The sequence below is a fragment of the Lissotriton vulgaris genome, chromosome 6, assembly GCF_964263255.1.
Source record: "Lissotriton vulgaris chromosome 6, aLisVul1.2, whole genome shotgun sequence".
NCBI classification, from domain to species: domain Eukaryota; kingdom Metazoa; phylum Chordata; class Amphibia; order Caudata; family Salamandridae; genus Lissotriton; species Lissotriton vulgaris.
In genome coordinates, this window is record NC_141694.1 from 1887669309 (window position 1) to 1887741397 (window position 72089).

At 46.8% G+C, this 72089-nt stretch overlaps 1 pseudogene; it reads left to right on the top strand.

Moving 5' to 3' along the window:
* The first annotated feature begins 3357 nt into the window (after nucleotides 1-3357).
* LOC147709781 (uncharacterized) lies at nucleotides 3358-32014 on the top strand (annotated as a pseudogene).
* Nucleotides 32015-72089: the final 40075 nt, after the last annotated feature.

A 72089-nucleotide genomic window follows, 5' to 3' on the forward strand; every position in this document is an offset into this window, starting at 1 on the left:
AGAACCACAAGAGCCATCAAACCCAAACTACGACTGATGATCAACTGCTCCCTCGAAACCACCACATTCCCCGATGACTGTAAACATGCCAAAGTCAACCCCTTCTGAAGAAACCCTCTGCAGACCCGACCAACCACAAAAATTTCAGGCCCATCTCCCTGCTTCCATTCACATCCAAGGACATCGAAAAGGCCGTCAACACCCAGCTAGCAAACTTCATCGAAGCCAACAACATCTTGAATATCTCTCAATCCAGATTCTGCAGCAACCACAGCACCAAGACCACCCTACACGTCACCACTGATTACTTCCGCTCTTTCCTTTGACCAGGGTCAAATGACAGTCCTCATCTTGCTTGACCTCTCTACTTCCTTAGACACTGTCTTCCACCGCACACTAGTCACCTGACTCCATGACGCTGTCATCCACGGAAAGGCCCTCAACTGTATATGCTATTTTCTCACAGGCAGAACTCAGTGAATCAGACTCCCAATCTCCCTCTTGGAAGCAAAGAGACCAACTGTAGAGTGTCACAGGGATCCACCTTCAGTCCCACCCAATTCAACAACTACATGGCCCCCCTCGCAGTCATCGTTGGAAACCACGGGATCAGCATTGTCTCCTACCCACATGACACCTAGCTTACACTTCACCTGACACAACTTCCAAGAAGGGATGAAAGCCATCACCACCTGGATGATGAAGAGCGACCTGAAACTCAACTCTGAAAAAACAGAAGTCCTAATGCTTGGCTCTACCCCTTCTGCATGGGATGACTCCTGGTGGCCCTCTGCCCTCAGAACGCCCCCACCCCAACAGACCACGAACAAAACCTCAGCATCATAAGACTCATCGCCCACAATGAACCACCAAATCAACACCATATTCTTGGCCTGCTTTGACACCCTCCGCATACTCTGAAAAACGTTCAGATGGATCCCATTCTAAGCCAGAAAAACCGTCCCGCACACTCTCATCAGTAGCAGACTGGACTACGGCAATGCTCTCTACGTCGGATCAACAAGAACCTACTTCACCAACTTCAGACTGTCAGGAGATGAACTGTTGCGTCTACAGTTCCATTACCGGCGAGAACTACATCTCCCAGAAGTCTCAGTTACTGGGGAGGAGACTCGTCTATATTACCCAGCAAAACGCCACAGTATGTGCGCGTAATTCGGTTGTTTTGACATCCTGAAGGATTCCTGAGTCTGGAAAGATCTTGTTTGGAGTCCTGATCCTTGAACTTGAATGCGGAGTAACTATGGGCCTTTTGAACACTCGCGCTGTGTGAAGCGCTGTTCCCTGGTATCGTGCTGAGGCAAGCGCGGATACCTAATCTTCTGTTCTCTGTTTGGTTAGAGGGCAACGCCGCTTGCAGTGGAACCGCGCTGAAGGAAGCGCAGTGTGCCCGGAAAGCCGCGGAAGAGGAGAGGCAGTTCTGATGACCTTTCTTCGCTGCCTGCATTTTATCGGAGTTGGTGTGGGAAGTGCATTTGGAGTACAGCAGCGCTGCAGGAAGTGCTTGCCGCTGTTCACCATTTTACCGGTCAGTCTTTTGCGCTGAGGTAAGTGTGTTTAACCTCTTTGGTTAAGGAGGTGTATATCTTACCTAATTACTTTGAACCGTATTCTCTGACATCTGGTCCCACGGAAAGCTCCTTATTCAATATGGACCTTGAGTTTATTATTTTGTATCCTGAATACTAATTCTTCTCTGAAGCAAGAGAGTTAGGAGACAGTTATATCTGGAATACCCTGTTCCTCATTTCTAAGGGGAAGGAAGCTCTGGTTGTATGTTGATCTGACGTTAACGTGCTATCAATAGTTTCACTGGTATGTATGGTGTATTGTTACCAGCATTTACAAAGGATAAGAGGGGAGAATGGTCCTCTAATCTGTTCAGATTTCTTGTTGTAGGTATGCCTCATGTTTAGGAGAGAAGTATCTCTGAGTTGTTGGTGTACTGAAATTCCCGGGTCTTTCCCTGGCCAGTCTTAAGGTACTAGTTAGTCCTAGCGAGAATTGATGAGAGTAGCTTTTATGGATAAGAAGTGTTAACACTATTCTTTTGTTATAGGTCTCCCGCTCCCTGCTGTCCCTTCCCTAATACCTATTTTCCCTCGCATGACTACCTTACTACTCAGCGTTGTATTATCCAGAGTTGGGGAAGTTTGGAGGTGGACCCCTTTGTGCATCATCCGGAACCTAAGGACTGGCGAGAAGTTGACAGAATTACCTGCCCAAGAAATTGCACTCCTTCCGTTTCGCATGAGGCACAAATATGGCGACCTTAAATGATGTTTTACAAGCCCTTGTGTTAGTGCAGCAAGAATTGGCTGCGTCTAAAGCAGAAACAGCAGCTCTTAGAGAAAAAGTAAACCCATTCGATGCTTCTCAGGTCTTGTCTCAGATACAGGTTAATGTACCCCCACCTATTCCACTGGCTAGTCCTGAGATATACTCTGGTGACCCATTAAAGATTCAAACGTTTTTAACGCAAATTATGTTACATTTCTCATGTAAACCAGCCTCATTCCCCACCAATCATTCACAGGTTGCTTTTGCCATCTCATACATGACCGGTGATGCGGCTAATTGGGCGGTGCCATTGGTCAAGTATGACGATTCCCTTTTGTCTAATTGGGACTCTTTTCGTAGAGAATTTGAAAGGGTTTTCGATAGACGTGCTACAACCTTTTCAGCTGATAGAGAGTTGTTAGAGTTAAAACAAGGGAAACAGGATTTAGTGACATATTTGACCAAATTTAATCGGTTGATTGCAGAGACGGCCTCGCCAGAAGAGAAACGCATGTCGTTGTATTATCAGGGATTAAGGGACGACATGAAGGACGTTCTCGCTCAGATAGACCCTCAGCCCACAATGAACACGGACTTGATGAACCTTACATTACGGTTGGATCACCGGTTGGCCGAAAGGAGAGGGGAAAGGGTATATCATATGGTCAGGGTGGGAAAACAGAGAGGGGAAGCAGAAGTTCTACGTCCTTGCCCGACCAGCATTCGGAACCTATGGAAGTAGGAGCAGTCAGAGCCCCATTGACTAGAACTGAAAGAGAAAACCGCAGAATGCTGGGGTTGTGTATGTATTGTGGTAAGAAAGGCCATTTTGTCCGGGACTGCCCCACCAAACCTAAGAAACCGGGGATGTTTTATTCTAACAAGAAAGTGGCGGTCACTACTGTGCCCCTTCCTCCTCTCGAGGAAACAGTTATGGAAACGAAAACTGAGCAAATACCTTCACAGGGGTTACAATTGCCTTCTCTGGCAGGCTCTGAAATGACTACTTCCGTTTCACACATTACCATGCTCATGACACTTACGGATAGTCTAAGAATGCATCAGATAGAGGTTATGGTGGATTCAGGGGCCACAGGAAATTTCATAAACAGTGGGCTAGTTCGACGTCTAGAGTTACAACGTGTACCCCGAGACGTTCCTGAGAAAGTATTAGCAGTGGATGGGAAGCCCCTGAAATTGGGTCCTATCACTGAAATAACTGAGGAACTAATGTTAGACAGCAGAGGGGAAGATACCATGCACATCGAGAAAATAACCCTTAATATCATCGAGGCACCTCAGTATGAGGTTATATTGGGTATGCCATGGCTATGGACTCATAATCCCAAGATTGATTGGACTAAAAAGACAGTGGTGTTTGACTCAGAACAGTGCTTAAAATCATGTGTCCATCCTTGCCACACTCATGTAGTAGCTTTGACACAAGTATATCGAATAGCAACAGCCGCAGAAAAGGAAACAACCCTTCCAGTGGATTACGACATGTTTAGAGATGTGTTTAGCGAAGCTAAGGCTGAAGTGCTACCCCCTCACTGGGACTATGATTGTCAAATAGACTTAATTCCAGGAGCCACATTGCATACATGTCGGGTCTATGCATTATCCGAGCCTGGGACTCAACATTTACGAGAATATTTAAATCACTATGTTTACATAGGGTTTATTAGACCTTCCCGCTCGCCGGCGGCTTTGCGTTTATTTTTTATTAAGAAGGCGAATGGCGAGTTGAGGACATGCATAGACTTCAGGGTGTTAAACAGGAACACTGTCCGGAATCGATACCCTCTTCTGCTCATCCCCGTCTTGTTGGATCAGGTGAGAGAGGCAGTCATTTATACCCGATTAGACCTGAGAGGGGTCTATCACTTGGTAAGAACACGAGAGGGAGATGAGTGGAAGACGGCTTTTTAAAACACGATAGAGCTTGTTTGAGTATCTTGTGATGCCGTTCGGGCTCTGTAATGCCCCTGCGGCATTTCACATCTTTTTGAATGACGCTTTGAAGGACTATGTAGACAACTTTGTGGTTGTCTACATAGACGATATCCTGATTTATTCACAGAATCAAGAAATCCATGTTAGTCATGTGTCAAAGGTTTTGCAAAGACTGTTGGAAAATGGGTTGTTCTGCAAGTTGAGCAAATGCGAGTTCCATGTGCGCAGGGTCGAGTTTTTGGTTGTGATTTTGAGTCCCTCGGGGTTATGTATGGCTGAAAGGAAAGTGTTGGCAGTGCAGGAATGGCCCACCCCAAAGAATGTGATAGATGTACAATGCTTTTTGGGCTTCTCCAATTACTATCGGAGGTTCATATCTCATTTCTCGCAATTGGTTTCGCCCTTGACACGTCTCCTGAGAAAAGGGATTCCCTTTTGTTGGACCAATGAAGCGATGATTGCCTTTGATTTCCTCAAGAGAGCGTTTACATCGGCACCTGTATTGCAACATCCTCAGCTCGAGGTGCCGTTTGTGGTAGAGGCGGATGCTCCCGACATCGCAGTTGGTGCTGTTCTATCTCAGCGCGATCGTCATACGGGGCAGCTTCACCCAGTCGCCTTTCTGTCCAAAAAATGCAGTCCTGCCGAACTCAACTATACAGTGGCCAAAAAGGAGTTGTTGGCCATCAAGATGGCCTTCCAGGAGTGGAGGCACTACCTGTGGGGGGCAAAACATCCAGTCACGGTCTACACCAACCATAGATATTTGCAATATATAAAGACAGCCAGACATCTCACCCAGCGTCAAATGCGATGGATGCTTTTTTTGCTGAATTCGACTTCGTAGTCACGTTTAGACCAGGGTCGGAAAACAGACAAGCTGATTCGCTAGGCAGGATGATGTTCTTGAGACACGAACATCGGTTCCGGAAGCCATCATCGCACCAGACAAGGTGTTGTGTTCTATCACGCTGGAGAGCTTTCTAGATGAGGTGAAGATGCACACAGATGTGGAGGAGTGGAAGAAATGAGCAAGTCAAAGTCCACAGCGAACGCTTAAGCATGGCTTACCTTTTTACAAAAACAGTCTGTATCTACCCTCCTTGGCCCTCAGAATAAAAGCATTCAACTGGTGTCACAATTCCATGTTGGCTGGTCATTCTGGATGCAACAAGACACTTCATTTGATGCAAAGACAGTTCTGGTGGGAACGCATGAAATCTGATATCTGTCTGTGGGTAATGCGGTGTGACACATGTGCACGAGCAAAGGGTGAACGTTGCAAAGCTAAAGGCAAGCTGGTTCATATGCCTACTCCCTCTCAACCCTGGCACACTATAAGTCTGGACTTTGTGTTAGGACTACCTTTGTATCAGGGTTGTGATGCCATCATGGTAGTAGTGGACAGTCTTACCAAGATGGGACACTTCATTCCTTGCAAAAACCTGCCCACTGCGGGTCGTACGGCCCAGCTGTTGCTGTCTCATGTGGTGAAACTGCATGGCATTCCTAAAGTGATCGTGTCGGACCGGGGCCCGCAATTCATTGCTCGGTTCTGGAAGATGTGGTGCAAGGCGCTCCGGATTGAGGCAGCCACTTTAATGAGTTTCCATCCTTAGACGGATGGCCAAACGGAGAGGCTGAATCAGACTCTCAAGTCTTATCTTAGATGTTATGCTAAAGAAGACAGCGACTCGTGGGTCGCTATGTTGTGGTTGGCTTATCTTTCTTATAACAATTCCTGGCATAGTTCCATCAAGGAGTCGCCTTTCAAGGCCAATCATGGTTTTCATGCGAAAATCCTTCCTCTTACTGTTCCCTGTGACATCCATGGATCAACCTACCGTGGCTGCTCCGGTGGAACTACTACAAGCCTTGCATGTCAAGCTCTGTCGGAATCTGGAACATGCTAAACGCCAGTACAAGTCTTGGGTGGATCGTCGCCGACAGGATGGTCCTACCTATAAGGCTGGTTATCTACCAAGAACATTCCATTCGGATATCGTAGCATCTTCCATCCCCGGTTTATCGGCCCTTTCGTGGTGGTGCATCCTGTTGGCTTGGTGGCGTACAGACTGAAGCTGCCGGCTTATCTGCGCATCCACCCTGTGTTCCACTGCAGTCTGCTGAAGCCTGTGATGGGGGCTGTGAGGAAGGCGGTGCCGCCTGTGGTCCGGGATGGTCAGTTGGAGTATGAGGTGCGGAAGGTGTTGGATTCCAAATACCGTTGAGGTCGCCTGTGGTACTCATCTCGTGGAAGGGGTACGACAGGGAGGATGACTCGTGGGAGCCCTCGTTGAATGTTCATGCTCCGAGGGCCGTGAGGGCATTCCATTTCCGCTGTCCAGATAAGCCGGGTTCTAGGAGGCGCTTGGGAGGAGGGAATACTGTCAGGAGATGAACTGTTGCGCCTACAGATCAATTACTGGCGAGAACTACATCTCCCAGAAATGAGGAAATATAAATTTTTGGTCAAGTTATGTTCCCTATCGTGTACCCCACCGTCTCCATGTACGAGTTTAAAGTGCATGTAATTTCCCTCCTGTGCCAGCTATGAAGACGCAAATACATTTGCGTCCAACGTTAACATGTCCTCTTTCAGACCCACCCTGAATGGGTTGAATAGTCCGTTCCTAAGTATGCCATGCCAACGTCTTTTTGTGGTGTACTTTACACGTTTTTCAGCTCTGGCAAAGTAGGCCCTGAATTTCTGCCATCGAGCTTTTTCTGCCTCCTGACTCTGAAAGCCTCAGCCCAGGCTGCCCAGGCTGCCCCTGTACCGGTGAACTCTGCCTTACTTCCAGCGCGGCCCACCGCGCTCAGCTCAGCCTGCTGCCTGCCAAGAATGAATTCAACCTTCGAGTTATCTGTTTCCCTTTCCGAAGACGCATTCCTGCCTACTAGTTTAAGTAAACATTCCCCCAGCTGTAGAGCAAAAGGGCCTGGCCGTCCTGTCTCCGTGCAAGTAATTCATAGCCTCTGTCACCACGCTACCCTGGAAGGCCCATGCCCCACGCTTCTCATGCAGACACTCAGGCGCTTATACACGCACTCACAGTCAGTATAGAATAGCTTCTGCCCCAGAGACCTTTCCGCCCAGATAGTCCAGTTCCTAAACATCAGATATCAGATATGATAGAAGCACAAGTTGATCTGACATGCCAGACTCCTGTCTCTTTCCGCTAGTTGAAATGTCAAGTCCCCTGCACCCTTCAGTTACACGCCAATCATACGTCATGCAGCTGCGCGCGCATCCAAGCCTCCGATTTCTGCTGACATTGCAACATGCCAGTTTAGTGCCACCTACTTGTGACGTTTCTAGAACACACCTCCAGTTTACGCCTAGTCCACGCCTTCTGATTACGCACTAGTAACACGTGGATGCTGTTATCTTGTCTTCTCTCAGCTGTTACGCCTACTATATTGCTTTCTATGATGTAAATTAAGTATATAAGCTATGTATTGTCAATAAATTATTGCTCTATCCCTTCCTGGACCCTCTGTGGTTGCAGGAACCTGATATCCAGTTCCGGAACGATTCCTTTTTAAGGAATAAAACCCCTAAGAACTCTAACACCACGGACTCTGTTTCTTTCTTTTCCGATTGAGTTATTATTGATTGAGTACTTCCCTGCATAGAAATTAAGATGGTAAATTAAATATTTACGACATTTTGGCGCCCGAATAGGGACCCCTCCCCCACCTCACGCGCCGGTTGGTACGTTGCAGACTCTGTCCCCTGCCATCAGTCAGACGGAACCTACGCGTACCGGCAGGATTTCCTGTATCTCCCTCTGGCCCACGGAGGTGACGAAGATTGCGATCAGTGCCCAGACGAGGCGGTGAGGAGCGCGGAGGATCCCGACCAGAGCCTAGCCGAAAGAAGCAAGGTCCGAGGTGTCAAGAGGCCCACCAGTTTTCCGAAGTATCCACGTGTCGAGTCGAGTCGAGTCCAGTCCAGTCCAGTCGAGTTTTCCGAGGCCTTCTGTTTTCCGTGCTTCCCGGTGAGTACCATTACTGGGACGTATCTAGACGGGTTTGGGTACACAAGTCCGGTCTGCACTGTTTTAGACAGTGTATCTGTACTGTTTAGCAGTACATCAGGTATTCAAGTTTCTGCATTGTCTCTGACAGTGTATCTGTGCTGTTTAGCAGTACATCCGATATAGGGGGTAGTCATATATGTCGCAAATGTCTTTTTATGTGATCAATGTCGTTGTATGAGTGACTGTTCTTGTGCATTATTGTGTTCTTGTATAACTAGCTGTATCCAGTATTAAGTAGCAAGGATTGAGCGTTCAGTACTAAGTAAAACAAGATGCCGTTTTTCAACAAGTTAAAGCAGATAGGAACTAGGAAAGGGATGCTAGAGGAAGAAATTCCTATCCCCCCTAGGGACACTCCTGGAAATTTTATGTACCATAAGCATGGCATAGATGCCATATTGTATCTAGACTTATGGGCCGATTATACTAAACATCTAGACGAGAGACACAGATGGCCAGTTACTGGAACATGGGATGCCGAGTGCATCATGAAGGTAGAAGAAGCATTATGGAAAAAGAAAGCCAGACAATCTCAGAAAGACGCCATAGAATTTTGGCGTAAGGAATCACATAAGCGTGCTGAAAAAGAACTCCGTAGAGAAGACAGGCTTAAAGAATCAGAAAAAGCCCAAGAAAACGAATTAGTTACTGAGGGGATCCGAGTAAAAACAGAGCAAGTAGACCGTGCACGAAACAATCTTGTAAATGGTATGTATCTTGTGGCCGAAGGTTCGCCTGAAGCCATTTCAGAAATACCGAAAAATCTGCCGCCGCCATTAGTTCCAACTAAAGTAACTCACAGAACCACTAAAGACATATTCCTGAATTCCTATCTAGAGGATGTAGCTCCCGCTTACACCAATCTGCCTGTCCGCACCCTGCCTAACGACAGGGACGTGGGTGGTAACCCGCCCCAAGATCATATTCCGCCAGTACCACAACAGATCCCCCCTGTTCCACCACCTCCCATACCTAAAGTTAATGTACCGAAACCACGTCTACCTGACCCTACTAAAAGACAAATTCAAGTACAGATACAGACTCCACAGAGAGATAATGTCCAAGCTTCCGCCTCAGGAGGTGCGACAGGAGGTCTCCGGACCCCGCCACTAACGCCCAGGTTACAGCTCGGGGACTTGCAGAGTCCTTTCACGTTCAAATCACCCCGTCTCGACATACTCAAAGGACAACTTACAGTTTGCAGATATGATCCAGTACCCGGCAAGGACGATAGAATGATGATGGCATCACCACAGTTACGATCTGCTACTGATTTCCTGCTGTTGTTTTCAGGAATGAAAGAGTACCTAGATAGAATATATCAGTTTGTACAGACTGGGAAAGACCCTGACAGTATTAAGGATGCCATGGAGCATCAGAAAGTTGACGTTCAAGGACAGATACTACGTTTTTTCATAAATTGCCTAATAAGAGAACGAGACAGGCCTGAGACAGATCAGGGTGAATTAGATGCACTCAACAGGTGGGGTCAAAATATATCTGAAGGAAAACACGACAAGGGGACTTGCATAGCCAGTATGTACAAGAAAATAAGAAAAGCAGTGATAGACATACACAACGAAGAGAAAGAAAAAGCTTCCTCCGAGGGGGAAGAAGAACCTGAAGAACCAGAAAAGACTACAGGCACTATAGCGTATGTAGGTAAGGGAACTTACCTTAGGAAAGGCATTCGTCCGGAAAGCAAGAGAGTTTTTCTCTCTGCCTTAACAAACCCGAATTCTCCTGAACATCAGTTCCAGGAGACTGATAAACGGCTTCGAGAACGAATGGGGTACCATGTACTCAATTCTATGGATGAACAAGAACTAGCCCGGTCAGCCATATTATGGACTGACAATCCTGATATTTACAATGATGATACCGTAGCACAGACATTCCTGAACCTTTCCCCAGACGAGCAGAAATTAGCAGGGGTATACATGATTCAGCACCTCCTCACGAAATACAGAAATCAACATTCTGATCCAGGTCCCTTACACGATACATTAGAAGAACTACTCATGGATAGATGGAGAGGTTTAAGCACCAAATTAATTCAAATAATTCTAGAACAACGCCACAGATATAACACTTTCATAAGTCCCGAATATGTTCCCGCCCGCCCCCAGAAAGAAAAATGTATCATATGGAACGTCTGCATGGCATTGAAAGTCAGAATCCCTTACGAGAAGTGCATCCAGTGATGGGTGAAGATCATAACTTGAAACGTGTGTATGTACACACTCCCCTGACTAAGTTAGAACTGTTAGAAATGAAGAAACTAGTCCCGTGCCATGATAAAGACCCTGCAGGTTTTCACAGAGAGCTTAAAGACATGTTACTGATGGGGGATTATACGTACGAAGATATCACGAAAATGTTAAAGGTACTGCTGCCCACGGGCATCTACGAGAAACTCAAGGAAAAAGAATGGGAGGTGGGAGAGAAAAAGATTGTATGGGCAGAAATAGAAGACGAAGAGAATAAACGGGTCCCAGGGGTAGGCCTTGGGGAGAAAACTAAAGCATTACCAGGTTTGATAGTACAGGTTCTGCCAAGATTATTGACAACTAGAAAGGAAGACTGGGATGCAATATCAGCATGTAAACAGAAACCCGATGAAGATACTAGTGACTTCTATTCAAGATTCGAGAAATGTTTCATTATTAATAGTGGTCTTAAACCAAGTAGCGAGTCGTACCCGCATCTTTTTGTATCAAAGTTAGTCGAGAATTCCCTGTTAGCAGTTAAAAACCGTGTATACAAGGTCGAGAGTACATGGCAAGCCAATACGCCATCACAGATGTTACAAATGTTACAATACCATCAGAACAGAATTAGAGAAGAGCAGGATCAGGAACAGAAACGTATGAAAGACACAAAAATGAAAATGCTAGTAGCCCAGTCGGTCCCAACCGACGGCCACAGAAAGGGTACGACCCAGACAAGTCACGCCGCAGCTCCCGTTAAAGGGACATGCAATTATTGCAAGCAGCCAGGTCACTACGTACACGAATGCCCAGTTCTGAAACATAACATAGCGACAGGTAAAACTAAAGAAAGGCCGCATCCGCCTAGACAAGACCATAACCAGCATCAGTCTTCACAGAATATACAGCCCATGCAGAATACACAGCCTACGCATGCTTCATCACATACAGCACAGACAGTAGCGGTATCACAGCCGCAGCCCATTGCCGCAACTCAGCAAGTTTCACAACAGATGTACCAGTATGCCCAGTCCGCTTATCCCGATTATCCACGATACACATGAAACAGCCTAGAGAGGGAGGGTGGCTTGCCTCTTATTGAGATTCCTGTAGATCAAGAGGGTCCTTATGTACATAGTCAAGTATTGGGAAAAGACAGAAAGTTTTTAATTGACACAGGGGCAAGTCGTACCACCATAAGTCATGATGAAGTTCCAGGGGCACCCCTCTCAGGCTCACAGAATGTTTCCCTTGGTTTTTCAGGACAGCCCATTGTAAATGAGGTATCGAAACCCGTTCCCCTGGCTGTGGGTCCATTATCACGTGTTACAGACCTGTTACTCACGAAATCATGTCCAGAAAATCTGTTAGGAATTAAAACATTGAAGGCTCTAGGAGCTATAATATGCTGTTCCCCGGAGGGAGTCAGACTCTTTCTGCGGGATTTCAAGGGTCATTATGTGTTACGTGAGTTTGATGTCAGATTGAAAAATGTACCAGATCACTTGTGGGCAAAAGGCCCAACTGATGTAGGTTGTATGCACATTACACCATACCGTGTTACACTCAAAGCAGGTGTAGTTTTACCCAGAATCAGACAATACAAATTACCACCCGATGCTGTAGTGGCTTTACTGGAAATCATTGAAGAGCTCATTGTCCAAGGAGTGGTTGTAGAAACCGACTCCAATATCTGCAATTCACCCATCATTCCGATTCTTAAACGTACTGATCCCAATGCACCGCCAGTATATCGGCTGGTGATTGATTTAAGAGAACTGAATAAATGCATTATTCCACAGTACCCTGTGGTTCCCGACATCTCATCCTTATTGACTGCAATTGATTCAGAAGCAACGTTCTTTACTGTAATTGACCTCAAGAACGCCTTCTTCAGTGTACCTATTGATCCAGAGAGCCAATATCTCTTCGGATTCAGTTTAAATGGACGAAGTTTCAAATTTTCACGCGCACCTCAAGGATTCACAGAAAGCCCCAGCATCTATAGCCAAGCACTGAAAAGACAACTTGATTGTATCACAATGCCAGTTAACACCGCTTTACTGCAATACGTCGATGATCTGCTGATCACCGCACGAAGTGAGCCCTAATGTGAACAAGCATCACTGACAGTTTTACATTTTCTGGCCGACAAGGGACACAAGGTGTCTCCTTCGAAGCTACAATTCTGTGTTCAGCAAGTTGTGTACTTGGGTCACTTGCTGTCCAAAGTGGGGAGACAGCTCACTCCCGATCGCATTCAGTTAATCGTAAATATGCCACAACCCCAGACACAAAAGGAAGTGCGGGCCTTTATAGGCCTCACCTCGTACTGCAGACAATGGATTCCCCAGTATGCATTTCTAGCTAAACCACTCATTCAGTTAACAACGCAGGAGGCAGCGACTTCGACTGTCCTTCCTTGGTCTCAGGAACATACACAGGCTTTTGAAGAATTAAAGAAAGCTTTATGCCAAGCACCAGTTCTAGCGACACCATGTTACAGCAAACCTTTTACACTTTTTGTTACAGAACGTGAGGGTACAGCATTGTCTGTCCTCACTCAAGATCAAGCAGGTTCACATAAGCCTTGCGCTTATTTTTCAAGTACATTGGATTCAGTAGCTCAGGCACTCCCTGCGTGCTTGAAGTCAGTAGCAGCAACAGCATTAGCAATCAGACAGAGTGACTCAATTGTTTTAGGACATCCATTAACAGTTCAAGTTCCACATTCTGTAGAGGTCCTTTTAAACAGAACCCAGACTCAACACTTGACTATAGCACGACTGACAGGTTATGAATTAACACTATTCCAGCCACACATAGAAATCAGACGCTGTAGCATTCTGAACCCCGCAACATTGTTACCTACAATTAAGACAGATCCAACACTGCATGATTGCATAGAGATCATCAATACAGTAACAAAACCTCGACGAGACCTAACAGATGTTCCACTGACAAATCCAGACCTGACACTTTATGTGGACGGTTCATGCATGAGAACAAGTACAGGAGAATTAGTGGCCGCCTATGCAGTGACCACTGAAACTGAAGTTAAAGAAACACACCGTATTGACACACTGTCTGCTCAAGCAGCGGAGCTCATCGCTCTGACCCGAGCTTGTATTCTAGCCAAGAACAGAAATGTTAACATATACACTGACTCCCGCTATGCGTTCGGAGTCGTACACGACTTCGGCATGTTATGGCAAGAAAGAGGTTTCTTGACCTCTCATGGTGCCAAGATCCAACACGGTCCCCTCATTCAAGCACTGTTAGAAGCAATACATCTGCCTTCAGGCATATCCGTTATGAAGTGTAAAGCACATACTAAAGTTACAGATTCTGTTTCCCAGGGTAACGACCTGGCAGACCAGACAGCAAAACATACAGCATTAACTCACGCCCAGACTACTGATGTGACAAAGACAATATTACCAACTCAGTGTATGTCAGTCAGGGATCCCACCCTAGACGTAATCGATATTCAGACACATGCTACTCCAGATGAAATAAAGAAATGGACTGAACTAGGAGGGATCCAGACAGATCAAGGATGGGTCACAAAGGGAAAATCTACATGGTTCCTCCCCGACTCAATGGTCCAAATCATGATAAATACAGCACATAGTCCTGCACATCTAGGAGAGAAAGCTATGTTAGACAGTTTACAGAATCTCTGGTACAACAAACACTTACGAGCAGCAGCAAAACAGAAAGTACGTACTTGCATGATCTGTTGTCAGTTCAATCCAGGTAAAAGCGTTCCTGTAGAGCAAGGTGGATTTCATCCTCCCGATCACCCTTTTGAAGTCCTCCAGATGGATTATATCCAGATGGACCGTTGTCGAGGATTCAAATATGTCCTCGTAGTTGTTTGTGCACTTTCTCGTTGGACCGAAGCATACCCAGTCTCAGATTACACTGCCCCGACCACTGCCAAGCAGCTGGTTCGAGAATTCTTCCCACGATACGGCCTGCCTCGTGTCGTGTACTCAGATAACGGACAGCCGTTCTCATCCGAACTCATGAAGCATGTCTCCCTTCTGCTAGGATATCAGTGGAGATTCCATTGTGTCCGACACCCCGAAGCCGCAGGCCTTGTAGAGAGGCATAACCAGACACTTAAGACCCGCCTTGCCAAAATATGCCAGGAGAAAGGGGTCGACTGGATAGTCGCCCTGCCAGTTGCACTGTTCTATATGAGAATGGTTGCCCATTCGAGATCAATACTATCCCCGTACGAAGTGGTCTTTGGCAGACCACCGAATATGTGGGGGACGCCCATTCCTAAGAAAATTACCGATGTTGATTGTAACATGTTAACAGATTACCTTGCCTCCTTGATGTCTGCACTCCAATCATGTCGTTCACAGGTTGCCGCAGCCTTTCCTGACAACACTGATGTAAAGCCGCATGATGTCCGTCCTGGCGACCTGGTATTAGTTAGGAACTTCGACAGGAAAAGTTCGTTGGAGCCCCGCTGGAAGGCGCCGAAGACCGTTCTTCTTACTACAAGGACCGCAGTGAAGTTGGAGGGCAGAAAGGGGTGGGTCCATACGAGTCATATTAAACTATGCAACGAACTGAAACCAGACCCTGACTCGTCCACCCCCACCAAAGACTGTATTAAATCTAGTGACTTTAAAATATCCGAACGAGAAAAAACTCCCCAAGAGGAGTATCGATTAAAGCTCCGATCTAGCAAGTCAGACAGTTTAATTGTTTAAGTCCTCCCCTAGGTGAATCGGTTAAATAGTTTCTGACATGTACCCCCTAGATCGAGATAGAGAGAGAGAGAGACAATTCAAGAAACGTACATACTGCAAATCACTGCGTAGTCACTGTATAGTGACATTGTTAATAATGTTTTTTCTAAGTATTCTGATTATTGTTACAAGTATACTACTTCCTATCTATTGCCCTATTTTCAAGCATGAACAATCTGCTTACAATGTTTCTGCTGAACATTCTTTTAGTGAGTTACCTCCACATGAACTTTCTTACAGACTTGCGCTGCGCAACAACACATTCATTAGTATGTTACATCACTCCCATCAGACAAGCAATGCTACCAACTGTTGGATATGTGGCCGACTCCCTCCCTACCAGAATTACAAGGGAGCTCTGCCCCTCTTTCCGTACCCGTTCACTCACAACGGCTCCTGTGGTGCATGGTTTAAAATAATTAATTCTTTGGATCCTGATATTGCTGTTTTCGACGGGAGCTGGGTTTGGGGAAACCTGAACTTAGTCCTGCTCGACGTCTGTTACCCTGATAAGGAGGGACTCCCCATTAGAATAGGAACTGATCTAGAAAATGAAGTATATGGATTAAGTAATTACACAATTAACCTTATGATTCTTACTGTTGAATCCGAAGCTGCACCAGTTCTGCCCGCTATGTCAGTATTACCAGTCACTGGTGAATTATGTGTCAGGAAGAAAGGTTCAGTACACTTAGGTCATAGTAAATGTACTACTGTGGTTGAATTCAGTGATCATGGTAAATCGTCCTTTAAAGCTACCCGTCACTCTTATTTTGTTTGTGGTCATACCGCATACATACGTTTACCTCCAGATTGGGATGGTACCTGTTATATTGCATTCCTTCTACCACCTGTTTTTCTAGCCCCTCCTGATTATCACAGAAACACAAATCTAGTAAAGAATAGACTCCGAAGAGATCTCCCGCTTGTCGATTATACAGAAACGGCATGGGAACAATACACCGATTTTAATAAAGGATTCTTTTTTTTTTTTTAGGCCCCGTCCAAAACAGTAAATTAATACGTAGATTAACTAGAACCCTTGAAGCAGTAGTACATGAAACTGCCTCCGCCCTAGGTAACTTAACAGAAGAGCAGTCCGCTATACGGGTTGTTGTCCTTCAGAATCGTCTTGTTATTGACGTCATCTTGGCAGATAGAGGTGGAGCCTGTAAGGTCATCGGGTCAAGTTGCTGTGTTTTCATTCCAGAAAACGCGCCATCTGTATACAAAGCTATTACACGTCTTCACAAAATTGCAAGTTTAATACATCAGAATCCAGGCACCTGGACTTGGTCCGGTTGGTTCTGGACAACGTTGTCCGCTTGGGGATGGAAGATCCTATCCTTCCTAGGCATTGGCCTTGTCATAGTATTCAGTTGCTGCCTGTGCCTACAGTGTGGGCCGGCGATATGTGGACTGTGCGCCACATCATGCATTGAACATTCCAGTTTTCTCTCAAACCGACAACGGAAGAGAGACGAGCAAACTATGTTACAAGAACAGACTGATCGATTCATGATGATCGAGATATCATGAAGGGTCCGTAGGGAACAAGGAGGGAATGAGGAAATATAAATTTTTGGTCAAGTTATGTTCCCTATCGTGTACCCCACCGTCTCCATGTACGAGTTTAAAGTGCATGTAATTTCCCTCCTGTGCCAGCTATGAAGACGCAAATACATTTGCGTCCAACGTTAACATGTCCTCTTTCAGACCCACCCTGAATGGGTTGAATAGTCCGTTCCTAAGTATGCCATGCCAACGTCTTTTTGTGGTGTACTTTACACGTTTTTCAGCTCTGGCAAAGTAGGCCCTGAATTTCTGCCATCGAGCTTTTTCTGCCTCCTGACTCTGAAAGCCTCAGCCCAGGCTGCCCAGGCTGCCCCTGTACCGGTGAACTCTGCCTTACTTCCAGCGCGGCCCACCGCGCTCAGCTCAGCCTGCTGCCTGCCAAGAATGAATTCAACCTTCGAGTTATCTGTTTCCCTTTCCGAAGACGCATTCCTGCCTACTAGTTTAAGTAAACATTCCCCCAGCTGTAGAGCAAAAGGGCCTGGCCGTCCTGTCTCCGTGCAAGTAATTCATAGCCTCTGTCACCACGCTACCCTGGAAGGCCCATGCCCCACGCTTCTCATGCAGACACTCAGGCGCTTATACACGCACTCACAGTCAGTATAGAATAGCTTCTGCCCCAGAGACCTTTCCGCCCAGATAGTCCAGTTCCTAAACATCAGATATCAGATATGATAGAAGCACAAGTTGATCTGACATGCCAGACTCCTGTCTCTTTCCGCTAGTTGAAATGTCAAGTCCCCTGCACCCTTCAGTTACACGCCAATCATACGTCATGCAGCTGCGCGCGCATCCAAGCCTCCGATTTCTGCTGACATTGCAACATTCCAGTTTAGTGCCACCTACTTGTGACGTTTCTAGAACACACCTCCAGTTTACGCCTAGTCCACGCCTTCTGATTACGCACTAGTAACACGTGGATGCTGTTATCTTGTCTTCTCTCAGCTGTTACGCCTACTATATTGCTTTCTATGATGTAAATTAAGTATATAAGCTATGTATTGTCAATAAATTATTGCTCTATCCCTTCCTGGACCCTCTGTGGTTGCAGGAACCTGATATCCAGTTCCGGAACGATTCCTTTTTAAGGAATAAAACCCCTAAGAACTCTAACACCACGGACTCTGTTTCTTTCTTTTCCGATTGAGTTATTATTGATTGAGTACTTCCCTGCATAGAAATTAAGATGGTAAATTAAATATTTACGACAGAAGTCTCAGTTACTGGGGAGGATCCTCGTCTATATTACCCAGCTAAACGCCACAGGATGTGCACGTAATTTGGTTGTTTTGACATCCTGAAGGATTCCTGAGTCTGGAAAGATCTTGTTTGGAGTCCTGTTCCTTGAACTTGAATGCGGAGAAACTATGGGCCTTTAGAACACTCGCGCTGTGTAAAGCGCTGTTCCCTGGTATCGCGCTGAGGCAAGCCCGGATACCTAATCTTCTATTCTCTGTTTGGTTAGAGGACAATGCCGCTTGCAGTGGAACCGCGCTGAAGGAAGCGCAGTGTGCCCGGAAAGCCGTGGAAGTGGAGAGGCAGTTCTGATGACCTTTCTTCGCTGCCTGCATTTTATCGGAGTTGGTGTGGGAAGTGCATTTGGAGTACAGCAGCGCTGCAGGAAGCGCATGCCGCTGTTCACCATTTTGCCGGTCAGTTTTTTGCGCTGAGGTAAGCGTGTTTAACCTTTTTGGTTAAGGAGGTGTAATTCTTACCTAATTACTTTGAACGGTATTCTCTGACATCTGGTCCCACGGAAAGCTCCTTATTCAATATGGACCTTGAGTTTATTATTTTGTATCCTGAATGCTAATTTTTCTCTGAAGCAAGAGAGTTAGGAGACAGTTATATCTGGAATACCCTGTTCCTCTTTTCTAAGTGGAAGGAAGCTCTGGTTGTATGTTGATCTAACGTTAACGTGCTATCAATAGTTTCACTGGTATGTATGGTGTATTGTTACCAGCATTTACAAAGGATAAGAGGGGAGAATAATCTTCTAATCTGTCCTGATCTCTTGTTGTAGGTATGCCTCATGTTTAGGAGAGAAGTATCTCTGAGTTGTTGGTGTACTGAAATTCCTGGATCTTTCCCCGGCCAGTCTTAAGGTACTAGTTAGACTTTTTTTTGCCCTCATTGTGCCACACTGTGAGTAAGGAGTTGTTGGGGGCGTTTCTCTATCTTTATCCTTTGCCTTTACTGCCATGGGCCTGGGTCTAGGCAGTTCCCCTTCGGAGTTTTGAAGATAAAAGATTCCCCTTATTTCCAGTACTCTGAAGAAGGTTGAAGAAGGTTTTTCCGAGTGGGGTTGAGCTAGCCACTTACAGGCCTTCACCTGGTTTTACATTGCCAGCACTTAATCATTGGACTCAGCAGATGTTATACCACTCTTTTCCATTCCAACATTTCGGGTACCTTATCTGATTTTATCTCAATTGATACTCTTCCCATATCTCCCAAAATGTATACTTTCTACCAGCTGAAATCCTTTTATCCATTTTATATATTTTCAAGACTGAGGCCAGCCATTCTCTGTGAAGCGGAGGAGCTGAGCTGATCTATTTCACACAAATCTCCCTTCTGGCCAATAATATCAATAGGAATAATAGATTTTCCTGTAATTTAGACAATTTATCTAAGACAATTGAATTAGATACCCCAAAAATAACTAGGTCGATATTTACAGTCAGATGTCTTCCAAACACCTCATCTAAGGTCTTACCCACATCATTCCAGAAGCCATCGAGAAGGGGGCACTGCCAAAACATATGTAAGTCATTGGCCTTTTCCACCCCGCATTTTGGACATTTATTCACTGAGGCCCGCTGAATTTGGAAAGTTTTTTTGGCGTCCAATATGCTCTATGGGTAGTAAATATATGGTTTCTCTGTAATTTAGACACGGGTGGTGAAGTGAGCTAAATAACGATGATGGGTTCAACACAGATATGTGACTGGGGATGTGTGTCTGAAAAGTTTCAGCGTTCAGTCCATCATCCCCTTCTGTTTGATTTGTTCACCCTAAGTTGGTAGGGATATACCTAGACATGGGTCCCTGGCTCATTGTACCACTGAATTCAAGCTTGCCTGGCTGACGAGTGGTGTTACTCTGAAACCAGTCCCAGGATGCCCTATTTTCCGGTCCAGGGAACACCTGACTTGGCAGTTCGGGTAGGACTGTTCCTATTATTAATGTGCTAGTACTTGTGAGAGGTAGACCTGTGTGATATTTCAGTTACAAAAGTATAATTTTGCTTAATGTCAGAACTTTAGTGTTAGGCTTTTTATGTGACACTCCAGAAATTGTTATTATGCCACTTCACTTAATTACATGGTGTTCTAAGCACAAACTATGCATGCTAAAATTGTATGTTAAATAACAGATTTTGAATTTCAAGAAAATGCATGAAACTAAATTTCACACATTTTGCACACTTGCAATGAAAAGCTTCCTTGCCCAAATTGAAACTCTGAAGCACAGCAGAGCCCTGACAAATGCAGCTGCCCTTGAGGAAGAACATTTTTTGCACAAGTCCACTCATGATGTAGGCAAAAGCCCTCAAACTACAGTGTATTGGCAGTCCTGTCATGTACAGAAGCCTGGAGCAAGAGGATGGCTTGGACAAGTGCCTAGCCAATGGCAATATGATCTAGGCCAGTCATAGCAGAAGTTCACCACGCACCCTAAGCAGCGGTGGGACATGAGAAGATCGGTAACACGACACAAACACAACAGCGTCATACTCAGTGCCACGAAAATCGAATTTCAGATGTTTACAGCCTTGTATTTGTGAACTGCACTCCTGACACATGCAGCAGCATAGAAAGGATGGCTTGAGCCGAAATGCAGTCAAGGAGAATAACTCTTGACTGCTGTTTGTGTAGCAAAATATACCAACTATCTGGTTAATGGGGCACCTCACTGCACCTGCTGCACTAATGGTAGGTATGACCCTCGACTCACGAGACAACCTATATAGAATTTAGAACTTATGATACTTTCCTCTTCCATTGTTTTTACCATGCACATTATATTTTGATGGGAACTTATATGCTACCAAAAAGAAATTGTGAAATTGGTTGTAAGTCTCACTCCTTAAAGGACCACCTCTAAAAACACATTGACTTTTGGAAGAGGTATATCAAAATATTGAGTTTTCATATCAACACCCTAAAAAAATAAATCAATATTATCATGTACCACACTATAATCATGGTAAGAACATAAGTAGCAAAGTTGTATACCTTTCATTAAACTCAAAAGTAGGGATTGCTTGCATAATGTTAGATGTGGCTATGCCCCAGAAGTTCCTCAGAAGTAGTTATGTCACTTTCACCCATGTGACCAGGAAGTGATGTCACCTATGACTCCTGATCTGGAAATCCCTCTGTGGAAATTAAGGGCCTGATTTAAATCTTAGCAGGAATCCCGTCATCCCTCTGCAGTGGAGTCTGTCAAGCTGACAGAATCCCGCCAGCCTATTTAGATGTTTGCTGGTTGAACCGCCGTCTGTGTCGACAGTGTTCTCTGACGCATACACAGTTCACCACTGTAGACGTGGTGGGCCTCTCTGCTGGCTATCATTACTCTGTCACCATCAGGGTGGTGGAGTTCTGCCAAACATATTTATAGTTCATAGCTGTGCTGGCATTGTTCTAGTGTGGGATTGCTGACAGAGGGATTCTGTCGACGGATGCGTTCATCATTACAGTATTCTTGTGGCTTTTAGATGGTTTCCAGCCTCACGCACCTGATGTGTTTTGCTAATTGTTTTGAACTGCATATAACACAATAAGACACACTCCATTTCAGACCACGATCCTTTGCCATTCCACTTACCCATAAGATTTTTAAACTGAACTTTTACCAGTTAAGTCAGGTTTGTTTTTAAGCCTTCTTTGTTTATTGTCTCATAATCATTCTTTCATTCATATTCTTGTGTGACATAACATGTATTAAATCTTTGTTATATTCATAGTGGCAGAGAGTAAAAATGCCCATTTTATGGAGGGAAAATTGACAGTCGAGGTGAATGAAATTATTAGAGCAGAGCCACAATTCTTTGGGGCCCAAGTACAAAATACAACCATAGTCCTGAAAAGGCAAATGTGGACCAGAATAGTTGACAGAGTGAATGCTGTAGCAAACAACCTGCGCACACATGAGGAAATTTGAAGAGATGGAATGACCTGCAGGGGAGAGTGCTTTTCTTGGCCTCGAAGTGCCCCCTAGAGGCCCAGAGGACTGGTGATGGTTCTCCCGCCCCCCCACCCCTCCTGCAACTATTTTCCTGGAGGAGAACGTCTTGCAGATCCTACCTCCTAAAGGCTTGACTGGAATATCTGGTGGGGTAGAGACTGGCAAGATTTATGTTTGAATGTGTCACTAAATCTAATTGTCATTTTTAGGTCGCGTATTCGAGACCTCTTGTATATACTTTAGTATATACTTTAGTATATACTTTAGTATCTATCCTTTAGTATATACTTATATGCGTATGTACTTTGTGGGCTCTGTAGACCAGCCCTAGGACTTGTCTGCTTCCACTTAGGGACTTTCTTTTCTGTTCAACTGCCTTATTTAGCTGTCTTCATAGAAAATGACCAGCAGAGGTCAGTAAAATACCAGAATCACTTTAGCAATCTCTAGATTCCAGTCCATAAAATGTGTCTTCCATGAGCACCCGTAGACAATAATTTATATTAAAAACAGAGCTTTGGACTTTACCATTTCGCGCTGAAAGGCAACATGTCTCTTCATGTGTTCCCATACCTGGCGTGTCACGCAGCTTGGTGCTTACTTTCTCTCCATGTTAAAGAATAGTAGATGTTTCAGCACCCAAAGGTGAGACCGGATGCATAACATAGAAAACTATATATATTTGTATACTATTTTTTGGGTCGTTTGTTTGAATGTAGATTGTTGTATTGATGATTACAGGTCTCAATCCCCATTTAATATCACATGTTGTAATCGTGCTTGTTAGTGTTTTTACACCAAATAAAACATTTCATATATGTGTTTTACATTGGAAATGTGTTTTCTTTATCAAAGCATGTTTTCAGTAGGTATGTTTCACTCTCCATGTTTCAAGCGTTGGTAACGTTTAATTGAAATGGCTACATCTACCATGATGCCTTGTTTTAATTTGTTCAAAATATTATTGCAATGTCAAATTGCTCATTCTCTCTTTTTAGTATGTTGTCCTATCCTTGTTCTTTTATTGAATTAATGTTATTTGTTCCACAAATAAAAGTTTGTTGACTCAACAAGTTTCAGGTAGGAAAAACTGTATGCTGTACCCAAGTCTTTTTGTTTTAAAATGTACTTTGCAATGTTTATGTGAAGAGTGTTGGGATTTTGATTTATGGAATATGGAATGTGGATTCATTGTGTATGAAATTGGAAGGTATATTCTTGAACACGGAGAAGCAGTTAATGTAAGCCTGCTTCCCTGCCAGTCCTTAATTACAGATGCTCAGAATTAATACTTATTGAAGAAGCACTTACTGGACTATGCATCTTTATATTGGCGACAAGTGGACTGTCAGGGTCTCACGCGTGATTCCTGTCATCATTGTATACCGCTTTTTGTTCGTGTTACTGCTTCTGCTGATCTCCCAGAGCCGCTGGATTTCCTGAAAGATAGGGATTCCTTTCTGGGTTTGTGGAGTGATGGAGAGGTCTTCACATCGTTTGAGGAGTACAGATTCATATGTTTTTGGGTTTTGACTTTGTCACTGGGTCACCTAGCAACCCCTTTTGAGTTGCATTGCAGGCGTTTTCTGTCCATGTTGCCTAGCAATGACATGCTCCAGAGTTGGAGTAATGTTGTTCACTCATCTTTTGCTTCCTCATGACGGGGCATTGCTGGAGTCTTGGGAGTGGTCGCTCGGACTCCTGGTAATGTTCTGAGCTACCGCAGAATGGCATGTCATTTGCCTGGCCTTTGCCATTTTTGCCAGAGGCTGCAGTCAGTATTGTAATCTAAGGTCATATTTTTTTTATGGTTTAGGGCGGCAGGCACTCATAGTGAATTCTTTCACTCAGCTGCAATATCAACAAGGATTTTAATAAAGAGTACACAGATCTCCCCCTGCCCGGCTTGATCTCAGGATTGCGGTGAAAGGTGCACCTTTTACTCTGACTCTGGTATCAATTTATATAAAAATTACCATAACGCTCTTAATCATAATAGTTGTGGTATTATTTCAAACAGTATTACTGTACTAGTGTTATCATGCTTATGAGGTCCAACTTAATGCCAAAGTTTAGGCAATACCTTTGTTCTTAGTATTCTACTACAACATTTTGTGACTAGTTATTCATCATAAATTGTATATTGTGTGATATTATCATTATTTTTTTTTTCTTCTCCCTTCTTTTTCCCCTGTGTTACACATAAATCACTGGTTGATACCATGAATTAAAGTACAGTACCTCCACCCTCATTTTCCGCTTACGCTACGAATGCTGGTGTTGACTGGGAGTTGTAGAAAGAAAGTTTTGAGGAATATATGGCTGCTATTGATGGTAAAGATTTTGCCTATAAAAAGAAATATGTGTTATTGCATCATTATTTAGGGTCTGAAGGCAGGAACATTTTAGAGCATTTACCACAGCAGTCAATATTCGGGGAAGGTGATGTAGTTGACGACTATATGTCCTCAATAAGAATGTTAGATACCAGGTTCAAACCACACAAAACTGTAATTCTAGAGAGACTTAAGTTCCTCAAATGTCATCAACTTTCATGAGAACTAATTAAGACTTTTTTGGGGCCTTTAAGAATGTTAGCATCCACATGTGAATTCAAAAGTCTTACACTACTGCAGTGCTGGTGTGTATATTAGGCAAATTAATTAAGTCACCAGCCGTGCTTGATGGCACACGGTTAAGTTACACCTTGGGGCCGATTCCGATTCGGGCTAAAAATCCGTCGTACGAATATTATTCGTAGCCGTCTCCGTACGAATTAAAAAAGTCTGTCCGAATTGCGTAGTACGATCCGAATTCCTAAAATACGTACAAATAACAGCGAACCGTACGAACCACAATCGAAGACCCTTACGAAATTTCATCGGAACACCAACCGTACGATTTGTAAACATGCCATATGAACTAAGAAGTACGATCCTGACCAGGGACCAAGTACGCGGTTTGTACGGGCAAACGTAGTCCGGCATGAAGCACGATTCATACAGAAAACATCGCATATGAGCGAGCCGCACCAACAAATACTACGCGCACACCCCACAATCAAGCGTACACGTACCCCGGGTCAGATAAACGACCGTAACTGCCAGCCGCACCAACAAATACGACTTGCACACCCAACAATCAAGCGTACACGTACCCCTAGGCCCGTTAAACAACCGTAACTGCCAGCTGCACCAACAAATATGACGAGCACACCCCAAAATAAAGCGTACACGTACCCCGGGTCAGATAAACGACCGTAACTGCCAGCCGCACCAACAAATACGACGCGCACACCCCACAATCAAGCGTACACGTACCCCGGGTCAGATAAATGACCGTAACTGCCAGCCGCACCAACAACATACAAACAGGCAAACAGAGGGCCCAAGTCACAACCACCCCTTATGACACACCCACAACACATTCAAAATAAGCCACACCCACAAATTGACCAATAAAAGGGCCCACACATACAACCCATCTTCCTTTGCAACATACCTATTTGTGCAAAGACACAGACATCACATCAACAACTGCAGCCATACACATCTCATTCACACACACCACACCTTCACAATCAGACCCACACACCCTCATCCATACAGACCATCACCCCCCCAATCACACACACCCAACACCATGACCACACCAAAGAACCCAAATTTCACTAACCCGGAGATGGAGATCCTTACAGATGAAGTCATCAGAGTTTTTCCACAGCTGTTTGGTGCATTGGTCAGACAGACCAGCATAGCTCAAAAGACACGCCTGTGGGAGAGGATCGTCGAGAAGGTCAATTCTGTTGCACCCATCAGGCGCACCAGGGCGGTTTGCCAGAACAGGTGGTACAATCTGCGGAGGATGATCAAGCGCAAGATGGATGAGGACTACGCCATTGCTCATCACACTGGAGGTGGGCCTCCCAGCAGACCTGCACAATATCATCCCTGGGAGGAGAAAGTCATGGCCCTGCTACCACCGGTGGGTGTTCACGAAATCGAAGGAGCCGTTGAGCCTGGTGAGTATAGAAACAACTCATGTAACATGGGGGACTCCCAGCAGTGCCTAACAGTATGGGGGTGTGTGGCCATGACTCCCAGCAGTGCCCAACAGTATGGGGGGTATGGGGGGATGTGACCATGACCCCCAGCAGTGCCCAACAGTAGGGGGGGTGGGGTATGTGGGGGGTATGGCCATGACCCCCAGCAGTGGCCAACAGAAGGGGGGTGGGGGTGTGTGGGGGGTGGCCATGACTCTCAGCAGTGCCTAACATTAGGGGGGGTGGCCATGACTCCCAGCAGTGTCCAACTGTATGGGGGGGGTGGGGGTGTGTGGCCATGACTCCCAGCACTGCCCAACAGTATGGTGGGGTGGGGGGGTCTGAGGGGTGTGGCCATGACTCCCAGCAGTGCCCAACAGTAGGCGTGGGTGTGGGGGGGTGGCCATGACTCCCAGCAGTGCCCAACAGTATGGGGTGTGTGTGTGTGGCCATGACTCCCAGCAGTGTCCAACAGTATGGGGGGTATAGGGGGTGTGGCCATGACTCCCAGCAGTGCCTAACAGTGTGGGGGGTGTGGCCATGACTCCCAGCAGTGCCCAACAGTAGGGGGGGTGTGGCCATGACTCCCAGCAGTGCCTAACAGTATGGGGGGGTGTGGCCATGACTCCCAGCAGTGCTCAACAGTAGGGAGAGGGTGTGAGGGGTGTGGGGGATGTGGCCATGACTCCCAGCAGTGCCCAACAGTAGGGGGGGTGTGGCCATGACTCCCAGCAGTGCCCAACTGTATGGGTGTGTGTGTGTGTGTGTGTGGCCATGACTCCCAGCAGTGCCCAACAGTAGAGGGAGTGGGGGGGTTGGGGGTGTGGCCATGACTCCCAGCAGTGCCCAACAGGTGGGGGGGTTGGCCAAGACTCCCAGAAGTCTTTTTTGGGGCCTTTAAGAATGTTAGCATCCACATGTGAATTCAAAAGTCTTACACTACTGCAGTGCTGGTGTGTATATTAGGCAAATTAATTAAGTCACCAGCCGTGCTTGATGGCACACGGTTAAGTTACACCTTGGGGCCGATTCCGATTCGGGCTAAAAATCCGTCGTACGAATATTATTCGTAGCCGTCTCCGTACGAATTAAAAAAGTCTGTCCGAATTGCGTAGTACGATCCGAATTCCTAAAATACGTACAAATAACAGCGAACCGTACGAACCACAATCGAAGACCCTTACGAAATTTCATCGGAACACCAACCGTACAATTTGTAAACATGCCATATGAACTAAGAAGTACGATCCTGACCAGGGACCAAGTACGCGGTTTGTACGGGCAAACGTAGTCCGGCATGAAGCACGATTCATACAGAAAACATCGCATATGAGCGAGCCGCACCAACAAATACTACGCGCACACCCCAAAATCAAGCGTACACGTACCCCGGGTCAGATAAACGACCGTAACTGCCAGCCGCACCAACAAATACGACTTGCACACCCAACAATCAAGCGTACACGTACCCCTAGGCCCGTTAAACAACCGTAACTGCCAGCTGCACCAACAAATATGACGAGCACACCCCAAAATAAAGCGTACACGTACCCCGGGTCAGATAAACGACCGTAACTGCCAGCCGCACCAACAAATACGACGCGCACACCCCACAATCAAGCGTACACGTACCCCGGGTCAGATAAATGACCGTAACTGCCAGCCGCACCAACAACATACAAACAGGCAAACAGAGGGCCCAAGTCACAACCACCCCTTATGACACACCCACAACACATTCAAAATAAGCCACACCCACAAATTGACCAATAAAAGGGCCCACACATACAACCCATCATCCTTTGCAACATACCTATTTGTGCAAAGACACAGACATCACATCAACAACTGCAGCCATACACATCTCATTCACACACACCACACCATCACAATCAGACCCACACACCCTCATCCATACACACCATCACCCCCCCAATCACACACACCCAACACCATGACCACACCAAAGAACCCAAAGTTCACTAACCCGGAGATGGAGATCCTTACAGATGAAGTCATCAGAGTTTTTCCACAGCTGTTTGGTGCATTGGTCAGACAGACCAGCATAGCTCAAAAGACACGCCTGTGGGAGAGGATCGTCGAGAAGGTCAATTCTGTTGCACCCATCAGGCGCACCAGGGCGGTTTGCCAGAACAGGTGGTACAATCTGCGGAGGATGATCAAGCGCAAGATGGATGAGGACTACGCCATTGCTCATCACACTGGAGGTGGGCCTCCCAGCAGACCTGCACAATATCATCCCTGGGAGGAGAAAGTCATGGCCCTGCTACCACCGGTGGGTGTTCACGAAATCGAAGGAGCCGTTGAGCCTGGTGAGTATAGAAACAACTCATGTAACATGGGGGACTCCCAGCAGTGCCTAACAGTATGGGGGGGTGTGGCCATGACTCCCAGCAGTGCCCAACAGTATGGGGGGTATGGGGGGATGTGACCATGACCCCCAGCAGTGCCCAACAGTAGGGGGGGTGGGGTATGTGGGGGGTATGGCCATGACCCCCAACAGTGGCCAACAGAAGGGGGGTGGAGGTGTGTGGGGGGGTGGCCATGACTCTCAGCAGTGCCTAACATTAGGGGGGGTGGCCATGACTCCCAGCAGTGTCCAACTGTATGGGGGGGGTGGGGTGTGTGGCCATGACTCCCAGCACTGCCCAACAGTATGGTGGGGTGGGGGGGTCTGAGGGGTGTGGCCATGACTCCCAGCAGTGCCCAACAGTAGGCGTGGGTGTGGGGGGGGTGGCCATGACTCCCAGCAGTGCCCAACAGTATGGGGTGTGTGTGTGTGGTCATAACTCCCAGCAGTGTCCAACAGTATGGGGGGTATAGGGGGTGTGGCCATGACTCCCAGCAGTGTCTAACAGTGTGGGGGGTGTGGCCATGACTCCCAGCAGTGCCCAACAGTAGGGGGGGTGTGGCCATGACTCCCAGCAGTGCCTAACAGTATGGGGGGGTGTGGCCATGACTCCCAGCAGTGCTCAACAGTAGGGAGAGGGTGTGAGGGGTGTGGGGGATGTGGCCATGACTCCCAGCAGTGCCCAACAGTAGGGGGGGTGTGTCCATGACTCCCAGCAGTGCCCAACTGTATGGGTGTGTGTGTGTGTGTGTGTGGCCATGACTCCCAGCAGTGCCCAACAGTAGGGGGAGTGGGGGGGTTGGGGGTGTGGCCATGACTCCCAGCAGTGCCCAACAGGTGGGGGGGTTGGCCATGACTCCCAGAAGTGCCCAACAGGATGGGGTGTGTGTGTGTGGCCATGACTCCCAGCAGTGTCCAACAGTATGGGGGGTATAGGGGGGTGGCCATGACTCCCAGCAGTGCCTAACAGTGTGGGGGGTGAGGCCATGACTCCCAGCAGTGCCCAACAGTAGGGGGGGTGTGGCCATGACTCCCAGCAGTGCCTAACAGTATGGGGGGTGTGGCCATGACTCCCAGCAGTGCTCAACAGTAGGGAGAGGGTGTGAGGGGTGTGGGGGATGTGGCCATGACTCCCAGCAGTGCCCAACTGTATGGGTGTGTATGTGTGTGTGTGGCCATGACTCCCAGCAGTGCCCAACAGTAGGGGGAGTGGGGGGGTTGGGGGTGTGGCCATGACTCCCAGCAGTGCCCAACAGTAGGGGGTGTGTGTGTGTGGCCATGACTCCCAGCAGTGTCCAACAGTATGGGGGGGTGGCCATGACTCCCAGTAGTGCCTAACAGTAGGGGGGCATGACTCCCAGCAATGCCCAACAGTAGGGGGTTGTGGGGGTGTGGCCATGTCTCCCAGCAGTGCCCAACAGTATGGGGGGGGGTGTGGCCATGACTCCCAGCAGTGTCCAACAGTATGGGCGGGGTGTGGGGGTGTGTGGCCATGACTCCCAGCAGTGCCCAACAGTATAAGGGGTTGGGGGGTGGCCATGACTCCCAGCAGTGCCCAATAGTAGGGGGGAGTGTGGGGGTGTGTGGCCATGACTCCCAGCAGTGCCCAACAGTAGGGTGGGGTGTGGGGGTGTGTGGGTGGTGTGGCCATGACTCCCAGCAGTGCCCAACAGTAGGTGAGGTGGGGGGTGGCAGACGGCAGCAAGGGGGAGGGTGAGAGGATGCAAGTTGTAGCGTAGGAGGCTGCACCCAACCCATATGGCCCAGGTACACACCCATGCCCCATGCTCAATGCATAGGGATTGTGAAAGTACTGACAAGATAGCTGACACTGGGACCTGGTGTAGGCAGCACAAGGACCTCCTGTGACCAGTGCAAACACTAACACCAGGACAAGTTTAGATATCCTGCACAGGAACTCACAACCACTATCATGGCAGCATGCTTCATGGGGGGACAGACACACCACGAGGGACGCCCACTTGCCAATCACACTCAAACTACTACCATGGCCTGTCACACACACCCCTTACCAAAACTGAGCCCCTGGGGACAGACAATGGAGTGCACCACTGTCACAATCGTCATGTAACACAACCTCAAAAATACGGATCTGATGACGTATGCAAACAAATAAAGCACAGTGCCGAATCACAAGTCCATTGTGCCTCTCACACAATGCTGTTGCCACAGCTTTGTGATGCTGTGGATGCACTCAAGTAGCATCATGGACCTGGGTATTGACAAGGTAATGCATCTTGGAGAAGTGCCACATCCTAAAGCCCTGTGCCTGAAAAGGGTATACCGGTCCTGGGGGGTTGGCAGTTGGTGGCCGTCAAGGCACTGCAACCCCTCTCTAAAGTTGCTAGATGAAATCAGCAAAATTCCACTCAGTCGCCATCATAAATATGCTGCATTAAAACCCTGTACATGCTAGAACCAGGCAGAATTATTGACACTGCATTGTGCAGATTGGGCCACACAGAGCACATCTGGATCTGTGTGGTGCTGGCCACACAAGCCACAGCAATGGCTGTGACAGTCATTGTAAACAGTACCCAACATGTCAAGCACCCCTGAGCACATGTCAATCTCAGCCCACAACATACACATACACAAGTGAACAAATTCAGCAATCCTAAGCAGGGGGAACATTGCTAACAACAATGGATATTAAATTTGGATGTTGCATGAAAGTGCATTAACAGTGTTTGTCTCTCACACCCACAGGGGAACGTGTGGAAACTACCCCCAACCAGGGGGGAGAAGGATCCCAGTCCCAGGCTCAGGACGGCAGTGACCCCACTGTCAGCGAGGCCTCTCAACACACTGTGGATGACCCCAACCAATGAGGCCCCTCTGGATCCCAAACCCCTGCAGCAGCTGGAACTGATACATCTATGCCAACCACCACACCCATTCCCGCCAGATCCCAGCAGACAGCTGGTAGCCCTGCCCATAATACACAACAGAGCCTGTCTGACAATGAGGGACATGGTTCGCCAAGCACCTATGAGATGGCAGACGACACCTCCACTGCCAGCACTCATGGGTCCAGTCGACATGATGTGCCCACAAACGTAGGCACGGCTCGTGTGGGCAGGGGTGGTGGGAGTGGCACAAGGCGGAGGCGAGAACCTGACTAGCAAGCTGCAGGGCCCAGTATGGCAGAACTCCGAGACATCATGGATGAATACCGGCAGGACACCAGGGAGTTCAGCCTGGTAGTGGAGGCCTTCAACAAAATGACCAATCAGCAGGCCCAGCTACGTGCCAGTCAAGAACGACACCAGGGACGTATGGAGGCAAGACTGGATGAGCTCATGGCGGTGCATCAGGAAATCAACCAATCACTCCGTCTGATTGCTGTCAACATGCAGCACCCTCCCTGTGTCACAAGGCCAGAAACATCTAGGCAAATACCAACAACAGGCACAGGGTGGGAGGAAGAGGAGGAATTGTCAGACGGAGAATCCCATGCATCGTCAAGGCCTGCACGTGAGGGTCCCCCAAGGAAGGTGGGTCATCCACGGTCCAGACGTTGAGAGGCATAGAGCCATGCACAACTCCCAGGTCACCTGGTCTGGAATCTTGCCTTCGGTGGCAACAGCATCACCATATTGACTTTCAGACTCTCCCACATGGACTTGCAGGTCGCAATGTGCCCAATGATGCCAAGCACTGTGGCCTGGACTCTGTTGACTCATACTGTAAGGCATCCCATCTCCCGCTGTGAACTTTGGATTCCCCCCTTTTTGTACAGCACCTACTCATGTTACACGCCCAAGAGTAAAAAATAAATCTAACTAGCACAAAAAGCATTGATGTATTTGTATGTACCCAGATTCTAATACATTTGTGAGGTAAAATGTCTTCAAATGCCACAATCTCCTGCAAACTCTAGCCATCCACACACTGGGATCTTTGTCCGGCTGGGGACACACATAGGTCACAAGATATCAAAACTACATACATGGATGGCAATACTCACCTGTGATGGTTACTAACTACAGAAGATGGGGTTTGCTTGAAATACTGCAATGACAGACAGTCATACAAGAGTGTGAGAGGTGTCAAGAGCATGACTAATATGTAGGTGTCCACGGAGGTAGCACCAGTATCTGTGTAATGAGGAATGAGAACTATCAGCCACATGCTGTTGTACTGTGGATGTGAAGATTGATGGCCTGGCCGAGGGTGCCAACACTGACAGTGGGCAATAGGGTGTTAGATGTTAGACGTCCATATCATTTTTTTTGCCTGGGTCTGTGGAGTGCCGACTGAGTGTGGCTGATGAGTATGAAGGTGAACCTGCATTTGACTGTGGGATCATTGTAGGTATCTCAGGCGGATGGTCATGTGGCAGCAGCAGGGGATGTTGAGGATGAGATGTGTGCATGCACCCTGGATTTCCACTAGTACTCCGGAACTCCGGTACTTGTTCCTGTGTAGAGTTTGTTGCTGTAGTTGGGCTGGCTGGTGTTGTGGACGGTAACCAGGCTGAACACCACCCTGCCAACAGACATCACCATAGACATACCAGAATGACAAATCCCGCAAACACCGCACCGACAGAGTGGTAGGAGGAATTTCCATCATCCACATTAACATTCCCAGAGTCACTACCAACAACAACGACACCCTCCCCACCGCCTAGCACATGCATTTACAGATCCATACCAGCCCAACCCTGAGAGGAACACTCATCTACAGACCACCTGGAGTCCTACCAATATTCATCAACTCCATCGCTCACCTCATCAGCACGCATGCCCTCGCCTACACGGATTACATCCTCCTTGGGGAAGTTTACTTTCACCGTCATAACAACAATGACGTAAACTCTCCCGCCTTGATGGACAACCATGCCAACCTTGGATTACAACAACTCGTGACAACCCACACCCACACCCCTAGACACACAGGACCCCATCTTCACATAAACTCCACACGATAGACCACAGAAGCGTCCACTTCACCTTCAGGAAACCCACCACAACCCCCGGCACACAGACCATGCCACGCAGCTGCTGGTGCAAGCTCAGCGAGGACTAACTGACAGCCACCCTTACCCTGGGACCACAAGCCTACCCCACCTACCCACACACCGCTGCCATCTGCCTCAAACAGTGGATCACCGACTGCACAGACACCTTCATCCCACTCAAGTCCTCGGCCACCTAACACAACAACAACATTGCCACATGGTGCACCTGTCGGAAGATGTAGAGGAGCACGCACTGCAAACAATCACCAGAAAGCTACAACGCACACAAGAGTGCAACCCGCAGACACCACCAACTCATCAGGACCGACAACAGGACACCCATCAAGGACCGGCTAGACAGCAACGCACACACCAGCAAATAGCACATCAACATTGCAATTCAACTCTCTAAAGCCAAATACAGCGCCAATGACATTCCACCATCACAATACCTGTGTGACTCACTGGCCAACTTAGCTCACGGTAAGATCAACGACATCCACAAAAGGTTCGACTCCACTAGCCCCACATCCACAACCAAGACCACCCCCCTGCGACCAACACCCACTAAATTTACCTGATTCCCTGCTACAACGTCAGCAATGAAGACACCATCATGAGCAAGGACTACATTCACCCTGGATCCCTATCTGACCCATGGCATATCCACATTTCCAAACAAGCCAGATAAGCCATCTCACCCCTTCTCCGTTAAAATATCCCACATCTCCTTCCAGACAACAACCTTCACTGGGAGCTGGGAGAATGTCGTGATCAATGCCTTGCTGAATAAACCTAAGGTGGACCACAAATACCTCTCGAACTTCCTGCCCATCTCCCTGCTCCCTTTCCCAGAACAAGTCACGTTGAAGATCATCAACAGACTGCTGAGCCACTACCTCAAAGACATAGACATCTTAGAACCAACACAGTCTGGATCCTACATCAACCAGAGCACGGATACCGCCCTCATTGCCACCACCAACAACATCAGCATCCTCATGGACAAAGGAGAAACAGACCCCAACATCCATCAGGACCTATCAGCAGACTTCCACACGGTCTCCCACGGCACCCTAACAGTACACATCCATGACGTAGGAATCAAAGCGAATGACCTGGTCTGGACCACATCCTTTGCCACCGGCACAAACAAGAGCATCTGCCTCCCACAGTACTGTTCCAAGACCACTGACACCATCCGCAGCATCACACAGGGATCATCCCACAGCCCAACGGACTTAAATATCCACATGGCACAACTCACCAATGTGGCACAACAACAGAGCCTCAATATCATCTTCTATGCCAATTACACCCAATTGATCATATCCCTCACCAAGGACCCACACACTGGCAACATCTACCTCCACAGAGGAATCAAGGCTGTAGCAAAATGGAGTAAGGACAGCAGGTTGATGCAGAATCCAGAAAAATCGGAGGAACACATCCTCGGCCCAACCAGCTCAGCCTGTGACAACTCCTGGTGGCCAACATCGCTAGGAACAGAACCATAACCCTTGTAAAAACGCTAGTCCTTCTTCGGTTGTAGGCACTATCAATCCCTACTAAACCCTAACCCGCTAAGCACCAAGAGGGAAACTACTAAAATGGCGATTAAATGTTGAGGCAAAAAAAACGAAGAACAAGTCCGAGTATTTCTTGTTAGGAGCATATAATTTAACGCTCCACAAACAGGGTAAATCGGGACCAGTATACAGAATAAAGATTAAGAAAAAAACGGCGCCGTGCAATATAAACATACGACCCGAATCATGCATATGAATTTGGATTTTCCGACCTAGTCCTTCCTCACTTACAGGCCCGATGAGACAGGAAGATCTGTAAAAAAACTACGAAAATGGCGGACAGTGAGCGCCTGCAGATCATTCACACAGGTGTTACCATTTAATCAATTATGACACACCGCCGGATAGTACAAAAAGGTGCCGGTTTTCCAAACGCACTAACTGACGCTGGAAACCGGGTGACCAGGCAGGCGGCGAGGAGCTCCAATCATAGAGGTAAAAGGACAGGGGCAGCAGGGCGCACTGTATCCAGTAGCACAAATGGGGATCTAGACATGTAATATAAATGGACTCTAAACCTATCTAAGAATTAAGTAGCACTTAAGAGGGCATAAAGTAAAAAATCTCTCTCCCTTTTTTTTTAGCAACATGCATTTAGCTTTCTTTGCTGTAAGGATCTATGAATATTACCTGCTGCATATTATATATTTTTACTACTTGGGCAATATAGGATAAAGATACCTAAAACCAACAACCTTACCGCCAAATTACAATAGGGCGTAGTGTATTTGATAGCGTGTATGTAGATGGAGACACGCAGCAAGAGTATTACGCTTATATTATTGGATATATGACAAAGTGCTAACTATGCACTCCATTTCCGTTTATCCAGACAAAGTGAAACTTCAATTTTTTAAAAAGAAGTACGCCATCCGACCGCAGATTTAAGCAGGATAATCGGAAAAGACGCCAACCCAAGGTTAACCCTAGGTCCTCCATACAACGACTGATACCAAAGATCACCAGCTATAAAGTAAGCTTATTTCCCATAAGGGTTGCAGAGCAATTGAAATGTTTTTCCCTAGAGATAACACACTGACTGTATACCTAATATCATTGTGTATACACAGGTTATTTTAAGGAATCATCTTGGGTACTATCAATGGACAAGTGAAAAGAACTCCATTTGGTTGATATCAGGATAAGAAAATTTAACCCCAAGGCTCCAACTATAAAACATAAAGTAAGCATTAGACCTTCCAAAGCTCAGTGATGATATAAAAATAGCTTTGTGGTTTAAAACTAAATCAGTAATTGTACACACTATAATATCATGTGTACACAGGTCTTTTAAAGGAACTAAAGCCAAAACATAAGAGTGGATACGATTCATCTATCCCCAGGATTGAGACTGAGAATGCAAATTGAATACTGCAAATTGAGTAAGAAAATGTTTTAACTTATAATCTAGACACCGACATAATTGTTAAAAAACTTTCTGTAAATAAAATCCCTCAATGAGTGTATACTAATTGACTGTTCCATATGTTTTTAGATTGAAGAGATTTTGATTGTAGTCCTGAGGAAGGTGTATCATCAATCTTGGCACCGAAACGCGTCGACAACTTGGCTAATTTTATTGATTGTGAATCTATGTGTATACAATGTTAATGTATTGCGATTATTTTTATATGTAAAACTGTTGACTATATGTTGCTTCTTGACTAAGCTTTTAATAAATTTGATTTTAATGAATAATTATGTTTTTTGGATATAATTACTGAACATGTCTAGATATGCACTATTGAGAGCAGAAATGTTTTAGGTGTCTTATTCACAAAAGCCTTGGTGCTTTTAATTTAGGAACCACAGAAAGGAACCCTTTTTGGGTGTGACAGAACCATAACCCACCAAACACGCACACAACCTGGGGGGCATCCTGGACTCGTCACTCCCCATGACCAAGCAGGACAACGCCATCTCTGCTTTCTGCTTCAACACCCTCTGAATGCCCCGCAGGATCTTATAATGGATCACCTCAAATACACAAAAAACAGTCACCCTGTCCCTCTCCACCAGCTGACTTGAGTAAGTGAACGCCATCTACGCAGCAACAACAACCAAACTCCTGAGCCTGCTGCAACGCATCTAAAACACATCGGCACGTCTGATCCTCATTTGCCAGAACCCAGCCACATCACACGACACCCGAGAGGCCTGCACTGGCTCCCTGTCAACACCAGAATCAGCTTCAAACTCCACATCCACGCACAAAAAGCTCTACAACACGCAGGACCAGCATACCACAACCACAGACTCACCTTCTATACACCCACCCGCTGCCTCTGCTCTACCAGCCATGCTCTCGCCACTGTCCCTCACATTCGGACAAATACGGACTGTGACAGATCATTCTGCTACCTCGAATCAAAGACGTGGAACACCCTCCCTACAAGTCAACAACAGACCCAGGACCTGCTGCCCTTCACAATACTTCTCAAGCCCAGTGTGTTTTGATCAGTACCAGCAACCCCCAGCGCATTGAGACCGTCATGGGTAGGTAGTGCGTTTAACTAATGAATCAATTGATTGATAGATGGCTTAGCCACATTTTTTGTGTAGGATTGGAGAGCTGTAGATGATAGTTACAATGAGGCTGGTCAGGATGCTGGTGTGAAACTGGCTGTGCAGATGTTTGACAATGCAGAGTCTGGCCATGGCGTTGGATGTGACTCTGAGGGTGTACCCTGTTAAGTCTGACCAATCATAATCCTGGATTGGTTGTGTGATCTCTGTGGGATTTTGATAATCCGTTTGTAAAGGCCAGGCAGAAGTGGTGTTCTGAGGTTGCGTACTACCAAATTACAGCATGGGAGGCGATGTGTGGTGGTGTTGTGTCAACGAGGTAATACACCACAATGTGGTGCTGCTGGAAGTAGTGTGTATGCAGTACGAGGCACATGACCTGGTTGTACGTACACGCACTGTTAAGTGTGGCTGCGTCGTGTTGTCAGTATGAGTTGCACACACAGCCTGAGAGGCTGTCATGGGTGTGTTTGTGGTAGCGTGTTACCAGGTGGATGATTGTCTGTTGTTCACTGTGTGGAGGTTGCCTGGGGCATGAGTCTCTTTGTGTCACATGTGTCATTCAATCAAAAGGAGCCTAAGTGGAGACAAAGGGAAAATGCCACGCCCCATTCAGACACTGTTCAACACCAAAAAGGCCTAACCCACCTCTCAACAAATTCCTTATGACCAATGGCAGAGTTACATGGCCAATTTAAAATACTGCAATGGATATTGCGGAGAAGCACACTTTTTTGTTTATATTTTAGAGTTTTTTAGATATTTGGTTTTTGAGCTTATCAGCAATGATCTATGCGTGCAACAGTGGTAGCTCGTTTGTCCACACGTGCCAAAAAACTGAACCTACCTACCTCGAGTGAAATCACACCCGACCACTGTGCACTGTTGCAAAACTATTTTAGTTTTAATTTTCAATTCTTATTTTACTTTCTTTTTCAAAATCAATTAGAATTTGAACACATTTTTTCAATTCAATACATTGAAAACATCATTCCGGGTTATTACAACTATTTACACATCTGACAGCAGACTTTAAATGATAAGTAGACATAACAAATTATCCATTTAATTTTTCAATTGAATGGCCGATGCATTTCGAGCCCACAAGGCTCTTCCTCCGGGGCCTGAAATCTGAACAGATGAAACATGTGTTATAGAAAACAATCCGGCAAACAGGGGGCCAGCAGGTTTGAATTTCGTGCATGTGGGTGCTCAAACTTAAAAACCTCCACCTCTAACCACGTGTTTAGTCTGACTGTCAATAGCGCTTACCCTCCACGTTCCGTGACTCCAACCGTCTTCTAAAATACAAAAATGTGAACAAACCAACATCACGCTGATGCAAAGAGCAAACAAAAAAGGTGGAACACATGGTGTATAGGGGAAACTGAACTCACCCTCGATGAAAAATGCTGAACTTGTCGGTGCTACAAAAAAACATAAAAAAACATGAACTGAGTGAACCTGTTCTCACACAATAATGGTCGGAAAACTGCTAGACTAAACGCATACCTAGAATACTCCTCCGATTAACTCCCTTGCCGTATCAACTCGTGCTGCTGTTTCAAAAGCTTTGTGTACCCGAACGAGACTGTGGTCTTTACATAACGTGAACTCAGGTTTTTTGACCAATCGGAAGATGACTTTCCTTTCGTACAGGCAGTCGACAACTAGAACGTATCAAACACTACAGGTACAGCAGAACTTCCTCACTCCTCCCTGGTCACGTGAACGCTTCCCGCGTGTTGAGCCAATCAACTGCTTGCTTTGTTTACTACCAATATAGGGAACCAATCTTATCTCTAAAAACCTGTCTATACTATCTGGGGCGTAACCGAGTGCGATGACAAAGATATTATGAGTCAATGGTATAGCGGCGTATAGTGACTCTGATGTGGACGACGCAAAAGAAAGTGAACGTGATAAAGTGTTCATGCAAAAATGGTGTGTCACAGTAAGGTTGTTAACAATGAATTAACAGATCAACCAGAAGTACATATATTTACACATGATGCTTACATTAATGAATCTTTCACAAAAAACATGAAAAATCAATTTTTTCATTTAACCCCTTGGGATCTTGTGTCCCTAATCTTTTGATCCAATAAATTTCTCTCTGTAGGAGAGATCTAGTCAAGTCTGTACCTTTGAAATGTTGAACTTGTTCTAAGACTGAAAACTGTAGTTGGGCTATGCTATGCTTGGCCTCCAACCAGTGTGCTGCTAAAGGACTCTTGCTGGACTGATTCCTAATTGTGCTTTTGTGTTCGGTGATTCTGACTTTTAGTTTACGTTCCGTTTTACCAACATAAAGTTTCCTACATAGGCACTTGATGTAGTAAATCAGAGTGTTTGAATTGCAATCTGTACTGTGATATAATGATATTGTTTTAACCAGTTTATGGATGATGTATAGATTTTCCTACTATGACATTATTGCAATGTACGCAGTTGTCGCATCTTTTCATCCCTTTGTAGGAGGAGATCTGTTTTTGTTTCAGTTTGGGTTTTAATAGTTCTTTCAAATTTTTGAACCTTGTTTTGGCGAAAATTGGCTTTTGGTCATAGATTCCATTAAACTCTCCTTCGTTCTGCAAAAGTGTCCAGTGTTGGTTCACTATGTTTTTAATCTTTTGAGAGCTTGTAGAAAATTTGGGTACAAAAACATGTCTTTCCGTGTTTTGCTTTGGTCTCTGTTGCAACAGGTTACCTCTATCGCATACTTTTATCCATTTTCTTGTCTTGACCAAAATTCCTTTCGGATATCCTCTTTTTCCATATTTGCTCTGTTGTATATCCAAGTGTTTTTCAAGGTCTGAGTCTTTTGAACAGATTCTTTTAATCCTCATAAATTATGAGAGGGGTAAATTGTTTTTCAAATTTTGAGGGTGGAAACTTTGAAACAGCAGTGCGCTGTTTACATCAGTGTCCTTTCGAAAAACTTCTGTATGTATTTCTGAATTTTCTAAACGAACAGCCACATCTAAAAATGAAATCCTCCTGTCACTTATGTTGAAAGTAAACTGAATGTGTTCATTGTGCTGGTTAAGTAAAGTCAATTTGTTTTCCAATAGACTTCTCTCTGAATTCCAAATAACAAAAATGTCATCTATAAATCGGCAGTAAACTACTGCGTGGTTTATCCAGTCTTGATCTGTATATGAGACCAATAGTGACAGGGTGCGGTACCATCTTCAAACCCCTAGGGCACTACATAGACACATTTTTACAACCTTTTGTAAAACAGTGGCCTTCATATGTAAAAGACACTACTGACTTCCTATCAAAACTTCAAGCCATCACTATAAACAGCAGGATGTTACTCTGCACCATAGATGTCAAATCATTGTATTCATCTATCCCCCATCAAGGCGGCTTGGAGGCTGTTGAATGGGCCTTGCTTAGTCAACCTTCAATCAGAGCTGACAAAGTGTTCATTTTGGAAATTCTCCACTACTGTTTGTACCACAGATATTTTCAATGGGAAAAACGATTCTTTTTACAACAGCAAGGAACTTCCATGGGATTTGCAGGGGGTCCTGCATATGCCAACACGTTTATGGCAACACGTTTATGGCCAAATTTGAATCAGACCACATATATACAGATCAAGACTGGATAAACCACGCAGTAGTTTAGTGCCGATTTATAGATGACATTTTTGTTATTTGGAATCCTCACAATCTGTTCAAAAGACTCAGACCTTGAAAAACACTTGGATATACAACAGAGCAAATATGAAGAAAGAGGATATCCGAAAGGAATTTTGATCAAGACAAGAGAACGGATAAAAGTATGCGATAGAGGTAACCTGTTGCAACAGAGACCAAAGCAAAACACGGAAAGACATGTTTTTGTATCCAAATTTTCTACAAGCTCTCAAAAGATTAAAAACATAGTGAACCAACACTGGACACTTTTGCAGAACGAAGGAGAGTTTAATGGAATCTTTGACCAAAACCCAATTTTCGCCTATACAAGGTCCAAAAATTTGAAAGAACTATTAAAACCCAAACTGAAACAAAAACAGATCTCCTCCTACAAAGGGATGAAAAGATGCGGCAACTGCATACATTGCAATAATGTCATAGTAGGAAAATCTATACATCATCCACAAACCGGAAAAACAATATCATTATATCACAGTACAGATTGCAATTCAAACACTCTGATTTACAACATCAAGTGCCCATGTAGGAAACTTTATGTTGGTAAAACGGATCGTAAACTAAAAGTCAGAATCACCGAACACAAAAGCACCATTAGGAATCAGTCCATCAAGAGTCCTTTAGCAGTCCACTGGTTGGAGGCCAAGCATAGCATAGCCCAACTACAGTTTTCAGTATTAGAACAAGTTCAACATTTCGAAGGTACAGACTTGACTAGATCTCTCCTACAGAGAGAAATTTATTGGATCAAAAGATTAGGGACACAAGATCCCAAGGGGTTAAATGAAAAAATAGATTTTTCATGTTTTTTGTGAAAGATTCATTAATGTAAGTATCATGTGTAAATGTACTTCTGATTGATCTGTTAATTCATTGTTAAGAACTTCACTGTGACACACCATTTTTGCATGAACACTTTATCACGTTCACTTTCTTTTGCGTCGTCCACATCAGAGTCACGATATGCCGCTATACCATTGACTCATAGTATCTTTGTCATCGCACTCGGTTACGCCCCAGATAGTATAGACAGGTTTTTAGAGATAAGATTGGTTCCCTATATTGGTAGTAAACAAAGCAAGCAGTTGATTGGCTCAACACGCGGGAAGCGTTCACGTGACCAGGGAGGAGTGAGGAAGTTCTGCCGTACCTGTAGTGTTTGATACATTCTAGTTGTCGACTGCCTGTACGAAAGGAAAGTCATCTTCCGATTGGTCAAAAACCTGAGTTCATGTTATGTAAAGACGACAGTCTCGTTCGAGTACACAAACCTTTGGAAACAGCAGCATGAGTTGATACGGCAAAGGAGTTAATCGGAGGAGTATTCTAGGTATGCGTTTAGTCTGGCGGTTTGCCGACCATTATTGTGTGAGAACAGGTTCACTCAGTTCATGTTTTTTGATGTTTTTTTGTAGCACCGACAAGTTCCGCATTTTTCATCGAGGGTGAGTTCAGTTTCCCCTATACACCATGTGTTCCACCTTTTTTGTTTGCTCTTAGCATCAGCATGATGTTGGTTTGTTCACATTTTTGTATTTTAGATGACGGTTTGAGTCACGGAACGTGGAGGGTAAGCGCCATTGACAGTCACACTAAACACGTGGTTAGAGGTGGAGGTTTTTAAGTTTGAGCACCCACATGCACGAAATTCAAACCTGCTCCCTGTTGGCCGGATTGTTTTCTATAACACATGTTTCATCTGTTTAGATTTCAGGCCCCGGAGGAAGAGCCTTGTCGGCTCGAAATGCATCGGGCATTCAATTGAAAAATGAAATGGATAATTTGTTATGTCTGCTTATCATTTAAAGTCTGCTGTCAGATGTGTAAATAGTTGTAATAACCCGGAATGATGTTTTCAATGTATTGAATTGAAAAAATGTGTTCAAATTCTAATTGATTTTGAAAAAGAAAGTAAAATAAGAATAGAAAATTAAAACTAAAATAGTTTTGCAACAGTGCACAGTGGTCGGGTGTGATTTCCCTCGAGGTAATAGGTTCAATTTAAAATACTGCCTCAGAGGTGTACCTTGACACTAATCCACAGGGTCATGGTGTGTTTTACGTTTACATCAAATTTACACCAAGGTCTAATCTCACTCACAAAATTGGAAATAAAGAGAGCAAAGAGAGAGTGCCTCACGGTAGTAACACCCGAGGGGGTTCCTGACAGACAATTGCCAGTTTTTCCACTTCTCATCATCGGCCACTCTGTCTTCGTGTGAGTAAAGAACAAAGAGGAAAATGCAAACAGTGATTCCCTAACTAATATTAATATGGTGCACAAATAACCAACCACTATGTCCCCTCATATCAATTAAGGTGAAACTAAAGTATGTGTGCACCTGGAACCCCTATGATAGCCAAAGACAATCGGCCACCACTATTAAAAAGGGGATGGACTTGCTAGCTAAACGACTTCCTACTGATGCTGTCACATGTGTCATCAAATGAGCTGAGTGTCTTGCAGTGTGCATGTTGCAGGTGCTGACTGACCTGCCTTTGTCATGGCGGTGGTGCAACAGTGGCACAGACAAGCTGCAGCATGCTTCAATGATGGATGGATGGAGGAATATCTCATAGGTGTGTGTGTGGCTGGATTGTGCCAACCGGGGCAGCGTTGTGGCTGGGGATGCTGCAGCCGGGAGGAGTGAACACATGACGGCAGAAGGGCCGATAGAACATGCTAAACAGCCACACAACCCAAGGAGTCTTGCTAGGCAATAAGTCACATTTGTATGTGAGCCCGGAGTGGCTGGTTAACCATGGGTCAGTGGCAGAAAATGTGTGAACATTGAATAAACATCACGGCCACAGGACCTGTCACCATAATGCCAAGCGGGGCACCGGACACACTGCATCAGCAGCTGTAGCCTGCACGTTGTGTGTAGCAAGCAACAGAACACATACACAACCATGTACATCATGCACAATATGGTCCATTAGCCATTACGAACAGCATGCTTGTTGTCACTGTACACATAACCACATATGAACAATCATGGTAAGCAATGCCATATATAACGCATGCAGTCTGGCAAGATACCGGCGATGACAGCAATGAGGCACAATGTACAGTGTGAAACACAGGTCCTACACAATAGGATGAACTTAGTTGCAAGGCCATGCTGCATCAGCCAATTTACATGTCCAGTGGCATTGCTCTGACGACTATAACACTCATGCAATGATGTTACCTGTAATGCTGGTGATACACTCTCCACACAACTGCCAGGGACTGTCCCTACCTGTGATCATCAGAGTGGTGTGATGCTGGAAGGGTTCTATCTCGTAAATATCCCCTTGGTCTGACTACTAATGACAGACATTTTAGGGCGATCAGGCGAGGGAAGGTAAGGATGGGAACTGCAGGGAAGGAGATCTGAAACAAAGCAAACCAAGCATAAGGATTCTATACTTTTAGTTACAGATTCACAGATTACCTTGGCACCTACACTGTACCACTCACACCTGTGTAGTGTAACCACTGCCACTGTGTCCTATTACTGAACACAGATCTTGCAATGATCAGATCCTTCAACACGGACACATGAGAGTTGGTAGGGGTTGTCACCAAAATGGAGCATGTATGATGCTCGCTAGGCTGCTACAATGCAATTAGATCCATGCAGTCATGAACGACGTCACAGTGTATGATTGATGCTCGCTATCTCAGTAATTGTGACGTATAGCAGTGCAAATTACACAAAGCCAACTATCCGTACTCAGCCCTGTGAATCAGTAAGGGTCATGAAGGGAAAGTAGACATCACCCGCAAGAGCCGTAAGCAGCTACTCGAATGAGGAAGGAAATAACCTAAACACCAGGAAGCCCCATAGGGGCCAGTAATTACCTCTTGCAACTGTGCCTTACTATGCTAGACAGGACAAGCATGTGTAAACAAACTCAACTGCGAGTAAATAGGAACAATGCTAAAAGATACAACCCTACCGTGACCAGTATATGCTGCATGGCAGAAGAGATTTCAGACAATAACCTCACCGGACTGTTGCCACGTAAGTGTGAACATTTGCTACAGGCCAACGTTGTGATGTAATCAGCACAACATACCTGGCATCATGAGAATGGAAAGTCAACATCAACTTACTGAGAAGGCTAGTGAAGCAGTGTTCTCCACCTGCACTGAGGTAACGATATGATAGTGACATGACATACTGCCACAAGGGGCAATGCATTTATGCAAACAGACTCACAGGACAATTGACAGAACATGTGGGACATACACTGGCCCACACCGGCACAACATGGTTCACAGGAAATCAAACTGTACTGGCCCACAAGGTTGAGTGGATGATTCAGACACTTTCTGCTGCACACAGTGAGGCTGCAATTCTCCACAGAGTCTGTGTTTGTGATGTCACACACAATGGCAACCCGTGCCATCCGCAATGTGTCAGGGTCAATGTTAACACACATTGATGCATTCACCAAAGTCAAATATCTACTACAGATGACTGTCAAGTAAGGTGACTGTCTTGTCATGGGAGTGGGGCAGCATGAAATTTGATACATGGTAATGTGACATGTATGTATTGGCCTAAAACATGCGCATGAACAGTTTCTACACAATAAAAAACCATACCAACAATAAACTGCCTGTTTGGAATCCTTACCCAAAATGACATTTCCACATGTCTGTGAGGGTACGCAGATTCACCCGACGTTGCTATCATCAAGAGGAATTGCAGGAGGACCAAGATGACATGTACAGACAACAGGTAGGGTGACCTGGAAAGGACAGGCACACAAGGGGTCACATACTGAATATATTCATTCAGACATGGTCATGTAGAATACACTAACATTGTAGTACACTTGTACATTCCAACTTCAATCATTGTGCCCATGTCTGTGGCATGACATCGCCACTTGTGTGACACAGCACCACAAACATCAAAGTGATATTGTGTACCGTCTGCTGGACACACAGTATGCTACACATGTCACTCTGTGGTAGTAGATTGCACACTATTTTACAGGTACTCACCGTTATGAGATGAAGTTGCGTATGAGCTGACTCCGGATATCATCCTCCTCCTCCTCATCGCTAGCATCCTGGCCAAGGCCTTCATCCTCAACGGGTGGATGGTCCTCTTCATCAGGATCCAGGATGAGTGGCACCTCCCCCTCCACTGCCATGTTGTGCAGCATACAGCACACGGTGAAGATGTCACACACCTTGAGCGGGGAGTATGGTAGGGATCCACCTGTCTTGTCGAGACACCTGGACCGGCTCTTCAGGAGTCCGAACGTACGCCAGATCACACGCCTGGTCTGGCCATGTGCATTATTGTAACGCCGGTCTGCGGCAGTTCTGGGGTTGCGTAGTGGAGTCATGAGCCACGGCATGTTCGGATATCCGGCGTCTCCTACAACAATACATCATGTCAATGAGTGTGCAATGAGTAGCCAAGAGAGAGATAAATTACATTGAGACATACATGAGTAACAGTGTATACCCACCAACAAGACATGCCCGATGATTGCCCAGTTGCAGCATCATCTGTGGTACCCTGCTCCCCCTCATGATGAATGCATCGTGGCATGATCCTGTAAAACATGCACAAACATGGGAAATCATCATGTTAGCAAGACACACCACCAGGGTATTTATGGAGTGGTAATTTTTCCTGTTGCAGAAGGCCTGCTCCTGAGCCTGTGGTGGCACCAGTCCAACATGTGTCCCATCAATAAACCCAATTACATGTGGCATGTGTCCCAGGGCATAGAATGCAGCCTTGACATTGTTCAACTCTTGTGGAGTAGGGAACTTAATGAATTCATCAATGTGCTGCAACATAGCAGCTAAGACATCACGTAGGACACGGCTGAACATGGTCTAGGACATCCCCCCCACATCACCTATGGTGAATTGGAACATACCTGTGGCAAAGAAATGTAGGGCTGCCATCACCTTTACCTTGGGTGTCAGCAAAGTTGGATACCTGTGTCGCGGTTGTAGATGTGGTTCCAGCCTGTCCGTCGCATTCTGAATCAACTCCTGCTGAAACCTGTAGCGGCGGATGCAATCACGTTCCCTCATGGCATCCAAGTCAGGCAACGGCCTTGGCAGAGGGGGTGCCCTGCACGACAAGTGTGGGTAAAAATGTGTACAACTATCAGCCAACAAAAATGACAATGTACGTAGCACAATCAACACTGCTTACATACATGAAATCTCTTATGAATCTGCCGTGGGCTATACATCATGGACAGTTATGCAAGCTAGTTGGCACTCCTACAACAAAACTGATTCCCGTGTTGGCTGTGAAATGGACATGACATGCACACAAATGATCATCTGGGCAGGTCAGAGTTAGCAGAACAATGTATTGTGTCAGTGACGCAAGTCACGTGACCTGCATGTGAAGATGGTCAACACATCCAGACAGCTGATTGCAAGGAACACACCCACGTCACATGTGCTATATATTTCACATTTCAGTGTTATTGTGCATGAGTTGTGCATTTTACAAAACTACACCACAGCCATCCTATGAATGCAGATCTGTATGTCTGTGGCCAAAGGCTCTATGATGCCATCACACACATGAGCTGCTGAAATTGCCCCTGTGGCATGGTGCGCGTACATGTGAGACACTTGCAATCACGACACAGACCCATCATGGATGCACCTAAAGACGATGATGTTTACCCGATACAAACAGCATGTCCAATGTATTACATGGCACACACATTACATTGTCACACAGGGTCATGCATAGCGTCAATTGGCAAAGTGAGACAGTGCCCCTGTCCCTGGCATCATGTGACAGATGGCCGTAATGAAGAGTGTGCCATCACAGTGTTCATGTGAATTACAACATGTTCATTATATTACTCATGTGACAAGTGTCAAGGTAATGTAAACCACATAGTGGCCCGTCACAAATGTCATGTCTCCACAGCCCATCACACATCAACAGTGCCACTAGTTTACATGCCCTCTGCTATATAACTGTGTGCCACACCGAGGGCCTGCTCATGTAGGTCTGCCATGCAAAAACATACATGGACATCCTCATAATGACCTCACACCCACATCCCTGCCATGTGTTTTCCTGTTGTCACTATAGTAATGGTGCCATGCGTGAGCTTGTGGAATCACTGTACACATGCATTCACTAGAGCATGTGAGACGCCCAGTACCCCACTGGTGCTTGCGTGTGTACGGGTCGTCTCACCAATGCATTGTGGCCCTACGCGATACAAGTGTGGAGCGTGCCCCACTGGTGCGTGCGTGTGTACGAGTCGTCTCACCATTGCATTGTGGCCATATGCGATACAAGTGTGGAGCGTACCCCACTGGTGCGTGCGTGTATGGGTCATCTCACCAATGCATTGTGGTCATACGCGATACAAGTGTGGAGCATACCCCACTGGTGCGTGCGTGTGTACGGGTCGTCCCACCAATTCATTGTGGCCATTCGCGTGTGGAGCGTACCCCACTGGTGCGTGTGTGTGTACGGGTTGTCTCACCATTGCATTGTTGCCATACGTGTGTGGAGCGTACCCCACTGGTGCGTGCGTATGTACGAGTCGTCTCAGCATTGCATTGTGGCCATACGCGATACAAGTGTGGAGCGTACCCCACTGGTGCGTGCGTGTGTACGGGTCGTCTCACCAATGGATTGTGGCCATACGCGATACAAGTGTGGAGCGTACCCCACGGGTGCGTGCGTGTGTACGAGTCATCTCAAAATTGCATTGTGGCCATACGCGATACAAGTGTGCAGCGTACCCCACTGGGGCGTGCGTGTGTACAGGTCGTCTCACCAATGCATTGTGGCCATACGCGTGTGTAGCGTACCCCACTGGTGCGTGCGTGTGTACGGGTTGTCTCACCAATGCATTGTGGCCATACGCGTGTGGAGCGTACCCCACTGGTGCATGCGTGTGTACGAGTCGTCTCACCATTGCATTGTGGCCATATGCGATGCAAGTGTGAAGCGTACACCACTGGTGCGTGCGTATGTACGGGTCGTATCACTATCAAAACATGGCATTCTCAACGAATCACGCACCGTACTTGTGTGTAGATGCATTAAAATACATAGGGAACACCTAGGGGACGAGTAGGATGCACAGAATGCAGGCTGGTTGTCAAGGAAATAGAGATTTGAGTGTGCTACAGGTGTCCTGCAAAATTCAGTTGGCCAAAACTATACAATGTGGCAATGTTTGTTGTGTAGCTAGAGCTAAAATTTCAAACCATGCAAATGTGTGTCAAGGCCTTATGTGGAATGGGATTGGATGAAACATAGGATGCAAAGTAATGTGCCCTATCACACTGTCTTCCTGAGAATGACAGGCCCTCAGCAGCACAGATGTAAAGGCTGCATGTGGCTGTGAGAGGGCACTTTCCTGCACAACATAGGAGTGGACAACGCAGCTAATGTCTCTGCATTCCCTGGACCCAGTTTTTGCTGAGCATGGAGAGGGCACCTGCATTCAGTGAGGAGGAGAACCAGGCCCTGCTGGATGCCCTCCTACCCAACTACAGCAAGCTGTATAGGACACCAGGGGATCAGGTGAGTTATGAATGTGTGAGTGTCACTGCAGCCATTGTGTTTTCATGGGACTGAGAGATGCAATGTAGTTTGGAGACAGTGCGTAGTGTTGTACATTAAAATATCTACCATGCAGTGAAATATGTATCTAAATAGTGTTTCCTGCTTACCGGCATTGCGCTAAGTACATTCACTTGAGAATGTGTGGTCTGCTTAGAGTTCTTATGTGTAGTGGGATATGTGCCAGCATGTCACGTGCTGTACACCACCCTGCAAAAGCATATCTTGTTCAGTGTTAGCCATGCTCAGTGAGTGGTTTGCAAGCCTTAGGGCATCTGTTGCCTTTCACATCGAATATAGTGCATTGTTGTTTGCTCACAGGCCACATTCACATCAAAAATGATACCAGTCCTGTCTGCATCCTCTGCCCTGTTGTTATCATCAATGTGGGGCAAGTGTGTGTCTTTGGGACATGGAGCAGGTGTACTGATGTAGTTTCACTTTGTATTCCTGACAGGTATCTGCCCATGAGAAGGATGACATCTGGCTGGACATTGCCAGGGCTGTCCGGGAGGTCAGGTCTGAGGGGGGCTCTTACCGCAGGGTCCGGAACATCCGCAAGAGGTGGCAGGACATCCAGTGCTGGTCCCGCCGTATCACCCGGGTTCAGCTGAAGCTTGAGGCTCCACGCCGGCATGGCGGCACACGTCACCTCACCCCCAACCTGCTCCAGATCCTGGCCGTTGTTTTCCCTTACCTCCATAGGCAGATTCAGGAGGGACAGCAGCAAGTAGGAGGTAGGTACATGTATGTTTGCTGTCATGTGTGTCACATGCTACCTGCAGTGTTTGGAAGCCTGGTAACATTCCCACAGTTGGGGTGGTCTTGTCAGACTGGCACTTTATGCATTGTCATTTCAATACCCCATTTTGAGCAAATGCTCTTTTACATCCCCTTCCCTCCTCCAGATTTGTCCCCTGCTTTGTGTATTTCATATTTGTACATGTCCTCCTAGGGAGGAAAGGTACGAGGGTGCATATTGATTAGCACATCTTCATGTTGGAGGGGGGTCTGTGACACTTGTTGGTACCTTAACTGTTCCACAACCTGTGCACTGTGGTTGCCCTTCATGATAGCTTGGCACTGATCTTGAGTCTCAACAAGGAGTTCTGCACAGGTCTGCCTCAGTGGCCTTTGTCCTTGGTATGCTTTGTATTTCTCTCGTGTTAGCTACATGTGCACACTGTCCATGTATACAAATGTAGGCTTGCGCATACTCACACTGGGCAGTGCGTGTGTGCATATTCACAAAAAATGTTGCAGGTTATTTGGGACTAATATTGATGTGTAGCAAAACAATGTGACCTTGGCTTTCTTTATATAGCTTCCCAGTTATTGAGTGCCAGATTCAGATTTTCCACTACTTTGGCAGTATTACTCACATTGACGGAGTGATTGGGATGTTGTGCATGGGAGATGTGATGGGACCATCTGTTTGGCCTTGTCAGTGGTGTGCTGAGGATGTCCTATCTCAAGTGGACGTGTCACTATGCACTTAGGCTGTGCTGCTGGAGAATGTAGTCATTGTAGGATTTACAGGCAATGTTATTGGCTCCCAGAGATGATTGTTCAACATTGTTTTATGATACATGTATGTATTGGTGGTGCAACGCAGTTTTGGCTTGGTGTCCACACTACTATTTTCACATTTCCCATCTGGTTGCCGATGTGTCAATAATGTATCAATGTTTCTGACATTCACAATTGTAGGCACATTAGCTTTGCCATTTTCTTGATTTTGTACATGTGTGCCACTTCACTTGACAGCCAGTGTGTATTATGTGCTACAAACTATATGGTCTGGGGATAGATGCCACTGTGAGGAGTTTCACTAAAGTGTCTAGTGATGGAGGGAGCCTCTGTACCAATCATATACTCACACACAGTCAACAGCTCAGATTTTTACCCATCACCTCTCTGTTGCACACTCTCCCCCCACGTTCAAACATGGTCATGTGCAAATCTGTCTATCCATGTGCCTCATAGAAACAGTCTAGCCATATTTGTGAAGCCATGCCTTCCCTGGACTGGTAACAAGATTCCTGCAACAACTTTCTGGCATTACAGCCGTCTTCAGCCATGCTTGTTTGTATACACATCTGTGTTTCACACAAGCCTGGCTGTAGACAGCTGTGATGCCAGTGAGAGTTGATGGGAAACTTGTTTCAGCTCCAGGGATGGCATCACATGGCTGTCCAGGCAAGACTGTTCCCATGTGGCACAGGCTAAAACAGATTTGAACATGTCCATCTCTGGCCTTGGGTGGCAGAGTGGGCAACTTGACGCTGATTGCTCAACACCTATCCTGTTGACAGGCAGTGCCTCATCATTGTGACTGTCATCCAATTTGTGGCCTGGTCTGTGACTTTGATCTTTCTATACAATGAGCGTTGTTTCTATTACAATTGCGCATTACTAGGCTTATGTTTGTGCAGAGTATTGTGGCATGTGACTCATGATGCATGCCATGATTAGAAATGCCCCCAAATTATTTGTTGCGGATATGTATGATGTGGACAGGTAACTGATATATTGTTCATTTTCTCGTTGCCAACAGCATCTTCACCACAACCTGGAGGAGACACAGGCACAGACCGGACAGAGGGACCCAGCAACAGTGCCACCAGCTTTGAGGAGTCGGAGGGAGGCAGTGGCACAGAGGCTGAGGGGAGTCAGGCGGCCAGACCTCATAAGCACGACACCTCCTACCATGCAGACGGCTCTGATTCTGACTCCCAGGAGGAGGGGGAATATGCAGCGATGCCATCTACTGCAACTATGGTGGTCCCCTCCTTCTCCAGACCCATCTCCACCCTCCCAGTTGTTAGGGCCCCTCTAGTCCGGTCAACCTCCCGTGTCTCCTTTGTCCCCGGCACCGCAGCCCCTGCCCCTGTCTCCCCTGCTGCCCTCAGTGCTGAGTCTGTGGACCTACTCCGGCTGATTCAAGTTGGTCAGGCATCAATGCTGACTGGCCTCCATGGCCAAACACAAATCAAGACACAGTTGTTGTCATTCATGGAGGGCATGTCAGCTGACATGTCTGATCAACGTCGGAGTTTGGCGTCCATGGACTCAACACTGACGGCAGCACTTGCCATCCTGCAGCGTCAATGCAACCCCACTCCTTCTGACCCATTCACATCCCCCTCTCCCATACCTGTCCACCATAGACGCAAACGCACAAGATCACACACCCCAACAGAGACACCCAGCACACCCACACGCAAGTCTAAGCGCAGACCTCCATTCACCCAATCTCAGGGGATGTACGCACACTCACAGGGACAGGGGACAGACATCACACACCCACCCACAGACACACTACACCTGACTCACAGCCCTCTACCTCCACTCCCATTGTGTTCCTGGGTTCAGGTGGTAGCCTGTCAGAACTGGCAGCAGATGCAGCGCTGAATATGTTGCAACCTTTTGCGCTACACCTGCCACTGTGGAGGAATCCTCCCCACCTGCGCCCACTACACATACCCTTCCCTCTCCTGTCCCCACGGGGCCGGACCCAGACTCTGATGATGCCCCCATGGGTCCACAGACCTCTAAGTCCACCATGTGCAGGCAAGTTTTGGGGTGACAACCTCCACGAAGTCACCACTGTTATGGACAGTATTTTGGACTGGCCATTGGCCTTCTGTGAGCCTGGACTCATTTATTTCTTCTTTTACATATTTGCGCTGAATAAACCATTTTATTTTTCATTCTGGACTATTGCATTTCAGGGAATTGCTTTAGGTGCTGTGTGCCTACAAGTTGGTGTAATGTTAATGTTTTGGTATTGTGAAAGTTGTCTATTTTTCAGATGGGAATGAGGTGGACCATGGTATCTCTGTGCTATCCCAATGTTTCTGAAAATTATCTAGATTTGTGTGTGTGCAGTTTGCATACAGACATTATCCAAAAGAGTGTCCCTTCCTCTGTGACACTACAGACAGTTGCACAATTGTTTTAGTGTACACGTTTCACCACATGGACAGTCACATCATGTCCGGGACGTACATGACTCTTCATAATTCCATTTGTGCTTCATTTGTTGTGTGGTCTGTTGCATGACTACACACTATTGAGTTATGCTGGAGGGGGGATTTGTGCCAGCAAATTACATGGGTGGATATGGCTGTGGGATCTGACAAAACAACCACATGTGGTGTGTCACTCACTGTGTGACAAGAGATCATTCTCCGTGGAGTAGGTCACTGCTGTGAGTGATGTGTTGATATGCAACTATCATGAGTGTCACAAGTTAGGGATGTACACATACAGGCATGTAGTTGTTCTATGATGTTGGAAATGCACAACCCTATGTCTGGGCACTGCTGAGAGTCCTCTACTCCCACCCCCTATACTGTTGGGCACTGCCGGGCACTGCTGTGAGTCCTCTGCACCCGCCCCCTATACTGTAGGGCACTGTTGGGCACTGCTGGGGGTCCTCTGCACCCACACCTCTTATGTCTTGGCACTGCTGGGAGTCTTCTGCACCCACCCCCTATACTGTTGGGTACTGTTGGGCACTGCTGGGGGTCCTCTGCACCCACCCCCTATACTGTTGGGCACTGCTGGACACTGCTGGGAGTCCTATGCACCCACCCACTATACTGTTGGGCACTGCTGGGGGTCCTCTGCACCCACCCCCTATACTGTTGGGCACTGTTAGGCACTGCTGGGGGTCCTCTGCACTCACCCCTATAATGTTGGGCACTGTTGGGCACTGCTGGGGGTCCTCTGCACCCACACCGCCTATGTCTGGGCACTGCTGGGAGTCCTCTGCACCCACCCCCTATACTGTTGGGCACTGCTGGGCACTGCTGTGAGTCCTCTGCACCCACCCCCTATACTGTTGGGCACTGCTGGGGGTCCCCTGCACCCACACATCTTATGTCTGGGCACTGCTGGGAGCCCTCTGCACCCACCCCCTATACTGTTGGGCACTGTTGGGCACTGCTGGGAGTCCTCTGCACCCACCCCCTATACTGATGGGCACTGCTGGAGGTACTCTGCACCCACCCCCCATACTGTTGGGCACTGCTGGGGGTACTCTGCACCCACCCCCTATACTGTTGGGCACTGCTGGGGGTCCTCTGCACCCACACCTCTTATGTCTGGGCACTGCTGGGAGTCCTATGCACCCACCCCTATACTTTTGGGCACTGCTGGGAGTCCTCTGCACCCACCCCAATTCTGTTGGGCACTGTTGGGCACTGCTGGGGGTCCTCTGCACCCACCCCTATACTGTTGGGCATGGTTGGGCACTGATGAGGGTCCTCTGCACCCACCTCCTATACTGTTGGGCACTGTTGGGCAATGCTGGGGGTCCTCTGCACCCACACCTCTTATGTCTGGGCACTGCTGGGAGTCCTCTGCACTCACCCCCTATACTGTTGAGCACTGCTGGGCACTGCTGGGAGTCCTCTGCACCCACCCCCTATACTGTAGGGCACTTTTGGGCACTGCTGGGGGTCCTCTGCACCCACACCTCTTATGTCTTGGCACTGCTGGGAGTCATCTGCACCCACCCCCTATACTGTTGGGCACTGTTGGGCACTGCGGGGGGTCCTCTGCACCCACCCCCTATACTGTTGGGCACTGCTGGGCACTGCTTGGAGTCCTATGCACCCACCCCCTATACTGTTGGGCACTGTTAGGCACTGCTGGGGGTCCTCTGCACCCACCCCCTACACTGTTGGGCACTGTTGGGCACTGCTGGGGGTCCTCTGCACCCACACCTCTTATGTCTGGGCACTGCTGGGAGTCCTCTGGACCCACCCCCTATACTGTTGGGTCCTGCTGGGCACTGCTGGGAGTCCTCTGCACCCCCCCCCTATACTGTTGGGCACTGTTGGGCACTGCTGGGGGTCCTCTACACCCACACATCTTATGTCCAGGCACTGCTAGGAGTCCTCTGCACCCACCCCCTATACTGTTGGGCACTGTTGGGCACTGCTGGGAGTCCTCTGCACCCACCCCCTTTACTGTTGGGCACTGCTGGGGGTACTCTGCACCGACCCGCTATACTGTTGGACACTGCTGGGGTACTCTGCACCCACCCCTATACTGTTGGGCACTGCTGAGGGTCCTCTATACCCACACCTCTTATGTCTGGGCAATGATGGGAGTCCTCTGCACCCACCCCTATACTGTTGGGCACTGCTGGGAGTCCTCTGCACCCACCCCCTATACTTTTGGGCACTGCTGGGCACTGCAGGGAGTCCTCTGCACCCACCCCCTATACTGTTGGGCACTGTTGGGCACTGCTGGGGGTACTCTGCACCCACACCTCTTATGTCTGGGCACTGCTGGGAGTCCTCCACACCCACCCCCTATACTGTTGGGCACTGCTGGGGGTCCTCTGCACCCACACCTCCTATGTCTGGGCACTGCTGGGAGTCCCCTGCACCTACCTCCTATACTGTTGGGCACTGTTGGGCACTGCTGGGGTCCTCTGCACCCACCCCCTATACTGTTGGGCACTGCTGGGCACTGCTGGGAGTCCTCTGCACCCACCCCCTATACTGTTGGGCACTGTTGGGCACTGCTGGGAGTCCTCTGCACCCACCCCCTATATTGTTAGGCACTGTTGGGCACTGCTGGAGGTCCTCAGCACCCACCCCCTATACTGTTGGGCACTGTTGGGCACTGCTGGGGGTCGTCTGCAGCCCCACCTCTTATGTGTGGGCACTGCTGGGAGTCCTCTGCACCCACCCCCTATACTGTTGGGTCCTGCTGGGCACTGCTGGGAGTCCTTTGTACCCACCCCCTATACTGTTGGGCACTATTGGGCACTGCTGGGGGTCCTCTGCACACACCATCTTATGTCTGGGCACTGCTGGGAGTCCTCTGCACCCACCCCCTATACTGTTCGGCACTGTTGGGCACTGCTGGGAGTCCTCTGCACCCACCCCCTATACTGTTGGGCATTGTTGGGGGTACTCTGCACCCACCCGCTATACTGTTACGCACTGCTGGGGGTACTCTGCACCCACCCATATACTGTTGGGCACTGCTGGGGGTCCTCTGCACCCACACCTCTTATGTCTGGGCACTGCTGGGAGTCCTCTGCACCCACCCCTATACTGTTGGGCACTGCTGGGGGTCCTCTGCACCCACACCTCTTATGTCTGGGCACTGCTGGGAGTCCTCTGCACCCACCCCCTATACTGTTGGACACTGACGGGCACTGCTAGGGGTCCTCTGCACCCACCCCCTATACTGTTGGGCACTGATGAGGGTCCTCTGCACCCACCTCCTATACTGTTGGGCACTGTTGGGCACGGCTGGGGGTCCTCTGCACCCACACCTATTATGTCTGGGCACTGCTTTGAGTCCCCTGCACCCACCCCCTATACTGTTGGGCACTGTTGGGCACTGCTGGGGGTATTCTGCACCCACACCTCTTATGTCTGGACACTGCTGGGAGTCTTCTGCATCCACCCCCTATACTGTTGGGCACTGCTGAGGGTACTCTACACCCACCCCCAATACTGTTGGGCACTGCTGGGGGTACTCTATACCCACCCCTATACTGTTGAGCACTGCTGGGGGTCCTCTGCACCCACACCTCCTATGTCTGGGCACTGCTGGGAGCCCTCTGCACCTACCTCCTATACTGTTAGGCACTGTTGGACACTGCTGGGGTCCTCTGCAACCACCTACTATACTGTTGGGCACTGCTGGGCACTTATGGGAGTCCTCTGCACCCACCCCCTATACTGTTGGGCACTGTTGGGCACTGCTGGGAGTCCTCTGCACCCACCCCCTATACTGTTGTGCACTGTTGGGCACTGCTGGGGGTCCTCTGCACCCACACCTCTTATGTCTGGGCACTGCTGGGAGTCCTTTGCACTCACCCCCTATACTGTTGGGCACTGCTGGGAGTCCTCTGCACCTACCCCCTATACTGTTGGGCACTGTTAGGCACTGCTGGGGGTCCTCTGCACCCACACCTCTTATGTCTGGGCACTGCTGGGAGTCCTCTGCACCCACCCCCTATACTTTGGGCACTGCTGTGAGTCCTCTGCACCCACCCCCTATACTGTTGGGCACTGCTGGGGGTACTCTGCACCCACCCCCAATACTGTTGGGCACTGCTGGGGGTCCTCTGCACCCACCCCTATACTGTTGGGCACTGTTGGGCACTGCTGGGGGTCCTCTGCACCCACCCCCTATACTGTTGTGCACTGTTGGGCACTGCTGGGGGTCCTTTGCACCCACCCCCCCATACTGTTGGCACTGTTGGGCACTGCTGGGGGTCTTTTCCACCCACCACTCCGATATAACGAACCTTACCCCCATATTTCGGCGTGTGTGCGGCACGTATCACTATTGCAATGTTGATATGCGGTAGCGTGTGACGCACCGTACCCCAAGATTTCTGACGTGTGTGCGGCATTTATCCCTATTGCAATGGTGATATGCGCTAGCGTGTGAAGCTCCGTACCCTGAGATTTGTGACGTTTGTGCACTACGTATCCCTATTGCAATGGTGATATGCGCTAGCTTGTGACGCACCGTACCCCGAGATTTGTGACGTGTGTGCGGCATGTATCACTATTGCAATGGTGATATGCGCTGGTGTGTGACGCACCGTACAGGTATACTTCCGTTTTTGGGGTGGGTTGTAATCACCATCTGCGCCTTCTTCTGTTTCTATGTACGAGGTCGTAGGCGTACAGGGCTCGGATGACACGGTCAATGGGGTTTATGTTGTGTATGTCGCGTACCGGGGTGCAGTTTTACGGCAGTTTACAGCTCTCGTAGCAAAAGGGCCATACGGAGTGTCGTCAACGGATCGTACTTCCTGGTCTGGAAATGGCTGCCTATTTACGTACGGACGTGGCGTACTGCGTCGGCCGGAGTGAATCCGTATGTACTTTGTAGTTGCACGGTGTTTGGTACGAGTCGTACGGAGTGGCGCTTTGGGTTGGAATCGTACTTGCTCGTTCGTACAGGGACGTTGTAGGTGTACGATTCGTATGGGAAAAAGGCTCCGTACAGCTAATCGGAGCGCTTTTTACCGGATCGGAATCAACCCCCTTATGTTGTTGTGAGACCCCGTATTATGTAGATCGAGGACTGACGAGTTTGATTCAGAGTGCTTCACTCACGCTCAATTAGAAGTGGCGAGGTAAGTGACCTTTCGCCTACCCCGGCTCTGTCTCCAGGGAGACAGAGCCATTGGTAGGCGAAAGGCAGTAGTGTAAGACTTTTTAGGAAATGTACCTGTATGGTCCTAATGAAATGCCAATAGACCCTTTAGTGATTGACCTGGCAAGAAACATGTTTACCTAACAAAACTAAATAGCACCTCTGCTCTATTGTCCCCCGTATGAACGACATTGTTTTTACTTAGGTTAGCGAGCCATGGAGTTCTGGACTTTTTGGTTCCGTCCAGAGGTGTCAGGGGACAACACCCGAAGACCCCGGAGTTCCACCTGCCTTGGTGCACAAATAAACAGAAACACGGGCTTCTCGATGGTGGCGTCAAAGACCAAAGGTTTATTACTGCAGGGACACAGAAGTCACAGAATCTACACACGGGCAGAGTCTAGGAGCCTGTTCGATTTGTACAAAGAGGGTTGCTCCTTATATACTACTTTTTGGCCTTCAGGCGAATTCTTCACATGTTAGTACATTCCCAAAACCTTTGTGTTATATGCAATAAATATTTGGTGTACACAGGAACCATTGATACAATCTGATACCAAACATCTACGAAGAGGGGTTCCCACTAGTTCATCACAATCCCTTGTCAATATTGCATTCAGGACCCGGACCGCCTCATCGTAAAGTTCGTTACCTCCCCCTAATAAAGTTTCAGAAAGAAAGGAACGGAGCCAGGTGTGGAAGATGGAAAAGTGGGATAGGAGATGTTTGTGGGTCGTAAATGGGCAAGGCTACCGGCTTCGGCCGCCTAATCGTGATCAGGACAATGGACACGAAGACCAGTTTAACAGGACTGGCCTCGGGCAGAGGAGGCAGCCTTTGTCGAGTCATGCAGCTACAGCGTGATCTGGTTTAAGGTGCACGTGTCACTAAAGAGGTGAATCTCCGGCTAAGGCTACGTGTCCTTAATCGAAATGAAGTGATCAGAGGTTATTGCATATGTGAGGGCAAGAAACACAAAATGGCTGCCATGATCTAAGATGGATGCCATGGGTAGATCGGAAATGTGTTCATAACAGGAGTGCTCTTGCTCGTAGCGTAGCGAAAACACCAGGATATGCTAAATGGATCATTTGCGGTTCGCTGATACCAATATTATGTATTTCCGACAATATTGAAAACACGGGTTCAAATCGTCACGGAACCTCAGACCCTCCTTTTGCCCTTACATAGGCAATTAATCAGTCTATGTCAGAATCTAATTCTATGCTCATCAGGTCAGTGACATGCTGTTGTATCATCATCCTTTCTCGTGCCTTTTCTCCAAACGCAGGTGGTTTCCTAAAACAGGTTGCAGCACAAAGACTACACAGAGCAGGACCACACTGGATAATCAGGCAACATGAGAATAGGAATACTAGGATGACACCAACGACCATTAGAACCTTCCATCCCCACGCTGAGATCAGAGTCCAAACCCACTCCATAAAGGACCAGTTTCCCTTATCTACATGTATAGAGTCGGAAATCTTGTGTAGCTTCGAGATCGCCTCATAGACTGTTGGAGCATTATTAGGAATAAAGACACAGCAGCTCGATTGGATCATTCTGCATACCCCACCTCGGTCTGCAAGGATAACGTCTAAAACCATACGGTTTTGTAACGTCATGAGTCTATCCGCCTGAAGCTCAGCTGTCAAATTGCTAAGGGCACCAGCAGTTTCGGTAATAGTAGATTCAACTACCCGTGTTAGCTGACGTATGTTTCTACTATTGGCCATAGGCCCCCAGAACGGAAGGAAGCCTTTGAAGAAGTCTCCAGCTTCCTGACCAACAGTATCTTCCTTGCTGAAGACACCTCTCGCTACTCTGGTTTTGTGGTAATCAGATGAAGCAGTGTATGTTGGAGGCAACAATCGAGCAATATAACATGAACCTGAAAAGTCGGCAGGCAACCATGTATATGCTCTGTCTCGACAGATGAAGTAGGTACCCCTAGCAGTAAGAAAAGCAGGGGAAGAGTTAGACGGAAATACGTAAGTCTCTACGCACTCACTCCTCCCTAGCTGAGCTCTCGGATTTCTCCCATTACCTTGCAAGCAGACTTGACCTCGGTGAGGTACGACCCAGATTGGAGTTGAGCTTTTACGCTTGCTTTCTCCCAAAGTGAGGCGATACTCTGAAGTGTTCCAACTTAAATACACTCGCAATTCGTCTCTAGGGTAAGATGGAGTATTATTGACATCCTTGACCATGTCAATAATTCCCTGGACTAAAGCTTTGTTGGCAGAGTTATATTTAGTGGAACGTGGTGGACGTGGAGGATAGGTTTCAAGGGCATAAGCAAAGATGGTTTGAAGGGCCTGAAATGATCCATTGTAGCTGAAAGGCAAAACCAGATAGGGAATACCTTTATCCATAGTGTGGGGTATCAAGCCACACACCCAGCAGTCTGTAGTGTTAACTACCAGTTGGTGTTGGTGCAAGAGCTGTACAAAAGTGTTGTTAATGAATTCTGTGCGTCGGGCTTGCTCATGTTCAGGAAACGAGTGAAAAGAGTGTATAGAGGAAACAGTGGAAGTAGCAGGATCAAGGGGAGGTACTGTAGTGACTGGTACATAAATTAAACTTATGCCAAAGACGATTCCACCCACCAACGTTATCAACACGATTAGAAATGTAATAGCACATTGCATCAAAAAGCATTTGCTATGAAGAATTCTATAAAGTCTGTTTCTGCGAACGTAAATCACATTTTCTCGTTGCAGCGCAGGAAGCTCCATCTTCTACAATCCGCTCGCGACCACTGATGATGTGTACGTAGATGAAAATGCCTCTATCAGCCCTGGGAGTTCCCAGAACTAACAGAAAGATCGACCTTGTGTCAGACCCCTGCAGATTCAACTAGGCACACAGCCACGACCCTACGGCTACCCAGACGGCAAGGCAATTTTAAAAACAATGAAACAATAGCAAACTTCCTGGCTGAAGGCAAAAGTTTAAAATGTTAAATATCACAATATGCAGTTGCCTGCTTTATTTGTCCATATTACGGCTTCTTAAGTTATATCTCAGTTTTGCAGGTACTGTCTGATCAGCAAATAGCGTATCACTGGTATTTGTTGCAGTGTTCAGGTTCGCAGGTGACAAAGTCTTTTCTGATGCAGGAGACAAATGTTCAATGTTCAAAGGAGTCTTTTCAGAAGGCGAGTCAGAACTTGGAGTGTCAGTGATCAATTCGGCATCGCTGAAAGGAATGAACTTCGGTGCAGTTTTGAATTCGGAGGAACCAATTCCCTTCTTCACCCAGTCGTCGTAAGGAAGTGGCAAGGGTACACGCTTTACATGAGAGGCGTGCACCCAATGCTTGCGTCCAGCCACACGAACTGCTGTCCTTGTTGCCAGCAGGACCTGGAAGGGGCCGACGTAGCGGGGCTGAAGATTCTTTGTCCTCGCGAAGTTTCTGATGACGACCAGGTCTCCTGGTTTCAGCTGATGCCCTGGACTCTCCGGAGGTTTTGGCAAAGCATCGAAAACCTGTTGATGAATAAGACTCAATTTAGCAGTCAAGTCGTAAAGGTAGTCTATCAACATAGGATATTCTATGGAACAAAACTGTTTAGGCCTCGGCACACCCCAAATATTTGCCGGACGGCCAAAAACAATTTCATAAGGGCTAAGCCCTATTCTAGAATGTACAGTTGCTCTCGTTGATAACAAAGCCAAAGGAAGTGCATCTGGCCAGGCTAAACCTGTGGATGCTTGTATCTTAGCTAATTTCAGCTTGAGGGTGCCATTATAACCCTCCACTAAACCAGCAGACTGGGGATGGTTCGCACTGTGGAATTTCTGTTTCAGCCCTAGGCCGACACACACACTCTGCATAACTTTCCCTATAAATTCACTTCCGTTATCTGACCATACAATCCGTGGCATGCCATACCTAGGGAAATATTCTTTGAGAAGGATCTTGGCAGTAGATAGGGCAGTGTTGTCCTTTAGTGGATATGCTTCTATCCACCTGGAAAAAACACAAACTACCACCAGGACATACTTTAAGTTATTACAGCGATCCATGTGAATGAAGTCTAACTGAATCACTTCAAAGGGGCAGGAAGGGGGAGCGAAGTGACCAGCTGGAGTTGGAGTTCCCTTGCCAGGATTATGCATCAGGCATACCATACAGTTTTTCACCACTCTCTCTGCACACTTACTGATCCCATCATTCTTCCAGACCGGGGCCAACGTCTTACAGATTCCTTTGGAACTTATATGCGCTACTCCATGCGCCATGGTCACCACTGCAAGCACATACGCATCAGGCAACATCCAACGTTGCTGTTCTGTCAAATCGATCCAACACCCATTCGAATCCAACTTGCCCGTACTCTCTCTCCATACACGTTTTTCTTCCTCAGTTGCTTCTTTCTGAATCTCTTTCACACTTTCCATTGTATCCTCACACATTCCAGACTCAGCAATCCATCTTGCAGACGTAGTAACATACATTCTACTCATCATGTCTCTGGCTGTCTGTTTAGCAATTTCATCAGCAAAAGCATTCCCGCGGCCAACATCATCCGTGATTGCTTTATGAGCACTGCACTTTACAATCGCAACTTCAGTCGGCAAGGTTAGAGATTCCAACAAGTCATTAACTAGCTGACCATGTTGAATCTTAGTCCCATGGGACGTAATGAAACCTCTTTCTCTCCACAAACGGCCAAAACTATGGGCCACGCCAAATGCGTACTGACTATCTGTAAAAACATTCACTCTCTTTCCCTTAGCTAAAACACACGCTCTTGTTAGAGCTATTAATTCCGCAGCTTGGGCAGAATTCTGGCTCACTCTTGCAGTCTCAACAATCGTTTTCAAAGTCGTTACTGCATAAGCAGCAGTCACATCACCATTCTCCAATTTAGAACATGACCCATCCACATACAGCGTGCCATCTGGATCGGATAACGGAGTATCCTTCAAGTCGATGCGTCCTTTTGTCTCTTCCTCCGTTCTAAAACAACAATCATGTGGCTCGGAATCACTCGACTCCTGTTCAGTCGGCAACAGTGTTGCTGGATTCAATACATTACATCTTTTGATCTGAATATGACTCGCTAGTAATGTCAGCTCGTAACCAGATAGTCTCGCACTAGTAAGGTGTTGTGTCTTGGTTCGATTCATGAGTGTATCTACCGCATGAGGAACCATGACCACTAGCATGTTGTTCATCACCAAACCAGCAGATTGTCGAATGGAAGCCGCAGCTGCCGCTGTAGCTCTCAAACAACTAGGCAACGCTCTAGCTACCGGATCCAAGGTTGATGAGAAATACGCACAGGGGCGTTGTTTATCACCAAACTTCTGTGTCAGAACACTCAACGCGCAACCTTCTCTCTCGTGAACGTAGAGCGTGAATGGCTTACTGTAATCAGGTGTACCCAATACAGGAGCTGAACATAATGATTTTCGTAATTCAGTGAAACTCTCTTGACATTCATCAGACCAAGGCACCGGACTCGGAACATTTTTTCCAGTCAAAGCTACCAATGGTTTTGCTAAAAGAGAAAAATTTGGGATCCACTGCCTACAGTAAGAGGTAATACCTAGAAAGGCTCGTACTTCCCTCTGTGTGCGTGGAACACTCATTTGCGTGATTGCTTTTATTCTTTCTGGGGTCAACTTTCTTCCCTCCTTTGACAAGAGATGACCTAGGTAGGTCACTTCTTGGCAGCAATATTGCATCTTTGAAGGTGACACCTTGTGATTCAAATTAGACAAGTGATGTAATAACGAAACCGTAGCTGCTTTGCAAGTTTCCTTGTCATCGGCAGCCACTAGAAGATCGTCTACATACTGCACTAAAACAGAGCCTGGAGGAAGGACAAAAGAATCTAACTGACTTTTTAATGCTTGACTGTAAATAGATGGACTCTCACAGTAGCCTTGTGGGGCGCGTTTAAATCTGAAACTGCGACCTCCTAGACAGAAGCCAAAAATATCTCTGCTTTCTTCCGCTATCGGAATGCTGAAAAAGGCATTCTTTAAGTCTATGACTGAGAACCAAGTGGCTGTAGCAGGAATTAACGTTAACAAGGCAGTGATGTCTGGAACCACAGGAAACTGCGGGACCACAATCTTATTGACTTCTCTAAGGTCAATAACAAACCTATATACTGGAGGCTTTGTGGGGTCAGTTCTTTTCAAAATCGGCAATACAGGACTGTTACAGACATTTCCCCTAGTTTCTTCAATCACACCTTTCTTAATCAAATCTTGCACAATCAATAAAAGTGCACGCTCACCTTCACTAGATATCTTGTACTGAGGAATTCTTGGAAATTTTACATTAGCTTTTAAAGTAACTACATATGGTGGTATTTCTAAAAGACCTACATCATTAGGACCAGTCGCCCAAAGAGAATCTGGGAGTGAACGTAGCTCTGGTGGGAGTGCATCCATTGACAAGTACATCGGAGAGGTTATTCTTTTACCCAATGTAAGCTGTACCCCTTCCGGAGAACAGTACAATGTCGCATATAGTCGTTTTAACAAGTCTAAACCAAGCAGGTTTTCATTACAACCCGTCGTCAAAATCAGGGGTGCTTTCAATTGGCACGGCCCAACAGAAATAGACAAAGGACCAGATATCGGGTTGTAAACGGGGGCGCCTGAAAAACCTACGAAACATTTGTTGAGCCAGACAAAGGTGCGCCAGGGAGTTTCGCATGAATGATAGAACTTTTTGCGGCACCAGTATCCAACAGAAACGGTTCGACTACACCTGATGTTGCTACTGCGACATAAGGCCCACTCTGATCCACTGGAACTGATACTACTCCCTCTCTCTGTCTATGGCTGTCCTAGTACCCATTTTGCTGAAATCCCTCATCCGCTTCACAATAGTCCTCAACAAGATATTGTTGAGATCTATTTTGCTGAGTAGACTGTCCATTTCGCTGATCAAAGTGATTTGAAGGACGATCATTCGTTTGTGGAGGCATAGCACCTCGTCCTCGACCTCTAGAATTCTGCACAAAACCACCACGACCTCTTTGAGCTGCTGCTGCATTATTTTGCGCTAAGATCGGACACTCATTCTTGTAGTGACCCTCTTTCTTACAGTACGCACACTGATTCCACTGATATTGAGGCCTCGGTGAACTATAATCTGTCCTTTGATACGAATTCTGTTGTGCGTTAGTCTGATTCATGCGAGGTGGATACGCCTGTTGCAAAAGAACTTTGGTCTTTAAATCTTTCGTTTTCTTTTCTGACTTCTCCTTTTCTTCTTTATCCCTATTTTCGTAATACTGTGCAGTCGCAAGTATTTGCGCAGTCGTAGAGACAGCCCATGCACTCTCTGAATCTTTTAATTTATTGCATAACTCAGGTAACAAATTATGCACAAATTTATCGACAAACAATCTCTGTCCTCCTTCTGTGCTCATATCTTGACCACTATGGTCTACGAAAGTCTCTTCGAACCTTGTAAAAAAGTCGGAGACACTTTCATCTTTCTTTTGCTTGCATGCTGATAACTTATCCCAATTAACACGCAATGCGGGCATCAGAGTCTTCATAAGATCGATTATTCTACCTGGAAGATTAGCAATCAGGGGTTCGGGTTTTGCACCACCTGTTTGCTGACCATCTGCTGCAGTGATTGCTGCCCAATCACCACCTAAAGCAGCTTGATGATCTTCTCTACGAATTTTAGCCCACACTGGTTGCGGTACTACATTGCCAAATAACATGTCGATGTCTGCTAAGTTCATTATACAAGCCTCAACTGTCTGTGTCAATTCCTTGTAATACCAAACAGGATTCTTACGCGGATCTGGCAAGGCCTGCTTAACTGCTAGCACTTCAGCTCGCTTCCATGGAATGTGTATCCACACTCTCTGGAACTGTGCTGGAGCAGCTGCAATACCAGCATTATCATCACGTGCTATTGCTTCGCGCCAAATTGGAGGAACTTCCCTCATAGGATATTGGCGGCTCAACTTTGTTTTGCCTTTCTCTAAATCTCTCGGGGAACGAAGAGATGGATCGTTTCTAAAACTTAGGATCAGTTCCATCGCTTCTTCGATATTGTCACCTACTATCATGCCAGCAGCAAACTCTTTTTGCACCTTAATTAAGTCTTCTAAATTTGATTCAACATCATCTTCTTCTATCTCCTCACGTAACAACGAGCACATCTCATCGAAGACGTACCGTTGCGTTGGTTCCTTCCACTGCATAAATGCATCTAGTACATCTCTCGTACTATATCTTCTACTCTTCGAAATCCATCTGAGAGCCGTGGAATCTAAAATTCCGCGTTCCTCAGTGCTTGGATGCTGACTACGTCTCTGAACAGAGTCAGAAGTAGGAGTCTTGATTAAGGTTTTATAGAAAGGAGACAACATATTAGTCACAGAATCAGTGATTCTTCGACGAACAGAAAGTGGAGTCAACACACTCGCAGATGTAGAGAACGCAGTAGAGGTAGGAACAGATAGCGGAGCAGTAGGAGTATCGAGAAAAATAGTTTGTGGAACATTAGGTGTAAGCGAGACAGATACAGGAATAGAAGTCGGCAATCCAGGAAGAGGAGGAGCCGTAGGAACATTCACATTAATCACAGGAGGTACGGGAGCTTGATTCTGAGGGACAGGAGCAGGAATACCAGGTTGTCCAGCAACCGGTAGTTGAACATTCGGTACAGGCGGAGCCGTAGCACCTTGTGCATACGGTGGAGGTGACCGTAACAAATAAGACAACAGAGGATCGTTTTCGGGATCCTCTAGTATCTTAGCTGTTTTCGATGGCAAGGCAGGATAGCACTTGTCAATCGCTAAATTGTGCTCTCTAATGGCCACCTCTATGGCTTTCTCACACTCATTATCTTGCAACTGTTTAGTTGCTTGCTCTAGAGTCAACTCTTCTTGTTCTTTCTGTTCTTTCTTCAACCTTTTCATTTCTCTCTGTTTGGATTCTTTTCGCCAGTAACGGAAAGAATCAAACATTGCCGGCCGGGCTTTCTTCCTAAACAATTTCGCTTCTAAATTGTCAAGAATTTCTGGTTCAAAACTACCATGTAGTGGCCAACTAAGGACACCATCTTTCACAGTGTAGCGGACCCACACCTCATTATAAGATATAGGACCCACACCATATTTGCAATATAAGTCATATAGGGGAGTCCCAATCGGAGAAACCAGACATGAGTCCTCCAATCGTGAGTCACTGTTGCAACTGAAACAAGACAACATACAGTTTTTCCGACTTACCATTTTTAGTCCGAAACACAAAACAAACAAAACACTAAACAGATACGTGCACCTGAACCAAGAATTTTTAGGCCTACCAAAAACCAACCCAATGTATCGATACCCAAACTGAACCAAATAGATTATCGTAACCAGAACAACCAGTGATAATCTTACGAAACCAAACCAAGAACCAAAAAGGATTTTAACAACCTTTGTGAAGTAACCAACTAGCTAGCAACCACTAAATACTTAACTGAGTCACTGAAGACGTCACCAAGGAGAAACCCGTCACGTTTCGCTGTACTAAGGACTGCACCTCGGGTCCAAGACAGGGCGACGGTCAAGGCAACGGACCACTGCAGCCGTCCTGAACGGGAACCCTCGTGGAAGAGAACGTCAGGGCCACTTTTGCGATATGCCGGGATCGATGAAGTGGGGCGCCTCCCTCAGGAATCTTCACACGAAGCTTCTCGAACTCTTCAGGCTTTTGGACCGGTACCGAATGACGTCGCCCCACGTTGGGCGCCAATTGGAGTTCTGGACTTTTTGGTTCCGTCCAGAGGTGTCAGGGGACAACACCCGAAGACCCCGGAGTTCCACCTGCCTTGGTGCACAAATAAACAGAAACACGGGCTTCTCGATGGTGGCGTCAAAGACCAAAGGTTTATTACTGCAGGGACACAGAAGTCACAGAATCTACACACGGGCAGAGTCTAGGAGCCTGTTCGATTTGTACAAAGAGGGTTGCTCCTTATATACTACTTTTTGGCCTTCAGGCGAATTCTTCACATGTTAGTACATTCCCAAAACCTTTGTGTTATATGCAATAAATATTTGGTGTACACAGGAACCATTGATACAATCTGATACCAAACATCTACGAAGAGGGGTTCCCACTAGTTCATCACAATCCCTTGTCAATATTGCATTCAGGACCCGGACCGCCTCATCGTAAAGTTCGTTACCTCCCCCTAATAAAGTTTCAGAAAGAAAGGAACGGAGCCAGGTGTGGAAGATGGAAAAGTGGGATAGGAGATGTTTGTGGGTCGTAAATGGGCAAGGCTACCGGCTTCGGCCGCCTAATCGTGATCAGGACAATGGACACGAAGACCAGTTTAACAGGACTGGCCTCGGGCAGAGGAGGCAGCCTTTGTCGAGTCATGCAGCTACAGCGTGATCTGGTTTAAGGTGCACGTGTCACTAAAGAGGTGAATCTCCGGCTAAGGCTACGTGTCCTTAATCGAAATGAAGTGATCAGAGGTTATTGCATATGTGAGGGCAAGAAACACAAAATGGCTGCCATGATCTAAGATGGATGCCATGGGTAGATCGGAAATGTGTTCATAACAGGAGTGCTCTTGCTCGTAGCGTAGCGAAAACACCAGGATATGCTAAATGGATCATTTGCGGTTCGCTGATACCAATATTATGTATTTCCGACAATATTGAAAACACGGGTTCAAATCGTCACGGAACCTCAGCCAGGATTAATAACATTTATTTAATAAGAGTCTCCCTAACCCTATTTTAAAATTCTTCACTCACTAAACTACACCCCCAGTTTACATACCCTCACTCACCAATTGGCTTTATCGAAAGACCTCCGCCAAGGAGCCCCTTCACCGGTGCCTGTGGGGCATTGCAGTGCTGGTGCCCCAAGGAGCGCCAATGATGAGGCATGACACCTTTCGGGTTATATGAGGGCACTTCCTCTATTTAGAAGTTCTCCAAGAGACCTGACTGTAGTGTAGTTCCTATTTTCCCAATAGGCCCTGCGTATGTGAATAATATAAACAGTAGTATCGACGTAGAAGTGCGGATCTTCCAGGTCTCTACTGACTAAGCTAAACTTAATTGGGTTTGTTACCAACTAACTCAGAGGTCACTGGAAACTTTCTTGACTGAATAGGAAGTTGTAGTGTAGTTCCTAGTTTCCCACTAGGCCCTGCGCATTGGAATAACATAAACAGTAGTATCGACGTGGAACTGCGGATATTCCAGGCCTCCACTGACTATGCTAAACTTAATTGGGTTTGTTACCAACTAGCTCAGAGGTCACTGGAAACTTTCTTCTCTGCATGGGAAGTGATCAGCTTCCCTAGCACAGACAAGAAGGGATTCAGGTTTCCAACAACCGTGCAACATGACAACTTTGCTCCTCAGATCAAGAGTCGATCTCTAGGGTCGTGTGAAACAATAGACATGTATTTCACTCAGTCAGGTTAGTGCAGTTTACTTTCACGATATGTAGAGAATGGAGAGACGGGCGTTTGTCAATAAAAGGTTAACATTTATTGAACAGTCTTTCTTCTCGTACAAGAGAAATGTATTGCCACAATTGCAAGACTTGTCATTATAAAAAGTACGTACAGTAAGATAAGTATTGCGAAATAATACTGTAAAAGCATTGATATTGTTTCTTAGCCATACAATGGTTTAAAAGTAATAAAACATATATACAGTCATATATACATTAGGCTAAAATACTCAACTGGTGCTTCTAACTAAGCCTACCCCAGTGTGCCTGACCTAAGCCTAACACGTGGAAGGGGAGTAAGTAAGTAGCTTAAGTTAAGTTGGTTTTGCCAAGGTTTGCTTCAAGAATTCTCATCTAAGGGTTTAGTCAACATCATACCTCTGAATAGAATGATGGAAGTCTGGTATTTCCTTCAGGGGGAACTCGGTATCCCAGTCACCCGCGAGGGCAGACTAGAAACGCTGGAGCTCTCTTCAGCGCGTCGAGAGGAGGAGGGGGGACAGCATCCGCGGGCAGCTTGGCATCTGCTGGGCTCTTCGCAGAGGGACGGCTGTTCAGCTCCTAAGCTTACCACACCATCGTTTGCGCTTTAGCAGCGATAATGGTATCAGTAGCTTCACCAACAGCAGCGGGGCAGCAGCATCAGCTGGCAACAGGGTAGCAGGCTGCAGCAACAGGCTACGGGCAACAGGCTATTGCTTAAGGCAACATTGGTAGTATTTATACCTGACAGGTGCCTGGTTTGACGCAAGTTTGCTGGACATAAGACGTCAATTAAAGATGTCACTAGGAAGTGATAGCTATCAGTTGCTCATTAGAGTTCCATTACTAATCAAAACACAGCAAGCGGGGATTTCCAGGTTTGCTGAGTTTTTATCTTGTTGAAGAACTCGGAGTGTTAATCTAGGAATATCAGATAGTGACTTCTGCTCTGTCATTGCACTAATTGGTTGCAAAGGAAGTGGCAGAGAACTATTCTGGAATGTGGCTCTGTTCGTGTGAGGCCAGAGATGACTTTCTGAATATCGCACTTGAACGGTTATGCCAATATAGGGAATAAATGGATTTATAGCCGAATAGGGGCATAAGGTCGCAGTATCGATCAGGAACCTAGATAAACACGCAACACCCACTCCACGTTTTCATGTCCATCAAATTACTAAAACTAGAGCAATAGGATGCATGTGTAACATTGCTCACCCCAAAATACATAAATGCATTCGAAATAGGCGTATATTGTAATACGTGAAATTTAGGTACTGTACGTTTTTGAAGCATAGAAATCATTCAAAAATTATAGCATATGAAATCAATGAACGATTATGCAAAAGAATTACACATGAAGTATCTCTGAAACAGAAGAAGGGCGAGATAAATCATCACATATAAATGCATTGCAATAAATGTGCTAGAGGCTGATGTAAGTTTGTTATGTCTCTAGATGTGTTTAGAAATAGAAGTTTGAAGCTTCTGTTCTCTAAGAATAGTTTTTACGTTAAGCAAAGAATTGTTTGTGCCAAAAAAAGGTCAATATTAAAAATGTCCAATTCAAAAGAATTAATGCTTGAACGGGGAAATAGAGTTCCAACGCTTTTAGCAGTTTTTGTTGATCAAAACTGAAGGCCGAATTCAGA